General features: G+C 33.6%; 1 protein-coding gene and 1 long non-coding RNA gene across 9 annotated transcripts in view; one reads left to right on the top strand and one right to left on the bottom strand.

The window, feature by feature from the left end:
• The window catches only part of LOC106881961 (uncharacterized), a 49,104-nt gene extending 23,980 nt beyond the window's left edge, over positions 1–25,124 (top strand). For 3 of the 8 annotated variants that reach the window (XM_089352334.1, XM_089352335.1, XM_089352332.1), the window contains 3 exons: positions 6,021–6,098; positions 11,341–11,418; positions 23,010–25,124. In XM_089352334.1, the coding sequence (XP_089208460.1) occupies positions 11,344–11,418; positions 23,010–24,908 (1,974 nt within the window). In that variant the 5' untranslated portion in view covers positions 6,021–6,098; positions 11,341–11,343 and the 3' untranslated portion in view covers positions 24,909–25,124. Of the gene's footprint in view, positions 1–4,658; positions 4,786–6,020; positions 6,101–8,677; positions 9,222–11,340; positions 11,419–23,009 lie in introns of those variants that run through there. The other 5 variants (XM_089352330.1, XM_089352329.1, XM_089352328.1 and 2 more) reach the window with 3 other exon arrangements.
• Positions 25,125–30,525: 5,401 nt separating this feature from the next.
• LOC149135557 (uncharacterized) lies at positions 30,526–60,097 on the bottom strand. Its single transcript, XR_016241792.1, has 3 exons — positions 59,404–60,097; positions 55,529–55,691; positions 30,526–31,627 (listed from the first exon to the last, which is right to left on the bottom strand). It is a non-coding gene; the product is annotated as an uncharacterized LOC149135557 (long non-coding RNA).
• Between the last annotated feature and the right edge of the window lie 11,992 nt (positions 60,098–72,089).

The following is a 72,089-nucleotide window of genomic DNA, read 5'->3' on the forward strand; positions in this document are numbered from 1 at the left end:
CATACATACATACATACATACATACATACACACGATAAACTTTCAGTTTTCGTGTATCAAAAACACTGACAAGGCTTTGGCCGGCCCGACGGTGTAGCAGAAGAAACCTGCCCAAGAGCCACATATCTATGCCTGGAACTATGTTTCTGAGACGCAAGCTTCTTACAACGCAGCCACGCCTAGATATCCACCAACGAATTACTTAATATCTTCTGATGCAACTATAACCTTCAATATATAAAAATGTTGATTTGACGTTTAATAATTTATATTAGTTTAGTTTGGTTAGTTTAGTTAGTCCACTTTATTCCGTCGGGAGAATAAAGCTGCGACTGTTTCATATCAGTGGACCTAACCTTGGGCTACCTCCTTGATTTCAGATCAAGTCTTCTTAGGTCGTCCAACTTTCCTCTTTCCTTCAGGTTGCAAGTCTAACACTTGCCTTGCAACGCTGCTTATAGCTCTTCTTAGAGAGTGACTCGAACCAGCCGAAAATTTCCTTTCTAAAATTTCTTGAATGATGGGAGTTTGTTCGTTGTCACACAGACTTCTGTTTGAAATTTTGTTCAGTTACCAGATCTTCAGGATATAGCGCAGATATATGTTGATGAAAGTCTGTAGATTACTCTTTATGCCTTTAGTGATCCCCTAAGTTTCTGACCCGTAAAGAAGAACGGTCTTGTTGAAATTAAAAATGCGGAGTTTTACTATGAATAAGATGGTTTTGGATTTTCACACCGGTCGAAAGCTGTTGAAAACACACCAGGCCATGCTGATCCTGGGCTTCACAGCCTCTTTTTTTCCACCCATCTTTGTTATACAAACTTTTTCGGTCTCTGGAAGAGGTTCGGTGCCAATTCGGATTGGTTCCTAGTGACAGGCGTTTAGACTCATAACTTACGTCTTGTTCTAGTTCACTGTTTTCATTTTCTCTTCAGCTAACGTCGTGACCGTGGACTGCATCTCCTAGTGGGTATATTATTGCAACCCTATATCATCTGCATAACAGATATCTTCTAATCGCTTCATGGCTGTCCATCTGATTCCAGTCTCACTTCTTGATGTTATCTCATTCTTGACCCAGTCTGTTGCGAACAAAAATATCATTGGTGGCACTAGGCAGCCTTGCCTTACACTAGTTGGAATCGCGAAAGCGTCTATTAGTTTTGTCATTGTGGATAACCTGGATAGTGGGACCGTCATAAAACTGTTGAGTGATGCTGATGATTTCCAGTGGAATACCACAATGCTGCATCAGTCTCCAAATTACTCCCCTGTCCACGCTGTGGAAGGCTTTCTCTAAATCAACGAAGGCGGTGAAAAGCAGATTCTGGAACTCAATCGATGTCCCGATGATGATGCGCAAAGTGGTTATATGGTTTATGTAGGACTTATTTTGGCAGAATCCTACTTGCTTGGGCTTCAACTTATCCGCCGCTCTCTTCAATCCCCCTAGTACCTAACTGGCGATGGACAGTAGCATGACTACTCATCAGTTATTGCAGGTAGTCAACTCGCTTTTCTTAGGTACCTTAAACAGATAGCCCTTTTCTTATTCTAGTAGTGGATGCAGCATATCAGCGGCTGATTCTCTATGGAACCTTAGCACATCTGCTCAGATAACGTTTAAACCCGGAGATTTACCGTTCCTGAGAGATACGATGGTATTGGTGGTCTCAGCCTTTGTAGGTTGACTCGTATTTACATTATATTTTGTTTACATTAATTTTTCAACCAGCAACTGTTTATAGTGTAAACTCCATCTTCGTGTTATTTATACGATTCATATATATTCTATTAATGCATCATAACTAGTAAGCACAACGACGTTAACAGTTAAATCAGTCATAGTATATTACTTTTATATATTTTGAACGCTATATTAAGAGACAAAGCTTAACAAACAAACATATTGCTGTTCAGTAAAGAACGACTCAAATCACATGGTATTACAAGCCTGTCCCTTTGAGTTAAACATACAAACAGACGAGCTTCTCAAAAGTGTTCGTCGCACAATGTGAATCAGACATTAATTTCTTGTGGAACTGACTGAGCAATGCGGTGTATATGGCACTCTCCTTTTGCATTAAAGGTTTGACTCTCAAAGAAATATATCAGGTTGGACTTAAGGAATATTTACGAAGGGCAGAAAGTTATTATGTAGCACGACACATAAGCATGAAACATGAGCATGAACTAGTTATCGTTGATATAAAAATGATCTATACAGTTCAGAGAATGTTCCTAGCTCAATAATACGTAATACAAACGTATGCTTGTCGCAAGGAAACACTACTGCCGCTGTTTAAAAGACGTTAGTGTGTACCTAATCAGCATTTCCTATTACTTTAAATATTTGTGTCGCAATTATTCTATAGAGTCTACATTTAAAACACTGGCATTTCGCATTGGGTACAAGTCTCGGCTCTCTTTCCAGCTGGTGTTATATGTTATATTATTTCCCTCCGGAAAGATTATCCTACAAAGTATGCAGACGCTCGTAATAGGTTCACACCATCGAGCGGAGATATTCATAGCGATCTTGGCAATTTGGGGTAAGAAGATATGGGGTATCCGAATGAGTTATATGGATGAATAATAAAATTCAGGTGAGTGTTGAGGGTAAACACTTCTACATTCAGAAACTATTTACCGCCAACTGCCAACCAGATTTGTGGCCACCAAGTAGTTCTATTTACATTGCATTAGAATTTGAAGAGAGCAGAGTTTGATACAACGGTTTACTATAAAACTCTATTAATATGGATCACCTTCTAAGTAGTGAAGTTAAATAATGGAATTGTTGATTTGTATATGTTGATTTGGAGTAGGGTGATATGGATATAATGGTTATGGGGTAATCAAAGTAACCGATAATGTTTCATTCATGCACGTTTAAATATTGAGATCAATGCTAAGACGGCAGAGATCAGAGTGTGGTATTCATGGACACGTGATTTTCAACTGGTATAAGTTTGATACATATTTCAATTGACGATCCATTCATATTGATGGTAATGTGGAAGAATTTGCGGCGGAAGAATTTGCAAACTCTGTGTTTTTATTCATTTGTAGGAAAAGGCCAAACTTGCGGTAGAGAAAAGAGACATCAAATCTGGAGTGTGTGATTTTCACTTAATATATATATGAACTTTACAGGGTTTTGGTGAAGAAATTTGAGGAATCTATGTGAGGACGTTCTCTGAAACCCTTGATGTCTTGATTGATGTCATGGACATAATACTGATACCTCCGAATTTCTCTAAATAGAATGAACAGTTGTTTGTAATGCTGCAAAGTTTATGTCTGTTTGTTAAATTGCATTTACTTGTGGTCACAGAGAACTGTATGCTCTCGACCTGATTAGTTAACCTAATGTAAGAATTCAAAGATATTCAGACTAAAAAAAAATGTTTTGCAAAGGTAATAAGACTTCAATATCGGAAATGTATATCTTAAGAAATATGTATATTTAAATGGAAAAACAAATCTGTTCAAAAAGGTTCAATAAAATGTCGAAACTTTAAATTTTTCTAAAGAATAGTCATTTTACAAAAACAAAAAAATGTTTAATAAAAAGTTCAACCCGTAAAAGTTAGAAACTAGAATCGAAAAAATAAAAACAAAATTAATTGGCGTTTTGTTGCAATTTTTGAAAAAAGATTTAACAATAAACTCTTCTCTTCTCTTCCTCCTCTTTCTTTTCCCTTTAACCCTCCACTCCATTTTCCAATTCTTTCTCTTTATCTTAGTCATCATGATTCTTCCCAGACCTATCTCTCGTTCATGCTTCTTCTCCCTCTTCTACTTTTCTTTTTCTCTCTTCTTTCTTCTTTTCCTTTTCTCTTCTTCATTCAATTATTCAACTTCTTCCATCTTTCCTCTTCGAACAGCTCATTATCCTCCTACCTAGACCTATCTTTGTGTCATATTTCTCCTCTCCTCCTCCCCTCCTTTTTCTCTTCTCTCTTCCAGTCCGTTAAGTGTCTCCTTCTGTCCTTAATCCCCATCAAATGCTTCTACTTGTGCTTCTAAAAGAAATGATAAAGCTGATCTTCATTTCCTAATAAAGAGTGGTTGAAGTGGTGTCATTTCCCCGCTTTTAGAAATAAGATGTCTTTGTTAATTAGATGAGCATTTCAAACAGTGCACCAAAATGCCAATTGAAATTTATTTTTTCGATTCTACTTTCTAAATTTTGAAGGTTCAACCTTTTATTAAACCTTTTTCTGTAAAACAATTTTGTTTTAGCAAAATTTAAAATTTGAACATTTTATTGAACACTTTTTCTGTAAAACAGCAAATTTTAGCATTTAAATTTCCTGTCTTCTAAGATTATATTATATCATATATTATTTAGATTATCATTCAAATATCATAGCCATCCTTAGCCCAATTTCTGGTTCACCTCCACACCACGTTTAGGTGATTGTTTGTGTTTTTATGGGGGAAAGGCCACCACTGATTTTTAATTTTTATTTTATGATTATCATTTAGGCTTGTTATTTCATTTCAATTAAATTTTATAAAGAGATAGTAGGAAGTGATTTGAGGGCAATCTGGGTGCTATTTCTAACAGATCGAGCGACCACTTTGTCTCACATACTAAAATCTGTACCTCCCTCTGTTCAGGCTATTCAGGTTACCCTGGAGCCCAGTAAAAAGAAAGACAAATACTAATTTAATGAATTAATGAGAATTCGGACATGGTGTTAATTAAATTTGACCTGGCGATGATCACCGGAAAGAAGAGACAAAGCATAACCAGAATGGAGACATGACCAGGTGGCCGATTTAACTTCTCTAATGTTGTGACGTAGAGATTATTAGGCAGAGTAGACTGGAAAGAAAGGGTAGTAAAGCATATTTGGTAGGTAGAGGAAAGTAAGAGAGGAAGAGAGGAGTTCAGCAGTAGGAGGAGGAAGAGTGTCAGAGGGAAATGCAAGCGAAAATACAGAGAAAGACAGAAATAGAGATAGAGAGACAGACAGACCGACAGACCGATAGACAGATATATATAGAGAGGGGAGGACACATAGATAGACAGGAGGATTGACAGAGAATTGACAGAAAGTGAAGGAGATTAAGTTGAAAAGCGAGTAAACAAAAATAGAGAGTGGAAGGATGGAAGAGAGAAAAGCAAACAGAAGACACAGACAAAGCGACAGACGGACAGACAGAAATATAGAGGGGATGATTGAGAGAAAGGGGGAAAGAATAAGTAGAAGAGAGAGTAAATAAATATAGAGAGAAGAGTGAGAGAGGATAAGTAAGAGTAAAATAGATAGCCGATCGGAATGTGAATATGAAGAGGTTCTTGAGTAAATAATGTTAAAAAAATTTTATGATTATTATTATAATTATTAATTATTATGCTATAAAACTTATATGAAAATAAATTTTATATAATACAATGAATATATTAAGTGTATGTAGTTTTAACCAAGTTTAAGAAAGTTAATGGGAATTAAAAATTGAAAAAATCGATATTTTTAATGCGCGATTAGGTTACGGAATTATAGTCAAGACTCGTTTGAGCTCGAGCCAACATTTTGTTGGGTTGAGCAATAAATGTGCTTGACCACTTAGAAATCGTCAATGAGAAATAATTTATAATATATTTTGTTTGTATATTAGAGATAGTAATGATATACAAACAATAATAAAATTCAGTTGGTAGTTCTAATAGAAGTAGCTATGTACCTCGAAAAAGCATAGATTAATAGCTGTAAAAAGTTTGGAGTCATTTTATGATAAATATGCTTCAAGTAAGTTGGGATGCTCACTACTAAAACTTTTTCAACTTTGGTCAAATAACTATTTATCTTTCAATGAATATTGGTGATTTATTTCACCATTTATTAATTTATATAACATTTAGTCGTTTTTCGCATAATCGTAGTTATGAGTGTATTTTATTGCAAAAGTGTAATGTCTTATTAATTATATTCCAAAGCAAATGACGTCATAAATGAGAAAATTTTGTATCATATATATATATATTTATTTTTGTTCTGTAGGATCAGAATCGGCAATTATCTATTACACATTTCGATAGTTTTCGGATATCAAAAAGTACACAGTTGAATAGAACTTTCCAGTTGAGTATATTTTATAAATATTATATCTTTCATTGATTTATAACAATGTAAAGAAGCTTTGCATTTCTGCAAAACTCGTAATATTCATGTTATTTTTTAAAAAGAAAACACTATGTTTTGTACGCTAGAAAATTTGAATTCAATTGAAATATGAAATTTCCACATCAAAAATCGGGACGACTTTTGTCGTTTACTATGAAGTGAGAATTGAATAAGTAGATATTTGGTAGACGTTGATTTTTGGCCATCCAGTTTTATTTGTTTTTTTCTTGGACTATTTTCATCCGTATATCATTCAAGTTAGCATGTGATCTTACAATGTTTTTTAATGTTAGAAATACAGAGTAGATTCTATTATATTGATATCCCTTCTACAGCATATTTGACAGCATCGCCGCCATCATCATCATGTTTATCATAATCCTAATGATTATCATCATCATCGTCAACATCGTCGTCATCATCAACAGCATCTCCATCATCCTCACCATCATCATCACAATGCTCAGCAGCAGCATCTACATTGTCTTCATCGTCATCATCGTCATCACCATCATTGTGTAAGTGCTACTTACGTATCGGATAAGATGGTGCCCGCATCGTACCACATATCGCCTCCATGAACTGCCCACTCAGTCATTTAACCAGGATCAGTATTTTCTTCATGAATCCAGTTGACTGTTACATACATGCAGAATATCTGGGTGTTGATACAAGCTAGAGACTAAACTAGTGATTCGCTGTTTACACCTGTAGGGGAATATGATGTGAGAGGCTGCCTTTAAGCTTATAAACACAAGTGAAATTTGTAATCGCATCATCAACTTAATATTCTTGATTATCTTTTATCCGTAAATCTATGTAATAATCTGCTTGTTCGTTCGCCCGTTATGCTTTAGTTAATAAGAGACGTGGAGGTGGAGTGAGTGAGTGGTGGAGTAAAAGTGAGAGAGAGGGGAGAAAAGTGAGTAGAGAAGAAAGAAGTGAGGAAGAAGTAGAAAAAGATGTATAATAAGGCTAAATGCGTCACGTTATTAGTTGAAGATAGGCAAAAATCGAGAGAAAAGACGGTGAGAAAAAAGAGGGAGAGAGAAGAATTAACGACGTGATGTAGGGTGGAGAGGGAAAGATAAAGAGAAAGAGATATGCTAGACAGGGGAGGCAATTACACTAAGAGAGTGAGAGAGGCAGATAGCATTTCTATTGTCAGAATAGAGATACATCGACAGCAATGAAATGAAATGAGCTTTGTTACTGAAAACTAGAGCAATGATACAGAATAGAGATACATCAACAGCAATGAAATGAAATTAGCTTTGTTACTGAAAACTAGAGCAATGATAGTGGTGGTGGTCGTCGTTGTTGTTTTGGTGGGGCATTTTTGATAGTGAAAAGAATTTTTTCATTGAATTAAGTCTATAATATTATTTTTCTACCTGTTCGTTCACACTTTAAGATTTAGTTCATTAGAGAGAAGGAGGAGGTGGAGTGAGAGAGAGGAAGAAGGAATGTGAGAGTGACTAAGAAAGCCAGTAGATGCATTATACTACCACTCATGTGGTTAATGAAAGTGAGAAATGAAGAGAAAGAGAGAACTGTTAAAGACATGAAGTGGGGAATTACATGGTTGAAAAAGTTTGTTAAAGAGGTAGAGTAAAAAAGAGAAATTTAAAGTGCTTAGCAGAGAAAAGAAATTTTAAATCATATAACATGTTATTGTGACTGGAGGTGAAATAACATAGCGAAATAAAAAATTAAAATAGATATCATCCTTCCTTTCTTAGACTGTGCTGCTGCTCTTAGAAGTTCGGTCATCAGCGACTTAACGGCAAGTAGCTCTGGTGAATGTTCTTTGGTTATAGACAGAACAAATGTAAGGCGGGAACTATCCAGAAAACTTAAATCCCTGCAGCAGGAAGGGTGGCCGCTTAAACCACTGTTTGCTGTGTATTTTGATAGGAGAGTCACAACACTCATAAGTGAACAAATGGGAAAATATTTCGTAAGAAAACAATTCAAGAACATTTTTCATTGATAAAGAAACTTAAGTTCCGCTATCTTGGGCACTTTGCTGTTAAAACGGGTTCTGCAATACAACCACATGGTAGCTGTAGTTTTCGATGGTACTGCAGCTAATACAGGGTCAAAAGGACACATCCTTAGACATTTAGATGATAAATTGAAGAAGCCATTATATTGGTTTGTGTATCAGCTCCACGCAAATGAGCTTCCCTTAAGCCATCTTATTAACGATCTCGACAGAAAAACTACCGGGCCTCGTGGATTTCTTGGGCCGATTGGTAAGAGACTGGGGCGATTTGAAGCACTAAGTGTTGTGAAATTTAATCAGATTCCATCAGTAGACAGAAATGATCTAAGCACTGATCATTTCTGAATGGAAACTTTTCATCTGAAATAGCCTGTAAAATAGCACATTCTCGAAGGTTTACCACTGCAAATCGTATGCTACGGTTGGCTGTTGTCACCAAGAATCCTTCTAATACGAGGAAATTAATTGTTGCTTGCATAATGAAAGTTTGTACCAATGTAGTTCACAATTAAATGCAATTCTTCCTCAGAAAATAGGGCTCTAAATGTGTTCAAGACAAATGTGTCTTCGAGAGAAATGGACCAAGCGGTCAAGACATGTTATTTCCAGTTATACAATGGCATGCTTTCGGCGCGCACCCAGAAGATATTTTACTGGCTATGATAAACGAGGAACCGAGACACATTCGAGAACTAGCATGAAGGCGCATAAGGCAGGCTCGAACACAGTATAAAGGGAAGTCTGTGCGACCTTTCAAAATTCCTACCCTAAACTTAGCTGCCTCAAACTACATGGACATAATTAACTGGAAGAACACTATTGTTACTGACCACCTCTTATACAAGCATTTTTCGATGCAGAAATCTATACCTTCATTGAATAGCGGCATTTGATGCAACTGGAAAAATCACCGTGCCTCACCCAAGCTGTGGAGAGATGTGTAAAACTCGTGAGAGAAGTAACATCTAACGTTTGTGGTGAGAACAGTCGAGACGGTTTTATTAGGAGTCGAATCGAATCAAGAGAAAAAATTCCGGTGATCTAGACAAAAGAGGACTTCAAATTGAAAGGTAATACAGCAATAATCAATTAGAATTGTTTAGTTTTATCTATTTTGAACATAACAAACAATTAGGATTATGTGGTTTAAGGAATTTCCAAATCAACAAATCTTTGAATGTTCCATTCTTTACTGGAGAGTCAGATGCTAATTCTCATCTACGATAAACATTAATTGACTTTATTACTGGAACGAAAAGGAATGCACGGCAGCGATTCGTATTATTTGGTGACAGAGAATTATTTCGAATAAATTGGAAATGTTATTTATTTTATCACCAAAATGAGTCAAGAATCAAAAATTGGTTTACGCGTAATTTTATTCTAGTGTGTGTGTAATCTAGCCCTCATGTAACAAATATTTTCGTTTACCTAATATTAAAAATAATAAAGAAAACAAAGTCGAAAAGTCTATTTATTTAACATAATTTTGAAATTTCAAGTGCGTTGTGGAGCTTGAAGATATAAATTCTAGAGCTTGTGATTTTAACAGTTTTGTTTCTAAAGAATTTTGTAAAGGTTAATTAATTAGTAACAATGAATGTAAAAATAAAAGGAGGAACTGCAAACATGCTACAAATTGATTTTTCGTTTATTATTCAAAACCTTAAGTGCGCTGCCGCGCTTGAGGCTGTTAATTTACGAACTTCAGATTTCAGCACAGTTGTTTTTAAAGGATTTTGCAATAAAAAATATATTCACAAAAACATATTTCAAAAATCTATGTAAAAAGTACCTTTTACACTCCACCCTAATACCTTTCTTATAATTTTCACAAATCTCGGTGTGTACACCGGTATTTGAATGTAATGTTTCATGTAACTGGTGCCTGCATTTATATTTCAGATTTATAAAGCGGAAAACAATATTTAGCAATCAGTTATGTAATGTTTTTGCCGTGATGATAGGATTTATTTTTTCTTCATCCATTTAAATACATTCAATATGTGTTAGACCGAGCTATTTGTCCAGCCTTCGTTTCTAGACCATAGTATGAGTGCATTTGACATCGAAAATAGAAAATAAAATTAGCCATTTGACACCCTAGACAGAAATGTGTACCAATATTGTTGTTTTAGGAAAATATAATCTTTTGTATTTTATAACATCATTTTCGCAAATGTTATCATAAATGTGAAATATGTGAACTTGTTTTACTTGTTATTACTTTGATTTATACAGGGTGTTCAAGTTAAATTTGACAGTTTGCATAAAATGTAAAGAAAACGCAATCTCCCAGCCAAAAAATAAAAGTATTTTAAGAAATCAAAAAATATCGACTAGGCGATAACAGTTTACTCAAAGTAGCTCCCCTCTGCGTCCACCACGGCCTCAAGACAGCTTCAGAACCTGGAGCATGCGGTTCTCACTGTTTCCTTGGGGAGATCTTCGAACATCTACTTGATTTATGCCACCAGCCGGCCATAGGGTTGTAGGCAAAGCGGTTGGTGAATGATTGTCCACATTCTACAGCAGTTTCACGTTGTCGTTTCTATTGAGCCTAAGAATTTGTTCAAAGCCGTGCAGCGGCGTGACGTCCCTCTCACTGGAGACACAACCAAGGAACATAAGAGACTGAGGAAACTTGGTTTTCAGGATGTCCAAGATACGTCTTATAACTTCGACATTCTTCACTGAGGAGCAGTCATGTTGTCGGCATTCTGATATATGGCGCGAATCCCCATGATACAAATAACTTTTTTCCAATATTCAGATGGTCAGCAATCCTGTGTCAGATGGCTTTGTCTTTACTAAGATTTTAATCTTTATGTTCTCCAACGCTATTCACTGTTCACTAATATTGCAAGCTATTCTTGAAAAAAGGAGACATATTATCTTCAAAATTTATCCCAAACAATTTACGAAGGAATTCTTGAAGTCACAGCGAATTAATTATGTTTCATTGCACTTACCCAGGTAAGCAAACGTGCCAGAAAAGTTACAAGACTGCGGATACGCAAAAAGCTTTATCCATATATGCCATAGGGCCGTATCGCTTTGAATACATGTTTAATGGGATTTTTAAATAATTGGAACGTTATTTTAATGAAAAGATTTACGTCAATAATGTTTTTCCCAGATAGTTTTATTACCTGTTGATTGATGTTATTTAAAATATTTCATCTTCAACAGATGTCTTATATCAAAGAACCAGAGTATTCGTTGGCGTCCGGTAATGTTCATCCTAATCAATGTTTCGAAGAAGTGGTAAGTTTAAGAGACATTTTATATTATTATATATATTGCCTCACCTCATTCCCTCATTCTCAGGTCATTTTCTGCTCGTTAATGTATAACCTTAGGGTATCATATGCATAAGAAGCTAAGCTTTCCTAAATTCATTACCTAAAGAAACTCGGAGCATTGTTGCCAATAAATATGCATAGGTATATATTAATGCATACACATGCGCAAATACACGCACACATACATAGACACACACACACACACACACACAAACAAATATATATATATATATATATATATATATATATATATATATATATATATATATATATATATATATATATATATATATATATATATATATATATATATATATATATATATATATATATATACTTATATGTACGTTACTTTGTTTCGTACGAAGAAGGAAGAAGTATTCAATACATAGTGTACAGTATATGGTTGTATATTAAACCTGAAAATGTACGTTGCGCTTCCAATTCCACGAACCTGTAATAGTCTATTTCTCCTGAAGAGTCGCATACATATGTATAAGTATGCCTATATACACTTATATTTTACCTGCATATATACACTTATATTTTACCTGCATATATATATATATATATATATATATATATATATATATATATATATATATATATATATATATATATATATATATATATATATATATATTATAAGGTTTTTAACTTTTAAATTTTCATATTCAAAAGAGACAGAAAATTATATATATATATATATATATATATATATATATATATATATGTATGTATGTATGTATGTATGTATGTATGTTTGTATATATATGTATGTATATGTATGAATGTATGTATATATATATATATATATATATATATATATATATATATACATACATTGAGAAATATGCAGTTAATCTATCCAGATTACAATTTCATGTTTATACCTGTAATTATTGGGACCCTGTGATAGGTAGCACATTGCTTAAAGACCAATCTTGAGAAATTAGACTTCTGAAATCCAGAAAGGAGAAAGCTAATTTGAAGACTACAGATCCTATCCATCACTGGAAATGTAAAATTCTGTAAAACTTCCCAGCTTACCATTTAAATATTATGAGCATGTCTAGATATGCAACTATATGCATGAGAATACATACATACAAATTTCCACATACGTATGTACTTGCATGCATGCATGCATACATACATGCATACACACATACATATATACATCCATCCATCCATCCATCCATACTTACATACAAACATACATACATACATACATACATGCATACATACATACATACATACATACATACATACATACATACATATAAAAATACCCCGTTGTTGATGTTGAAATTCCAATAGAGCATTGGATCTAGGTTAGAAACCGATTCTTTCTCTATTGGTAAAAAATGTTGAAATAAACTGAAAAATGACATACATACATAGATACTTAAATATATGAGCATATGATTCTCTAGTATCTGAGTACAGCGTATCAAAATTAGACGTCTGTGACTAAATAAGCAGAAACCCCTCTTTTACTCTTTTACTGTTTTACTTGTTTCAGTCATTTTGACTGCGGCCATGCTGGAGCACCGCCTTTAGTCGAGCAGATCGAGCCCAGGACTTATTCTTTGGAAGCCTAGTACTTATTCTATCGGTCTGTTTAGCCGAACCGCTAAGTTACGGAGACGTAAACACACCAGCATCGGTTGTCAAGCGATGCTGGGGAGACAAACACAGACACACAAACATACACACACATATATATATATACATATATACATACATATATACAACGGACTTCTTTCAGTTTTCATCTACCAAATCCACTCACAAGGCTTTGGTCGGCCCGAGGCTATAGTAGAAGACACTTGCCCAAGATGCCACGCAGTGGGACTGAACCCGGAACCATGTGGTTGGTAAGCAAGCTACTTACCACACAGCCAGCCCTGCGTCTATACTTACCACACAGTCACTCCTGCGCCTATACTTACGACACAGCCATTCCTGCCCCTATCTGATTTTCATTCTGGGTATTGTTGCGATAAACCAGCAGGGTGAAGGAAAGATCTATTACAATTACGGAAATATCGTCCCAGATTTTGTAGGACACAAAAATATCAATATGATAAATAAACATAGTGTCAGGGACCTTTACTAGTGATGCACTCCTAATGAATTTCTACAGTTGCTGCAGGTGAATTTAAAGGACACAATGCGCTTAAGGAGATAATTTCGTATGTTTCAGCTCGTGTGTAACATTCTTATATAGTATATGGGTACTACAAAACAAGTTTAATCGGCATGTGATGTGAACATTGAAGTATTTATTACATGAAAAGTTTCAGCAAAGTCACCTCCACATTTGATATGCTTCAGAATTAAAGGAATCAGCTTAGATTTCACATCGCTTCTTTTCTGGTATATTTCTGATTTGCTTCTGACAGGTGAAACGATAATGTAATAAAGAGAAAGTGCGATAGAACCAACACAGTCCAACTCACTGTAAAACAATTTATTTGTACAGGTTGCTCAGTAACAACATTCCGTGAAGTCAGAAGAATCCATTGTGATTTACATGCATATAAAGAGATGCAATAAATCAGAAAATAAAACTTATTTATTTATGGTTTGTCCACATATCAGAAGACAATATTTTAGTCATTCTTCTCCCTTAAAGAAAGCCTTCAAAATATAGCGCCTTAAACCAAAGAAAAATCCGAGTATGGGTTTGTAAACTTTCTACACAATGGGCATGTCGGCAGCGTGCGTAAGTTGTGTTTGTACATATATATATATATATATATATATATATATATATATATATATATATATTGATACATATATAAATACAAGCATATACATCAGATAAAGTAGCTTAAACAAATACGCGTTGCATCTTCATTCAGCTTCCTTGCTCATGCTGGCTAAGAGCGCATATATCTGCAGACAATTTATCTTCTTTTCTACTCTAGGCACAAGGCCCGAACTTTTTTTCTGTGGAGGGAGCCAGTCGATAAGATCGACCCCAGTACGCAACGGGTACTTGATTTATCGACCCCGAAAGGATAAAAGGCAAAGTTGACCTCGCAGAATTTGAAATCAAGAACGTAAAAATAGACGAAATACGGCTAAGTATTTCGCCCGGTGTGCTAGCCTTTCTGCCAGCTTGCTGCCTTTAAATGATTTATCTTGAAATAGGAAAAGGCCCATACCAACTGAAATTCAGGGTCAAATAAACCGTTCGCAGTATAAAAATATATTAACTCAAACATTGGAAATTTATGAGACGACATTTAAACTTTTAATTATGCTCATTTCAATATTCAATATATTCAATATATATTTCATGAAAATACGTACTGAATATAAATGAAATCATAATATAAACATAATAATATACTATAATAGTTTACTTTAATAAAATATATAATTGTATTATAAATTCATTTATATTCATAATGGGCGCTCTATTCCAATTTCCATTATGTTCGTCTTCATGCCTTCTGATACTGTCCCCAAGGAGCCAACAATAATTGGCACTATCTTCACCTTCTTCATTTCCCATACCCGGTCTATTTCGTACTTAAGAGGGTTGTATTTATCTATTGTTTCGCCTTCCTTCTTCACTATTCTTGAGCCAAAGGAGCATGCGACATCAACTATATAGCACATGTGGTGTATCTTGTCCGATCTGTTATGCTCGTGCACCTGATCTGTTTGGATAGGGAAATCCCAGAAGATTTTGCAAATCTCCGACTCCGCCACTCTATGCAGTTTGTGCTCATACCATTATTATTATTATTATCATTATTATTATTATTATTATTATTATCATCATCATCATCATCATCATCATCATCATCATCATCATCATCATCATCATTATTATTATTGTTATTAAGATAAAATAAGAGCAATAATACGCGATTGAAGAACCAATATATAATTTGTGCGTTTAAAAAAAATTACAATCCCGAAATATAACAAAATCTGTTTCAAGACACGGCTTCGGATGAGGAATTTTGCAACACAAATTCTTAAACGTATATATATATATATATATATATATAAGAATTTAAGGAATGGAGAAAACGCATGTTATAATTGCATACTTTATTCCTACATATGTTTCAAAGGATTACAACCTGTGTGATCCATAGGGAGAAGGCCACATAAAGTTGCCCATGTGAAAAGCACGGCTCCCCCAACTGGATGCCTGCCACCGATAGTGTTTGGCCTTGGGATTTGTTGATGGACATGGTGAAGCATAGCCTCACCGGGAACTGCGATCTGCGGTAGTTAAATGGCATGTCTGAACCCGAGGAATTAAGGTTCATCCTTGAAATGGAAACATTTTCACCTCTCCCGCACACCGTAACAATGGTGGCCTCAATAAAGTGGGGCGTCAGTGAGTTGACTACCAAGCGGGTCCCGTTGCAGTGTTTAGGCGGATAAAGCGTGTACTCTTTAACCCATTTGAGTTTTATTGAATGATTGTGTAAAATTGTCTGAAACATAGGATATATTGTAAGTCTACACACACACACACACACACACACACACACACACACACACACACACACACACACACACACACACACACACACACACACACACACACACACACACACACACACACACACACACACACACAACACACACCTGGTGTTATTGTTGTTGTAATATGTGTACTCTTTATCCCATTGGAGTTGTTGTTTTGAGGTGTTCCACTAATTGGATTGTAGGTTTTTTGAGGTGGGGATTAAAGCAGTGATTTATTTCTGGTATCATTATATCATCGAAGATTTTATGGCAAGAGATAAGTTTCGGCGAGGACTATCCTTTGTTTTGAGTCACAGAGTTGTCAATGATCTATCAGCTGCTAAGTTACAGCGTTCGGTAAATTCCGTATAAATTTTTTATTTGTTTTTTGATGTAGAAACGTACATTTCGTTTGATGTCAGCATAAAGTGAAAGAGAGATGTGTGTATATCTTGATGGTGGGGTGCGAGATAGGAAGTGTGTGTTTGAGAGGGAGAGAGAGAGAGAGAGAGAGAGAGAGAGAGAGAAGGTGTGTGTTGATGTTTGTGTGTGAGGGAGAGAGAGAGTGACAGCGTACATTTTAAAATTTATTTTTCCTTGCATCTTTTTTGAGTGATTGACTGTGAGAGAGAGAGAGAGAGAGAGAGAGAGTGTGTGTGTGTGTGTGTGTGTGTGTGTGTGTGTGTGTGTGTGTGTGTGTGTGTGTGTGAGTGTGTCTGTGTGTGTGTGTGTGATAGCGCAACGCCCCTCTCTCATCCTCTCTCTTTCTCAGACAAAAGACACACTAAAAACATGCGTGAAAAAGTAAATAAATTAAATTTACGCTATCTCACACACACACTCTCTCTCTCAGTAACTCACACATTGTAACTCACACAATCACTCAAAAAAGATGCGAGGAAAAAATAAATTTTAAAAACGTACGCTGATACTCTTTCCCTCACACACACACACACACACAGCGTACATTTTTAAAATTAATTTCTACTCTCAACTTTCTTGAGTGAGTGTGCGAGTGAATGACAGAGAAAAAGGTGTGTGCTGTCGGAAAGAGAAAGAGAGAAGGCAAGTGTATGTTGCAGTGTGTGTGTGTGAGAGAGAGAGAGATAGCGTAAATTTTATTTTACTTTTTCTTGCGTCTTTGTTAATGTTTGAGAGAGAGAGAGAGAGAGAGAGAGAGAGAGAGGGCATTACGCTATCACTCTCTCTGTCTCTCAGTCAATCACTCACTCAAAAGAAGATGCTACGAAAAATAAATTTTAACAGTGTACGCTGTCAGTCTCTCTCTCTTTCTCTCTCTCTCTCTCTCTCTCTCTCTCTCTCTTCCTCTCTCTCTCTCTCTCTCTCTCTCTCTCTCTCTCTCTCTCTCTCTCTCTCACTCTACCTCACACACACACATCAGCACTCACCTTCCCTTCACCATTGCAAGAAACGGACTTAATTCATGTTAGCAAACTTACCGATTCACTGACGCTCAAAATTGGGAAAAGTTATGGTCAAAAATCGATGTTTACTACTATCCGCGGGTGTTTCAGAAAAAATAAGTTGACAAAAGTATAGCCACGGTCGTGACCAATGTCCTAAAATTGGAGCGACATGCGTGCTAATTTGAGGACGTGCATAAATTACATTCACGTATACACACACACACACACACACACACACACACACACACACACACACACACACACACACACACACACACATACACACACACGCACATCCTGCCTTTTATAGATATAGATAATATAACGAGCAAGGGTCAGATTAACAGCGTTTAGTATAAAATAACATGTAAATTTACAAATAAGATATTAAAGTAAGAAAATATAGGCTACAGAATTAGTGCATAAAAATATGAACGATGAAAGAAAAAGAAAAAATCTAATATTCTCCAAAATTAGGACTAATTTTAAAAAATGTAACATGGATATGAGAATAAATAATAAAACCTAAAATAACTGAAGCCAGGTCATGTTGACACGGCCACAATACACTAGTTTAGTCGCATTGGAATACAAGAAGAACAAAGCCGATAATGTCATGAAGCTCTATTAATAATAAATTCAGTTTGAAGCCCAATTGATACAATGTAGATAGACATACTTCCATAAGAGTATGCAATGCACTTAAATATATTGATATACATGTGAAGACATTTAAATGATAAACGGACGTAATAATAAAAAAGATAACCGAGCCGTGAAATAGCATATTATCACAAACATATGAGCAATGGTACATACGCATGCATTATCACATATATTTACTTAGAAACACACACACATATCTACGCTTATTGACGGTTTACACAGCTGACACGCATAGACAACACAACCAACCATATGTAGTAACAAAACTACCAATACATTAAATATAAATAGCATAGCACAATACATAAGCAAGCAGGTAAATAAAAATTTATGTATTCAGCGTGACGAAAGTGAAATAATAATGCAGACATTCAAAAGATCGTGATAGCCCAAAATCCTCATATTAGCAGCTTCATAAACTGTTAAGTCAGTAATATAGAAATGTATGAATTTAACATGATTTGAAAAGTGAAACTCAATCAATATAACAAATTGTTTTACATACAAGAACAGATATATATATATATATATATATATATATATATATATATACAAACACACACACACACACACACACACATACACACACACACACACACACACATATATATATATATATATATATATATATATATATATATGTATATATACAGGGCTGGACAAAATAATGGAAATATAATCTTGAAATATATATAAAGCTGTCAACAGCTACTATATTTTTGTTTTTTATTTATTACTTGTGTTGCTTAATATGTTTTGTTAAAATTGCTGTTTACTTTCAGATATCACCACAAAAAGGTAATTGAAATTCATTAAAATAACAGGTCTATCGGACTTTCAAAGAGGTCAAATTGTTGGCTCTCGTATGGCACACGCTAGCGTAACGAAAACAGCCGATATGTTTGTTGTATCAAGAAGTACTGTCTTGAAAGTATTCACAGCCTTTGAGAAAGAGAGAAAAACCTCCTCGTCGAAACAAAACTCCGGAAGAAAACCAAAACTTTCAGATAGGGACCGTCGGACTCTTACGCGAATTTTTAGAAAGGATCAGAAAAGTACAGCTCCCTAAATTACTTCAGAGCTTAATTACTACCTCGAGAACCCGGTTTCCAAAAAAAACTGTTCGCCAGGAGTTGCACAAAGCCGGATTTCACTGTAGGGCTGCAATCAGAAATCCACTACTCTCAAAATCAAACGTTGCAAAGCATTTAGAGTGGTGTAAAAACCTACAAAATTAGTCCCTAGAGCAGTGGGAAAATGTTATTTCCTCGGACGAGTCACTCTTTATTATATTGCCGACCACCAGCCGAGTATTCGTGTGGAGACAGCCAAAAGAGGCATTTGACGCAGACCGGCTTCTTCCAACTGTTAAACATGGAGGAGGATCTGTGATGATCTGGGGGTGGTTATATCTTGAAAATCCGCCGGTGTAATGGTTTTCCTTCATGGCAGAATTTATAGTCAAGACTATTTATGCATTTTATCTGATCAAAATCATCCTATGGTTGCGGAACCGTTTCCGGAGGGAGACATAAACTTTTAGGATGATAATGCACCAATTCACACAGCTAAAGTTGTTACTGAATGACACGGGGAATATTCTAGTGCAGTTGAACATCCTATCTGGCCACCACTGTCCCAAGATCTCAATATTATTGAACATTTATGGTGCATTTTAGGAAAACAAGTAAGGAGTCGATATCCTCCACCATCATCACTACAAGAACTGGAGACTGTTTTAGTTGATAAATGGAGAAAAATTCCTTTGGAAACAATTCAAACTTTTTACGAGTTCATACCTCGTAGAATTCCAGCTGTAGTTACTGCCAAAGGAAGTTCTACCCCATATTAAAATTAATTTGTTTGAAATTTTAAGGTGTTTCTATTATCTTGTCCAACCACAGTATATATATATATATATATATATATATATATATATATATATAAATTTAAGGAATGGAGTGAACGCATGTTATAACTGCATACTTTATTCTGACATATGTTTCGAAGAATTACAATTCATGCGATCCATAGGAATCGTCGATGTTTAAAATGTAAACTTCTCCTCAGGGAAATGTATGGGGATCATCTGAAACGTAAGACATTATGACCGAGTATGAGAACTATAGATGGATAAGGTTATAATGTAATTCATTTGAAAAAACCGTTAGAGATGTGGACGCTACCAGATAGTACTAAGGACAAGAAAGGAAGGAAGAGAAAAAAAAGAGAAAGAGAGAGAGAGTGGAAAGAAAAATTCAGACTATAGATTTTGGAGTAGATGGGATAATATAAATACAATAAAAAAAATTTTTGGAAAGGAATGTTATGTAATAAAAAGGCATTATAAAGATGAATATATATAAACACTTATCCTTATGTGTATGCGCATATATATACACAAACAGACCTACATTTCCTCCAATAAGTTCATATATGCATATTTATATACACGCCCACGTCAAAACTCACACTCACATATACATACGAACACACACACATATACATATATATATATATATATATATATATATATATATATATACATATCAAAATATCAATACATACACATACTCATATACATATGTATATATATATGCATACATATATATATATATATATATATATATATATATATATATATATATATATATATATATATATATATATATATATATATATATATGTATATACATATACATATACACATACACACATATACAATGAGAGTTCTCTAAATCTACGATCATAATTCATCATTTCAGCGTTGCTAGAAACATCTTTAATTTCTATCATTCATAGTTTAAATATTTATTCTCGTAACAAAACATATGACAATCATTTTAATATCTCATTATTTGACGAAAAATTTACTGGTCAGCATAATATATTGTGATTTTCAAATGTCGATAAAACTTTTACACTAACAAATATGTTACTGAATTACTGTAGTAAACCTTATTTATAATTTTGACTTTGTCTTCTTAAGCAAGATTTACTCTTCAAACCCCTAATTCAGCCCAACTTTTCTAGCATATAATAATAAAGTAATCATTTCATGTGAATTAATGGACAACCCATTAACTTTATTATTCTTCAATTCATTAATTAATTTTCATTCATTTAACATCTCATTCACTTATATATGAATTACCTTCAGCTGAGTATCTATATAAATTCATGTAACAACAAATACATAAAAAATATATATGTATATATAACGGTACGTTTTAAGTGTTTATATATACACGTGTATCTGTGGGAGAGTGTGTGTATATATATTCATGTTTTTGTATGAAACTAGATGTGTTTGTATAGATTTTTGTGTACATATATGTATTTTTATTTTTATTTTTATTTATTTTTATTTTTTATAAAAAAATGTATAAATATGCATCAATGTATGCCTAATTGGATGTATGTATATTTTTGTGCACAGATATATTTATGCAATTTTTTTTATATGTATTCATATATGAGTGTATATGTGAATATGTATGGGTGCGTATATATATATATATATATATATATATATATATATATATATATATATATATATATATATATATATGTATATATATGTATATATATATATATATATATATATATATATATATATATATATATATGTGTGTGTGTGTGTGTGTGTGTGAGTGTGTATATATATGTGTATATGTACATGTGTATATGTATGTATCTGTGTATGTGTGTATATGTGTATATATGTGTATGTGTGTGTGTATATATGTGTATATATGGATGTATATATATATATATATAAGTGTATATATATATATATGTATATATGTATGTATATGTATGTATGTGTGTATGTATATATATATATGCATGGATATGTATGTGTGTGTATATATGTGTATATATATATATATATGTACTTGCATATATCTATGTATATATATATATATATGTATGTATATGTGTGTGTGTTCGTATGTATATGTGAGTGTGAGTTTTGACGTGGGTGTGTATATGAATATGCATATATGAACTTATTGGAGGAAATGTAGGTCTGTTTGTGTATATATATGCGCATACACATAAGTATAAGTGTTTATATACATTCATCTCTATATTTTCATAGAAACACAGTATTAACCCCATTTATAATGCCTTTTTATTACATAACATTCCTTTCCCAAAAAATTTTTTTATTGTATTTATATCATCCCATCTACTCCAAAATCTACACTCTGAATTTTCCTTCCTTCTCACTTTTTTTCTCTTCCTTCCTTTCTTGTCCTAAGTACTATCTGGTAGCGTCCACATCTCTAACGGTTTTTTCAAATGAATTACGTTATAACCTTATCCAACTATAGTTCTCATACTCGGTCATAATGTCTTACGTTTAAGATGATCCTCATACATTTCCCTAAGGAGAAGTTTACATTTTTAACACCGACGATTCCTATGGATCGGATAAATTGTAATTCTTCGAAACATATGTCGGAATAAAGTATGCAGTTATAACATGCGTTCACTCCATTCCTTAAATTTATATATACTCAAATACCCAAAATATCAAGGAGTTTCTGGCTCAAAAACAGGAATTACACCACAGTTATTTTGTGATCTTTGCTACCCTGGTTTCTATTAACCCATTCATTCTACCCGAATTATTATTAATTAGGATAAAATAAATACATATAATTTAAAAATATATATATATATATATATATATATATATATATATATATATATATATATATATATATATATATATATATATATATATATATATATAAGTGTCTATATATGTGTGTGTGTGTGTGCGTATGTATATAATATACATATATGTATGTATGTATATATAATATATATATATATATACGTATGTGTGTGTGTATGCATGTATGTATGTATGTATAACAATGTCAATATAACAATGTCAAATCATGCATGCGTATTGTTTGTATATCTATTATTTTTTCAGAGAGACATAGCCAGAAGAAATGTTTATTGTCCCCGAAATTGCCATCAGCAGGAAACCCTATTAACAGGGGGCCATCGCCACTGCAATTACCACAGCTATATGATAACCAGTGATTACAATTCCTGTTCTGACGATTATATACTAGAATGTGTTGAAGATGATAAAGAATATATACTTAGATTATATCTTCAGGAGGGATATCGCCGTAAATGCCATGGTTATCAGTGTCATCACCAGTCAAAACTACAGAACAAGAAATTTGATTACAATAGACTTCAGAATATAAATCGATGCAATAAGATTGGGAAGCAACGATCCGTTCAGAATAGCGTTAGTTCTGCTTCTGAATATTACACTGATGAATTAGAAGACGATGTATCCTGTCCCGAAAAACAATGTCAGCCGGAAGACGAAAGCCAAGAAAAAGATATTCAGAAGCGTATTAATGTTCAGAAACAAGAATGTCTCGAAAATAAATCTCGCCACGAATATAATCATTATTATAATTGTCAGGATCATCATTGTCGTTGTTGTTTACATCATCCATATGGTAGTGAGCAATATGATGAGTCAGAGACATGTTCCCAGATAAGTGATAATCTGCGGGAAAGTGAAACAATATGCCCATTCTACCATCAACATGAACATCACCACCACCATCATCATCATTATTATTGTGACCATAATCATGACCACTATATGCAATATCATAAACGATATCCACACTGTTATCCAAGTTTCTATGGCGAAAATCAATTTGGAAAAGAAAATAATAAATACTATGCATATGAGCACACTAGAAAGCCCGAAAAATATAGTGAAAATACATACCAAAATCAGAAATGGGAAGAGACGCCAGTACAACAAACACAAAAGTCTGTTCTGAAGAATAAAGATAAAAAACAAGACAATATACAAGAAACTGAACAGAAACGGGAGATTGAAGAGCAGCAACGATTGGAAATTGGGAGTAAATTAAAAGAAAAAGAGCAATATAAACCACAAGCATCGAATATTCGGGGGAAAAAGTCAGATGAACTTCGACAGGAGAAAAGCAATATGAAAAGTGACAAGAAAAATGTGCAGCTACAGAAGCCGAAGAAACAAGAACTTCAGCATCAGCCGGAGAATGCCAGTCATAAAAAAAGGCAAGTAAATGAATCTCTACAACTAACTAAACAGCATAAGCAAAAACGTACAACAAGCAATATTACACAAGATAATATAACATCAAACAGAAAGAAGATGCAAGGTGGTCGATTAATTAAGCGTGAAAATAAAGTGAAACAAATAGAGAAACAACTTTCCAAGCGGAAGACACCTATCAAGCAAACAAAAAAGCAAGAACGAGAACAGAACATGAAAAATGTTGTCCCTGAAATAAATGGGCAAAGTAAACGCGCTAAACAACAGCAATTACCGCAGAAAGCGCAGAAGAGTGCATCGTCTATCAGTAAACAATGCCCCGTGAATAAAGAATGTTCAATCGATAAAATATGCCCCTTGGATAAAGAATGTTGTGTAAATCAAGAATGCTCCATGGATAAAGAATTTTGTATAAATAAAGAATGCTCCATGGATAAAGAATGCTGTGTAAATAAAGAATGCTCCATGGATAAAGAATGCTGTGTAAATAAAGAATGCTCCATGGATAAAGAATGCTGTGTAAATAAACAATGCTCCATGGATAAAGAATGTTCTATAGATAAACAATGCTCCATGGATAAAGAATGTTCTATAAATAAACAATGCTTCATTAATAAAGATTGCTGCATCAATCAACAATTCGAGCACCGGTCTCCAGAGACTTGTCATGGTAAATGCCAGCACATGGTGTATCGTCTGAAATATTGTAAAACTCATCTTCCTTACCAAAACTCAATACTGATTAAATTATAACCAGGATTTTTCGAACTAATAAAATAGCAAATATCAATACTGCACACAAGTTTCTAATACGCTCAATAAACAATAACTATAAATAACATGATCTCTGAAGAAACAGTAACAACCACTGGCAATGATTCAAAACTTCACGTCATTATACTTCAGTAGCATCATACATAATTGTTAGTTATAAGACATTCCTTAATAAATCTTTTGGATATTATTCAATATATAGTTTATGATGTATGTATTTTTTATAATATTCAAATCTGCGTGCGTTAAATCATTCCAGCACTCCTTTTGTTAAGAACCATTTCACCAACGTATTTGAAAATACATTTATAATGTCATCCCTAGACAGCCTATTTTAAAATATTCCGCTTATTATGTTCCATTTCTTGTCTCCTTTTGATTGCAGAATCTACTTGGTGAGAGACATGTAGACATGTCCAAAAAATAAATCTATATGAAATTTGTGTATGAATGCAAGTCTGGGTGCATGTTTGTAGTCATATACGTACATATGCTTATACAAGGTTCCCCTTGAAGAAATTTAGTCGAGTAGACTCCTGTACTTAGTTTTTATAACCTGGTATTTATTCTATTTCTTTCGTTTGTCGAACTGCTAATTACACCAACACCAGTTGTCAAGTGGTGGTTGAAAACAAACACAGACACAAAGACGCACGTGCGCACGCGCACACGTATATATGTATATGTATATATATATATATATATATATATATATATATATATATATATATATATATATATATATATATATATATACATATATGTATGTATGTATGTATGTATGTACGTATGGCTAAAGGTTAGCATCACGCTTGAAGCTCTCGGAGTGCCAGAAAATTTGAATCAAACTGTTTGATCCATATATGTGTGTGTGTGTGTGTGTGTGTGTGTGTATCTGCACATTCTCTTCGCCAGTCTGCAGTTGTTTGTGAAGAGTGCCTCTCCAGCAGGTTCGGTCGACTGCGAGATCCTCCCAGAAATTGGTGTTGATACCAAGTCCCTTCATATCCCTCCTGCACACGTCCCTGTACCTCAGCTTCAGGCGGACAATGTTTCTCTGCCCTGCGACAAGCCCTCCAAAAAGGACATCCTTTGGGATCCGACCATCCTCCATACCGCGAACGTGGTCAAGCCAGCGCAGCCGACGTTGTCTTAGCAAGGTGAGCATGGTGGCGAGGCCAACACGAGACAGAACGTCAGTATTGGCGGCAGCTGAAAACTAAGCCCACAGAAAAGAAATGACAGCCAACAGACCGGATTCAACGTATAGGTGTGACCTCTGCAAACGAGACTGCCACTCTCGCATCGGTCTCTACAGCCACAGGAGAAGCGTTGCAAAAACTAAATAGACAACTCAACGGACGGATGACATCATCCATGCTCAGCCATGACCGACGGAGGCCTAAATACCCGCACATTATCGATCACACATACATAGTGTATGCGTTTTGCTTATCTGCCGAATTTCTTGCGGGACAGCATCGGATGGGAGTTGATGACGGCAATTGAAAACCAATCGCGCGTGTATATGTGTTTGTGTATCTGTGTGTGCGTGTGTGTGTCTGTGTGTGTGTGTGTGTATGTGTGTGTGTCTGCTTGTCTGTCTGTATAAATGTAAACAAACAAGTGTTAGTTTGTTTATATTTATACACTTAGTTGTACATTTAGCTATTTAGCGTCTAATTTTGCGAAGCAATCTTTGACGGTAATGGGTTCGAGTCCCATGGCTGGTTGTTGAAAAGTTTTCACTTTGTAAGGGCAAGTTACCCTGTATTTCTACTGTTATAACGGCAACTGTGCATTATTTGTATAGCCGAAAACTACAGCCTAGAAGACGAGCCTCGTCCTGGAAGATCTGTAGAGCTGGATTAGGACGTCCTGCAAAGCCTGGTGGAACAAAATCACATCGTAACTGTTGAGGAACTATCAGAGGCGCTTGGATTTAGCCATTCAACCTCTAGTCGACACCTGCACTAGAAGAAAAACGACGATTTTTGTTTCAAGACGAAAGGTGTTCTTCCATCACGATAATGCTCGGCTACATACAGAGAGGATGACATTCCAAAGGCTGGAATAGTTTGAATGGGAAAAGATACCCCTTACCATATTTGCCAGACATTCCCCATCTAATTATCATTTATTCCGGAGGCTTCAAAATGATTTCGACGAAAAAAATGTGAATTCTGTAGTCGAGGTCAGAACAGTACTGGAGGAGTTATTTTCGTCACGTACAAGTGAATTTTGGAAGCGGGGTCTTGCAAGTCTACCAGATAGATGGAAGAGCATTGAAGAAAATAAAGGAGAGTATATTAAAAGAAGAAATTTGTTTATCTTAAGTTTGAAAAATAAAAGAAGTATACAAAACCGAATTATTATGTGATGGCCCAATTCTGTTGTTGTGCCATTAGATGCATAATAGAATGTGCATAAGAATTTTCCTGTTAAAAATCATGTAGTTGGAATGAATAGAATGGGAAGCAAAATGCAGAGAAATGAGTGAAACCTACATATTTATTATATAAAATTTACTCGATATTAGTTCGTTTTATTCCTAAACTCTCTCCATTTTGGAAACATTTTCTGGATGAATACAACTCACAAAAACTATAGATTTTTACTTTGAGATTTCAATTTAACTTGCATGAAATAGACATATTAGTTATATGAATATTACGTAACTGTGTGTCTTCTTTATATTCGCGAACAGCTTGTATTGGTGAACAGTCAACGGCGTAGAAAAGCATAAAGTTGAAAGTTTTAGTTGGGAAAAAGGTAGCTGACATGGAAGAATGGAAACAATCTGAATATTGGAAACCCTGTACAATGATGATTCACACCGGCTATCAAACTGCCGACATCCCGATTATTGCTCAATGCCCTCTGAACAATATAAATTCTGTATGACCTCTCATGGACAGCTGCAACAGAGACTACAAAGCCGAGACACAGCAGTTGTTCTGACCGCGTCGAGACGCAGGAATTCATCCCGACATCTTCGAACTCGGCTTTACGCTCAATTCAGACTACTATGTAAAGCTGCTGAAGATTGTGGTCAATCCATGGATGGAGAGGGTAATTGCTGAAAAGCCACATATGTGGCATCAGGAAAAAATGTCTGAAATTGGTTTCGGAAATTTCTACTTCACCAGCCCCAATTTTTGGACTTCTAATTCCATTAATTGCAACCTCAACCGTACTGTTTGCAATACAAAGGTGATTAGAAAGAGGAATTAAAGAATTAATAAAGAATAATTTAAGAATTAGGTTACACTAGATACTGATAGTCTACAAAGTAAATGAAAATGTACAGTCTTGTAATGATTTGTCTAATTGAAGGAAAGCACGAAATAACTTGAAAAAATTAATGTTTGTTTCTGTTAACTTAGGTTATTTATGTATGTACGCATTGTTATATGAACAAAGAAAAAAGATGAAGACGTCACAAATAATCCCCAAATTGAGATTAGTAGAAGCAATCAAAGACATTTATTCCGGGACTATAGCCGGTTTTGTATAGGAAACTTAATCTTTTAAGTGTCTCCATAAACTGCATAAACAAAGTCTATTGATATAAGGCTCGGTACAGGTAGATGTATTCTACTGAATCACTCTGACTAAAAACCTGTTTGGCAAAATTTCATGAAAGTGGACCATTGCATTGCTCGGATGATGTGGGATTTCCTCATGAATGCTTGACATGATAAATTCTTGTAGCAACTTCTACCATCAAAAAGAATTATCGAATTAATCTTTTTTTATGGTAAAACCCAACATATTGTAACTTGTGGTAAATTAGCATGGTGTTTCTTTGTAATATACGCATTCTCAGTTTCTTAGTAAATGTAAGTTTGATGGTTAACCGAGCCATTTAAATCAAAGGTGGCTTCATCATTTCAAGCAATGTTCACATCTTGCCTAGTACCACTCACAAAACTCCAATCTTCACACCGAATCATCTTCTTCGAGATTGTACTTGGAATGTAATATTTCCAATAATAATGCTTTAAAAATATAATGGACGCTTCAAAACTTCAAAATGAAATTCATCTCTCACGACTCGCTTGAAGCACAGATTTTCTTGAACACTTGAAATACGCTTCTAGTACTCATTCGTGTTTGGCGAAGATGCTCGATACCCGCTATCCTTCGGAACATTTCTTGTGGACATTCTGAACAATTCCATCTGCTTCGTGTAGGTGAATTTGTTTGAAACGCGTACCTAAATTCACTTTGAATTTTGATTGCGTTTTCACACTTCGACTTAATCTGGTACCCTGCAGTATTCCTTTGTAATAAATCAATAAAAGAACGAAATCGGAGTGAGGTATTAGCAGTTATAATGAGTGTACATTTTTAGGATAGTCTGCGCGTATATACATACATATACACATGGCTATGTATTGAGACGCTTCATTCCTAACTACAGGGCCTCGGGTTCAGGCCTAATGCCTGTCTCCTTGAACAAGTGTTTTTCACACTTGCCTCAAGCCACCCAAAGACTTGTAAGTGGATTTTCTAGACGTAAACTGAAAGAAGCCTGACGTGCATGTGTGTGTACGTATGTGTGTGCGCGCGCGTATCTAGAGATATGTTTTCCGTACTTAAACTATATACATCATTAAAAAGGCTGATGATTTTTGTTTTTGTGCTTGAGAGAAGACTTCTCCGTTGGTATGTGGTTTCAAAGACAAATATATATATGAGGTAAGCGATCATCGTCTCAGTAATAACTCACGAGAGCATCTGTCATAATTTTGTCTTCTTGGTCATTGCCAATAAGGAAATTTTCCCAAGCAGCCTTTATATAAGAAATAGGGTATAATATATTCTCTCAGAAGCTAGCCTATCTATAATAAGCTCAGAGTACGCAATTATTTGAATGTGGCTAAATATTTAATAATTTTTCGGCAAAACAACATTTTGGGGGATTATACTTTTTCTTTTTCTGGGATCATGGAGATCTGTGCATGTTTTCATTTTTAATCAATTTATAGTACAATTAAGAGGGATAATTTTTGAATTAATATCGTATGGGTGTGTATGTGTGTGTTTGTGTCTTTGTTTGTCCTCCATCGCCGCTTTACAACCGGTGTTGGTATGTTTATGCCTCCACAACTTAGCGGTTTGGTAAAAGAGAACGATAGAATAAGTACTACACTTACAAAATGTAAGCCCTAAACTCAATTTGTTAGACTAAACACCATTCAAGGTGGTGCTGCAGTATGGTCGCAGTTAAATGACTGAAACAAGTAAAAGATAAAAGATATCTGTTGTAGAAAGTAATAACCATCCCTGAATGTTGTAAGCTATCATATAAAGATTATAAGGGAAGACATGACTGATTGTTAGTAGAGTGCGTGGCATAGGTGAAAGAGTTTTGAGGCGAGTGTGTGGATTCAAGGTATCAGAAAAGTCGTACGAACGCAAACATTGTGATAGAATTATTGGATTTTATGGGACTTCAACATTCTCACTGACAAAATTCAAAAACGACGATAGCAGAAAATAAATGAAAAAATATAAGATCATAGACTTTGTGATAGTATAATTTATTTGTGTAGATACCAAAAAATTCAGAAAATTGATAAATAAACTTAACCAGAAGATAAAGAAATTGTGGAAGTCTAAATTAACAGTCATCTCTGTGGTAATTGGTACACTTGGCACAAAATCCAAAGTGTTGCCTAAGAGGTTGAAGGGTATTGGAATTCAGACTCGCAATGTTGACTTGCAAAAAAGTGCAATTCGGTATTCTACAGGAATCTTAAGAAAGATTCTTGAGATTTCAGGAAAGTAGACACGAAACCTCAAGAAATCACACCTGTTAATTAATATAGTAATAGTTTTAATAATAATTTTTTTTTTGCTTTTGTTCTTTTCTTATGTTTTGAGCTGTTATTGCAATACATGCTTAATTGCATGCATACACATACGTGCACAGATATCTATTTACAAATATGTATGCATGTATCTGCAAATACATTGGATGTGTGTGTAACTATGTTTATCACACGAGAAACTTTCTAAACATTATCTAATAGTAATAAAATGGAAAATATGACTGTTTTATTAGCAGTAGTATTGTTGGCGAAGCAGCGATGGAGAAATTCCGTATATCACATTGTTACATTCCTTTTTCCTCTTCATGTGATAAAATGATACAAAATAATTTCGTTATTCCTGTTAGTTTTTCGAAATGCATGAAAGAGAAAATGAAGCGATTGACGAACAATATTGAGAAGAATCATGTTTACTACAGGAATGCTTATTTTTTAGACATTGCATTAATGCAGTTATTATATTGTTATCGAATGTAAAAAAACAAACAAGAGAGTTGTTTAGGGCGTGCATATTAGAATGGTCATATAAATCATTTTTATATCTATTATAAGAAGCTCTTTGTATATAAATACAGAAAATGCAGCAATGTAGAGATGCAGGGGACTCTTGCTGGGAATAAGCAAATCCAAGACATGCAAACTGATTTAATTGACAGCCAGCATCATTTGCCGAATGTCAATCTGAGTAAACACCTGCAAGAAAGTTATGTTCCCTACAATTATGACATGGACGACATATGGCAGCTTATTTAATAACTAGAATATCCGAACGGTCAATAATGACAGTGGGTAGCTTTGGTAATAATTACATTTTGGTTTGTATACAGGAATGTTCGACTTTTCCATTTGCCGGTATTGCTACAAAATATATACAATGAAAGTTGTTAGTTAGAATATGAGGCGGTAAATAAAAATACAAAAAAAAAAAATAACAGGAAAATAAGAGTCATATTTATCAGTCTCCAAATATTATAGAGGTTTAATTATTTGTAATATTTCAATAAAGCACCCATTATTCTATATTATGTTACACTGTATCTTATTTCACAAATTTTGTTCGTGCATTTGTATATATACATATTTACATATGAGTATATGATTTTACAAAAAGTTTCATACAGTTCCTTAAAGGTTTTCAAGGAACAGCACATTTACTTTACCCAAAAGCTGGGCACATGCAGTATATTTGATGTATGAAAGTTGCAAATATACATAATACTTTCTACTAAAGGCACAAGGCCTGAAACTTGATTGGAGGGGACTAGTCGATTACATCGACCCCAGTGTTTCGACACCGTAAGGAAGAAAGGCAAAGTCGACCTCAGCGAAATTTGAACTTAGAATTTGAACTAACCATTTCGTGCAGCGTGCTAAAGATTCTGCTAGCTCACCGGATTTACAAATGTACATAATAAGCATTGTTATTCACTTCCACTGCAAAAGTCTTTGAATAACAATATTTCTGGTATAGATATCAGAAGGCACTAGCACACCTAGTCCTTCTAAATTTTCAATCTGTAATTTTAAATTATTCCTGTTTTTTTTTTTTTCGTTTTTGTTTTGTTTTCTTTTTGCTTCAAGTAAGGAATACACGCGTGCAGGGTAACAAGTAGATTGGCTACAGTTGAATACATAGAATACATGTAAATTGTCGACAGTTGAAATATAGAAAAATAGAACAGAATATAGATGAATGCATGAAGAAGAATTATTAATAATGGAATAAATGTCTATACATACAGCATATTAAATATATATTGATGACACATTGAATATCATGTATACTGATTAGATTTACCAATGAAGAAAAAGAGAAAATTTATTTGATCATTAGAATGTAGTTGTGTATTATGAAACAAAGAAGACAGCGGATGGACTTTGAAATGCGAAAAGAATAAACACAACTACCCCAGATAGCAATGAGAGCAGGAACCGAATAATTTACGAAGTAAATCATATATAGTGCAACAGCTCAAGTGGTCAACTGCTACTATACACAAACACACACAAGCACATACGCATACGCACACGCACACATATGCATGTTTGTGTGTGGGGGGGGTGCTGAAGAAATAAGGAAAAGAAGAAAATATTCGGAGGATTTTATCAGGGAAAACAGAAAGAAAATATGTACCGGCTTCGATTGTTTAAGACCACCTCTTTATATCGCAATAAAAGGAAAAATCACATATTATTCTAATTCATGTCCTGATTGTCGCTAGTTGGTAGCAGGTAGGTCTAATGGTAGTGGGAGGAGGCACAGTAGCTGCTAAGTCTGTTGATAGTAAGAAGAGGGACAGCACCACTGACAGCACTAGGATACTGTGCAGTTTATATCGTCTTCATTTATCATACGGCTACAATCTTACGGCTTAAGTGCAAGTTCTCCAGCAGTCTTGCCCTTCTTGTACAATCAGCTCGTGATATTGTCTGTTCATTGTGTTCTTTGCCATTCATTGCCTTTTTGCCTGAAATATGCAAACCAATATATTTTTGATGGCATTTTCTCCTTTATTACTTGTTGCATTATCTACTCAGAGGATACAGCCCTGACGAACACCCTTCTAGTTTTTGAACTTTTCTGTGTTCACATTATTTACTCGACTGCAGAACTTCGGCTGAACATAAAACTACTTGATGAGCCTACTGAGTTATTTCGGGATACCGAGATTAGACATGATACGCCGCATGAGGCCATAGTTTGCACAGCCATAGGCCTTTCTGTAATCAATGTAGCAAAGTTGTAAGGTTGTCTGCCTTGCATGTTTCTAAAGTTGTATGGAGATTGTGTAGTTGATCTCTTGTGCCACGTCCGTCCGTTTTAAAGCCAATCTGTTCTTTAGTAATTTCTTGTTTGAGGAATGATTTTAGACATTTTAGGATGATGACCAAAAGTTCTTTACATGCATATAGTATCAAAACGACAATTTCATAATTCTCGCGTTTAAGCAGGTCTCCCCTTTGAGGATGGGTACTTGTTCTGCTACGCATCAATCTTATTGCCCCTCTTTTTCCCTCCAGATTGTACAGCAGAAGTTGTAATATATTATTATGGTACTCTCTCTCTCTCTCTCTCTCTCTCTCTCTTTCTCTCTTTCTCTCTCTCTCTCTTTCTCTCTTTCTCTCTATCTCTCTATCTCTATCTCTCTCAATTGATCAGTTCAATCGACATGCATTTAGACTTGGTGCTTTCCTGCTGTTTTATCTTTCCATGAGACTTTTCTACCTCACCTCATAGTGATTCAGGTTTTTTATAATACCCTACATTTGTGTCAACTACAACGACCTTTGGATCACTTTCATATCATTTCTTGGCGTAGTCTAACCACTTTTACTTTACCTGTTGTGCTGTAGTAAGAACTATTCCCTGTTGTGATTTGATATTACCTGTCTTTGCAGCGCGTTCTGCTTTTAGTTCCTTTAGTCGTTAGAAAAATCTTTTCGAGTTATTAAGTTTTGCTCATTCATCTAGATTTTCGCACAAATTGCTTTTGTAATTGTTTTTATCTTTCCAACATCCTCATTTACATACTTTGTTGATATCTTTATACTCTTCTCTTCTGGATTGGACACCTAGCTTCTTGCTTTCCTTCTTTTTTTAGCAAGATCCGAAGTTGCTACGAATATCAATGGTTGCTTTTTTATTATCTTTCTGTTTGGTAATTGTATTTCAGCAGATTCCAGTATGCGGCTTATAGTAGTCCTTAATCGCGTCAGTTGCAATGATGTTGTTTCATAACAGTTTCCACCATCTATAACCTACCAGTAGTCGTAGTGGTGGTCCTAGTTAGGTTTGCAGTATTGTTGGTGGTAGCATTTGTTATTTCTCTTTCTCTGCTATAAGCATTTATACGAGTTGGTATTTGATAATGGACATTTCTTTGCTTATGCGTTGGTGTCGAGTTATAGTATCACTAATTTGTCGGTTGTTTGTTACCTGCACATGTGTCTGTATGATCTGTTAGTCATAGTTTTCTATATCACTGTATATAGAGTTGCGGATCTATGCAAGGCCATTCGTTCACATAGAGGGGTTTTTTTTTCGTTCTGTGTAATACTCCCCACATCCTGAGCATGTTCTTGCATATACTGGATTTTCAGATGCACAGGTTAACTTATTACTCATTATGAAGTGTCTCTGTTTGAAATGCATCTCTGATCCCTCTGCCACCTGAAACCGTTTCCCACAATTAGGTCTTCCGCTTTTTTACTATTGGTTTTGTTGCTATAATTGGGTAGTGGTTAGCCAGTGATAGTGATTTTCTTACTAGTTTATGATGGTGTGTTTGTTTGAAGGATTTGGCTCATTCTAGGATTCTTTTTTCAGTAATAGAATGTTATGGAATATGATGGTGTAGGTCTCATTGTTTTCAAACTTGTGGGTGGAGGTGTAAAGTTCAACTTTCAATTTGGATTCATTTCTTTCGATTTTCTAAGTTTTTGGGATAGTAAGTTTCTGGGCTCGTCGAATTTTATTGTCTATTAAGGATGGTGTTTAGTTTCTGCCAAGGTGGGTATCTTTCGGTTCTTGGAGTCTTGTTTTAGATGTTTGTATTAGATGCTATTGTACAAATTATTTTGGCAAAGTTACAAGTAATATTCATTTTGGTATGTCTGGACGGGCATGAATTGAATGCAAGATATTGCTTGGAGTCTGTATGTCTATAATAAACATCTCTCTCTCTCTCTCTTTAGCTGTTGATTTTCTTTTATAAGGATGTCGAAAATGGAAGTCGCTGCTACTGTTACTACCACCACTACTGCCCCTCTCCTCACTAACATTACATCTACCTGTTACCAACTAGCAACAACTAGGGCACAAAATATAGCAGCATGTAATATTTCTATAAAGCAAATATATGAAGTACCAGAAATGATTAAGAAAATTTAATTCCATTTTCTTCTTTTATCTCTTTTATACTAATGTTAAGCGTTTGTCTTAAACGACCGAGACTCGTGTGTAATTTCTTCCGCTTTTTCATGTCCCAAAATAATTTCCTTTTTTCTTCACTTCTTCAGTATATATTTACTCATGTGTGTCACTTTCAGCATATATAATATATACATACATTTTTACCGAAAGCGAGGAAATGCAACTCTCAAAGCCTGCCCCTTAAAAACAGCCTGAATTATAGATCATGATTTCGTAGTTATTGATTTCGTAGTTATTATACTCGTCAGTATAATATGGTCAAGATAAATATAGGTACTATTACTATAGTAAATCCATAACAAAGATCAGATACCAAAAAGAAAAGATACACAATACACCGAAAAAAGTATGATATAACCGTTAGTAAACATGGATGTAGAAACGCCCACAAATACTTGGTCTGGCGCATGTACACACGCACGTACAAACGAGCGCGCACATACAAGCACAAGCTCACACATGGTCTGATGCACATATTCTAGCACCGAATTATGTAGTTATTAATACATTCAGTGGCTATTACTGGCTTGTGTTACGACACCACCTGTTGAAGAGTTGCAGATTCTGTGGTGCGGTCCACTGGGTCAGGTTGGTGTACTTATAGTACATGTAAAGTCATAAATCGAACATAAATACTGACATAGTAGATGTTTTTTTTAATATACGGCTAATGAATCAAAAATTATCAATGTCGCAATTAGAATTTCCAGTGTTGCTAGTTGTAGGTCTTTTGCGCTTTCCTCCCACGATGAACGAAAAGTATTGAGAGACACAAGTTGGTATTTATCTCACTTTAAGCGGTATACAAAGACCAAGAGATATCTCAGTGATGCTGGTAACTTGCGTGGTATTGTGTTAATAAAAGAGAGAAGATTGCGGTTTTTATCCATACAATTAGGTAAAGCGTGCTTTTTAATTTCCTCTAATTCATGCCCACTGTATTGTGTGAAAGTGCATTTAGGAGTATTCATGCAGACGGGTCAAAACAATTGTAGTGATCAATGAAGATTGTATTATCCTCCACCTTCCATCTCTCTCTTTATCTCTCTCTCTCTCTCTCTCTCTCTCTCTCTCTCTCTCTCTCTCTCTCTCTCTCTCTCTCTATCTCTCTCTCTCTCTCTCTCTCTCTCTCACTCACTCACTCTATCTCAACAAATCACATACGCAACGAACACTGAGCGAGTGAAAGTGCTTTATCGGCAAACTACCAGGCCTATACAATATGATTAATAAACTAATATGTATATATATATATATATATATCTACGATGGGCTTCTAGTACCAAATCTACTCAGAATGCTTTGGTCGTCCCGAATCTATTATAGAAGGCACAAACCCGGAACCATGTGAATGACAAGTAAACCACGCCTGTGCCTGCGCCTGTATTATTAATTTTCTATTACTCGTAATGTTTTAGATTTAAGATATTTAAACCATTTATATATATATATATATATATATATATATATATATATATATATATATATATTTATTTATTTATTTATTTATATATAAATATAAATATATATAAATATTTATATATATATATATATATATATATATATATATATATATATTTATTTATTTATCTATATATATATATTTATTTACTTATATATATATATAAATATATATAAATATTTATATATATATATATATATTTATATATATATATATATATATATATATATATATATATATATATATATATATATACCTTTATAAACAGCAGATCCGGTTCGCGTAATACAGATTCATTTAAGTGAGCACATAGAGAAATGGGCAAGTAACATCAAACCACAGTTCAGTTTTCCCTTTCTACCAGTACAAAGATACAATTTCTATACAAGAACGTATAAATAAAGAAAACTTCTTCATCGAAAAATACAGAACACGTCTAAATATGCACGCATAACAAGCTTTGATTTTTATACATATTTTAATTCATGATTACACAACCATCACTGTATATATTTCTCCCCACTACTCCAACTTTTGAATTTTTGTGTATATTTCGCCGCCGCCACCCACCCCCTAAACAATGAACGATTGACTCCCCTATCCAGAATAATACCGATTACCAATTACCTCTCTTTAGATTTTTCTACTTGTTGAATCATTCATTCATAAACTCCAGACGCAACATGAACAAAAAACAAATTCGAAAGAAAATACGTAATTAAAATCATTTTAATGTCGTGATTAGCGAAACCGGTCTACAAACACAAAATATATTTAAAATTTATTAAAACTATGTAAAGCGTGTGCATTTTTCTTCTTCAATTTCTTATATATATTACAACTTACCACCTGGTGATAATCGAAATTCCTCCCTTTCTTTTATTACTCGTATACATATATATATATATATATATATATATATATATATATATATATATATATTTATGTATGTATGTGTGTGTATAATATATATATACATACACACGCACTCACACGCACACAGAAACACACACACACACACACACATACATACATATATATATATATATATATATATATATATATATATATATAAAGCGGGATGACCACTAAGTGGACATCCAATATACTAGATGTAGACCCCATAAGGTCTGACCATTAAGAAAAGATTGTTCTCACGAAAATTCAGCATACGCCAGAACGTAAGCGAGCAAGACAAAAGAAAAGATACAAAATATAATGATTAGTCACATACCATATTTCATTGTTACCATTTACATATTTACAGACGTAAATTTCCGCAATTCATCAGTGTGACCGTCATAGCAAAATACAAATATGCAGAACTAGACACAAGAGATCCACACGAGATAGAACATGCATATAGTTTTGCCAATTATATTTGGGGGTATATTACAAATGTCTTCGATTTGGCGCGGCAAAAACCGCAAATAATTCTGCAGAAAATAATTTTCTCCATTGCATCCTCCCGGTTAGAGAACATGGTCATTTAAATTTACATGATAATGTTCAAGAAATTGAATATTAATTTGATTAATATCAATTTCAACCAGTGGCCTAGCATATTGAAAAAATCTGAAGATTCAGAAAAATTATATTACATGCATATAAGATGGATGATCACTGAGTGGACATCAAATATGCTAGATGTAGACCTCATATGGTCTAATTAAGACAAAAGAAAAGATACAAAATATAATGATTAGTCACATACCAGATTAAATTGTTACCATTTACATATTTACATACGTAAATGTCCGCAATTCATCAGTGTGTCATAGCAAAATATAATTTGCAGAACTATACACGAGAAGACCACACGAGATAGAACACGCATATGCACATACATACATATATACATATATATATATATATATATATATATATATATATATATATATATATATATATATATATATATATATGCACATACATACATATATATGCACATACATACATATATATATATATATATATATATATATATATATATATGCACATACATACATATATATGCACATACATACATATATATATATATATATATATATATATATATATATATATATATATATACACTACACGAAACTTTAGCTACTCATATATAAATCATATATAATACCTGATGAATGGAGCGGAAGATGGATTTGGCATTAGTCTTTATTCAGTACGACGATCGTTTCGACCCCTCCTACGATAGAGTGGGGTATTCTGCATCTAACTGCGTTGCATCTTTCAGAGCAGGTGTAATCAAGTTTTTTAAAGAATTGGTATTGCTTGTCATGGTATTTCCATACCCGCTCGACGTCGAGTTATAGCATACTCTTAACCTCCGCGCTATCTAACGCCGATGAAGAAATTGGAGATTAATAGTCATAATTTTCTGAGCAGTAATTGGTGACAATATAAACATGCTCAAATATGCTTTTTATGAACTATTCTTCATATGTATGTGCGTGCGTATGTATGTTTATTTCGCGCGCGCGTGTGTTTGTGTACGCATACAGACATGCTGGTCATTTAGTAATGTTACCAAATATAAAATGTTGAAGGGGTTGGGAAGCAGAACGAAGTCGGTGGAGGAGGAGGTAGTTAAGAGACAGGATAAGAAGAAGAACAGCCACGACTTACGACGAAAAGAACGGAAAAAAGAATCAGAGAAAGAAGAATAAGTAAGGTTAAGAGCCAGCCTGCTGAAATCCTATGTCACGAGTGATCAAATTCATCGTAAGCAGACAATAAAGCAGTTAGGAATGCCAGCTGTTCAGACAAAGAGGCAAGGAAGGATAAGCATTGGGGCAACAAAGTGTTGGTGGGATTACCGGAGAAGGAAAGTATGGTGAGAAAAAATAATATTCGATACGAGGAAATAATATACATATTTCGATATCTAAATGAGTAAAGGTTTCAGAAAAACGAATGAGCACTTAGACAAATGTTGGCAAGAGAATATTGCATCAGAGAACCTGTTGAGTAACGAGACATTATTGTGGCATAGAGTTGCAAACGATTTCCTAAAATACAACTTACAAACGCGATGGCTAGCGTTCTATGGAGTACACTCACAAACTACCGACCAGTATAAGGTATAAAGAATGCTCTGGGACTTGAGGTGATGTATATAGGTAGCTAAGGAAGGAGATAGTTTAGAGATTTTATTAGAGAGTGAGCACATATGATTCGGGTAGCCCTGCTTGAAATCAGTCGTGCCTGGTGGTAATGTGGAGTCGTAACCTTACATTTATTTATCACATTATAGGATAACCAGAATCTATCCAACGGATGCAGTTAGGAGACTCGCTAATTACATGTTTTCCGACTACTGGTTGGCTGATACTTCACCCGTATCCTGTTTATCCATACGATCAATTACGCCAAATGTGTGAACAGCGATGTTAGCATTTCTAGTATAGAGTCGGTAGGAGAACATCACCGTGGTCACAAGTGCTACTGTGACCGATACCAAATATATGGTGCTAACGCTGCTATAACTAAAGTAGATAGGATAATGCGAGGATATAGTGTTAGTATCAACAATGTCTGGGTAGGCGTCGGGCTGGTAGTTCATAAAGCCCATAATAAGATGGCCGAATTTCCGACTATTTGAAGCGTCGATTATAAATCACGAGTTTGGGTTTGTATGATATGAGATCTTAACAGGAGATTTGTTGAAGATGATGTAATATTTATAGTGTGATGAGGAATTAAACCTTAGGGTTTTGAAAAATAACTTCGGTATTTGCTTAACCTGAAGGAAGAATGGGGATACAAAATATAGATCTCTCGCTTGCTGTCCCTGGGGAGTCTTAATAAACGGCAAAGTGTTTAGAAGGTTAGCCTGGTTAGGTCAGGTGCGGGGAAGTCTGCTGGAAGGTGATAGAATGCTGATGGCAAGGGGCAAGTCTGGGCTGGAGCGTAGTATCAGTACAAGAAAAAAGAAATTCAAGTTTAGTTTTCAGCCTAATATTAGGAATATATAAGGACAATTAATTTTCAGTTTATTACTATTATGGTCAAACCAAATAAAAGGATTTCTTTCAAATTCTCCATAAAATTCCAACACAATAATGAAACACACCAAACACGCAGAACAAAGTCATTTAGAAATTGCCAAATTTCTAAATGTAATAAAACGTTTTGGATTCTTCGGTTGGATTTAGAACCCAATGGCAGGAATATTTTTAGTATATCAAAATGAAAAATTCTTTTGAATCGTTCAGTCATTGTAAGGACAAGAAATGTTTTTCAAAGGTTTTAAAACATTGATAATAATCTCGCAAATGCAACGAGGGCAGTCGCCAGAAAACTTCAGGTGTTGAAGTGGATTGTGAGGACGAGGACATTCGATACAAGTCATATTTTCTTAGGAAAGGCCAGTTAATGATGTTAAAAACCCTCACAAACAGGGCATGCTTTGCTTCGTATGTGATACGTAAGAAATCGACAAAACAGGCTTGTGCACTAAGTTTCCAGCAAATGCGTGTAAAGACACATTGAGACCTTAGATCTTCAAGAGAATAGAAGACTCTTTTGTGAAAACCTCGTTAAAAAGTATTAGATACGAAAGAAGTAGTGTGGGTTTAATTGATGAAAAGTGATAAGTAAATCCCACAATTGATTTTGAAGCAAAATATTTTAGTTATTGTAAAAGAAAATTATATATATATATATATATATACATATATATATATATATATATATATATATATATATATATATATATATATATATATATATATATATATATATATATATATATATATATATATATATATATATATATATATATATATATATATATATATATATATATATATATATATATATATATATATATATATATATATATATATATATATATATATATATATATATATATATATATATATATATATATATATATATAAATTATCTATTTCAAAAGAAAATTATCGATTAATTGGATTTAAAAGATAGTGCTCATTGGTTTCAAATTTTGGCACAAGGCTTGCAATTTGGGAGGCGGGTACGTCGATTGCATCTTACTTATTTTATCGATCTGGAAATGATGAAACGTAAAGTCGACCACAGGCGGACGAAATGACGCTAAGCATTTTTCCTGGCGTGGAAATGATCCTGCCAGTTAACGGTCTAAATAGATACCTCGCTCTGCAAGGGAAAATGTCCAATGCTTTAGCAACTCGGCCACTTTGCCATGTAAAACTCGTCAAAAATATTAGCTACCAAAACCTGGTGGTTTCGAAAAATACAATCATTTAAAAAAAATTAAAATATATTTTGTTATTTTAAGATATTTAGCATTATAGTTCGCTTATCCTAATGTAAAAGAGCGCTTGATCAGAGGTTGTGAGAAACAGGATTCCGTTCTCCATAGTGGCTCGCTAACCACTATTTTACCCTTTTCTAAGGGTATTTCGCCAATCTTTTAAGCGTTCTAGATTCCAGTTACAAGAAAGGGCTCTATGAGAAGAATCTTATGGTAAAAATCTAGTCAAAAACTATTAGCTATCAAAAGAGTTATGTGGCATGAAATGACGAGAGGGTCATAATTTTAAGAAATGATGATACTTCTGTCTTTTTAAGAGAAAAATAACATTATTTGAACTGAAATGAAAAAGTTTATTGAGACAAATATTTTGTAGAAAACCCAGTCTAAAAATAGAAAGTGTAATAAAGGTTATAATAATAGAAGCATTGCCTGAGAAAAAAGTGGACTAGAAAGAAAAATGTGGGCGCAGAATTCTAAAATATTCTTAAGTACTGAACGTGCAAAAGTACAGATCAAGCAGTAATAAGCCTGGAAAATAAAGGACAAATATTGCTGCCGAAGTTAGAACATGCTAAGTCAGTTTCTGAAATTGTTCATCTAATAGTGTACACGTTGTTTTGTTTTTTGCATATTTTTCGCTTTTAATTGCAATTTTTTAATCTAAATTAAAATTTTACATTTAAAAATATTTTCGCATTAGTCTAAAACATTTCTATATATTATATAATTTTTTAAAATTTTATTTTCTTAACAAAACTCATTATCCAAATATTTTAAATCACAGATATTGTGTTCTAAAATTAAACTCATGTAGATTATACGTAATTCAAGAGAGTAAAAAATAGTTTTAAAAACTCAAAAGGATTAATTTCTTTAAAGTTTACATTATCAGATAATAAAATATCTTCTATTCAAAGTTAGAAAAATATTTAAGAATATGAAAGTTAATGAAAACGTTAAGTGCAAAATGTACAAATGGCTTTCTAGCTTTAGAAAAAAATAGAATTACAGTCATCAAATTCGTTTAACTAATGTTTTTTTTTTTTTTGAATACGTAAATTTGTAAGTCTTTTGATTAAACTTGAAAATAAATAGCTTCTTGTGTATTTTTTAATTTAAACTGTTAAGTATCAATATGAAATACAAATGGGCATTATTACTATTTTAGTTTTTAAATACTAACTTCAGCAACAATATCTATTTATTTCTTCTAGCCTGTATCTTTCAAGATTTAAATACTGGTCGTTCTGCATTTTCAGGGTTTAATACTTAAGCATATTCTAGGATTCTGCGTCTGCATTTTTCATTCTAGCAGTAAATTTATCCCTTGTTATTTAACAACTTTTGATCAACCGTGCGAAGTAAGAACTATGTATGAAATTGGTTGAACATTATATAAATATGTGTAGAGAGAGAGAGAGAGAGAGAGAGAGAGAGAGAGAGAGAGAGAGACAGAGACAGAGAGAAAGAGAGAGAGAGAGAGAGAAAGAGAGAGAGAGAGAGAGAGAGAGAATCTTCTCTTAAGCTTATTCGTAGTTCATATTTAGCACTGACAACCAAGTGAATTTGGTGAATAACAATGGAGTGAATTACTATTTTCTGGCGTACTATGCAATTGTCTATGTAACAATTACTGTACAACATAGCAATATTATCTAATAAAACATGTGTAAATATGTAATTTATGTTTTGATGATAAAAATATAAATTAAACTATCTGTTTTATTCTAGTGTCGGATATATGAATAACTCAAATGTATATAACACTAAAAGTAAATCAGAGGTCAAATTATGTTTCATACTACATTAGAGTTTGTATATATAGAGATTTCCATAGAATTAAAAGCATTCGTTAACCATTATTCCATTTCATTCGTAGTAGCAATTCTTCCATACACATACTCTCTCGTACATATATATATATAATTACAAAATAAGTTATGAATTCTTTTTTTGTTTTGCCATTTTTGTTTCTAAATATGATTTACACATTAATATTAAATATTAAAATAAATCATTTAGAAAAATGTAATCACCACCTCCCCAAGAAGAGTCAAATACATACATCACTAGTGTTAATATGTATTCCTATACGTCTAAATGTTTGGGTGAAATATTTTATCAGGTCATTAAGAATGAAATGTCCAATTTTCTTATGCACCAAGTTTGGCAGTCGTTAATGCCAATGTTTTAGCCTGACAATTCTTTGTTTTTCAACAATGAAGAATTACATCATCACTTTTATATAATTCATTGTCTGACTATACTGTGAGTTTTCTCTTGTAAATTAATTTTTGTGAACACATGGATAGATTAAAAAAATCGTGTTGTTTATGAATATGAGTTCCGTTGTGGAATCAATGCATGCCAGACAGCTTGAAACACCAATAAGGTGTTTGGTAAAGATGTGCCGAATTAGCGCACTGTACGTTGATGATTTGAGAAGTTCCGGTTTGGTAACTTTACTCTTGAAAATAAGTCCCGTAGTAGACCTGAGACCAAGGTGGATAATGATGAGCTGGAAACTGTAGTGGAAACGGATACATCTCAAACTACGCGTAAGTTAGCAGCAAGGTTTGAAGTTTCGATTCCATCTGTATTGGACCAGCTTAAACAAATCGGCAAGGTAAACAAGCCTGACAAGTAGGCAGCACACGAACTGAACGAACACCAAATGACACGTCGTCTTGAAAATTTGCTGTTCTTTGCTGTCACAGCATAAAAAACGAACCATTTTTGCATCGTATTGTTACGTGTGTTGAAAAACGGATTGTTTTCAACAATAACTGACGTTCTGTACGGTAGTTGGATAGAGACGAAGTGCCAAAACACAATCCAAATTAAATTTTCATTAAGAAAAGCTAATATTGTCTGTTTGTTGGTCCAGCGCCATTGTCATCCACTATAGCTTCATGTGACCTGGTAAGTCAACTACAGCGGATGTATACATCAATCAACTGGAGGAAATGATTAGTGAACTTGCAATTAAACAACCGTGATTGGTCAAATAGAGTCAAGCCAATTCCTTTGCAAGACAATGTTCGATCGCATGTTGCACAAAGCACGCTACTCAAGCTAGTACAGGAAATGAACTTGGAAGTGGTCTGTCATCTACCATATTCACCAGACCATGCTCCAGCTGACTATCACGTTTTCCAGTGATTAGACAACTTTTTGCAAGAAAAAACTTCAAATCTGAAGAAGATGCAAAAACAGCCTTTCGTGATTTCATCACTTCTTGCACTCCAGAATTCTTCGCTTTCGGCATAAATAAGCTCCCGATAAAATGGCAAAATTGTGTTGATAATGTAGGTGCATACTTTGATTAAAATATTGAGATAGAATTAAATAAACTTTCAGTTCAAAATCGGACATTTCATTCTTAATGACCAGTTCCAATATAAATTAAGAAACGCAACTTACCTTCCGGGATGAAATGAATGAAATAATCTAATTAAACGAAAGTGCATAAATTATTAATATTGTCTTATTAACTTAAATAGGAGAAATATAATTATTTTGATGTCATTTAATCAAACTTAATACGAATATTGTGAGATTTGAGTACGACACATGAAGTAACATACATAAAATCGTATTGCTTTTTGTCAGTAGATTAATCAGCAAATTATAATCATATTTTTATTTTATTTGTAACTTGTAACTTGGAATGTCATCAACCGGATCTCAAACCAGAGAAACCACTTCAAAGGAACATTTCTGTTGGGCTAACCAGTCAACGAGCACAAAGAAAGAGAAATATAGAGGTGGAAGTATCCTAACAATATTTAGCCTTCAACAATTGTCTCCTTTTAAATCTTGTAGTCCTGTAGATGGACGTATCAGCGCAGCCTACAATGATTTTCATAGCCTGATCACCTTCACACGATCAGAATCATGCTTTATATGACACATGCTAATAAAATTTGCAAATCATAACAAATCACATGCTAATATACCACATGCTTATCAAATCACATGTTAAAACAATTTGCTTATGATGAATATCTGAAGGATTTGACAAGGGTACAGAAAACTTTCTGTGAGGAACACTACAACCAATATCTATACACACAAACGCAGACTCAGAAGCATATTCACATACACGAACGCATATAAAACATGTATATATATACACATGTTTATGTATGCTTGCGTATATCTAAATATTTGCGTAAGTGCACACACACAGACACACACACATATATATATATATGTGTGAGTGTGTGTGTGTGTGTGTGTGTGTGTGTGTGTGTGTGTGTGTGTGTGTGCACTGACGCAAATATATATATATATATATATATATATATATATATATATATATATATATATACGACGCTATTCTATAGCTTCACTGCGTATATATTGGCAAAAATGCGTGTATATATATATATATATATATATATATATATATATATATATATATATATATATATATATATATATACATATATAGACAGGAGGTGTGTCAGAAGAGAAATAAGTTGGATTCATAAAAAATAATGTCAGATCCAAACTACAAACTTCGTTTTCTCCTAAAATCAACCCGCCTTGATTCCAACACACTTTCCCTCTCCTTCTCCGCCACGCCTCCATGAATTCATGAAAGGCTTCTCTCGTAATTTTCTGCTGCGCCCTCGTCACGGCTCTTTTGATAGCTTCCTCGTCAGGAGAACGAGTCCTCATGATAAACCTCTTCGGTTTGGAGAAAAGGAATAAAAAAAATCAAAGCGGACTGCATTTGTGGACAGACCCTAATATTTACTCCTGTAAATATTCGTAATCCAGTGGAGCAAACACAATACTTTATCCATCAGGTGAATTACAGTGAGATTGTTCAACCTAAGTCATCCTAAGCGATTCTTACTTCTCAATGCAGTTAGCCTGAGCTTGGACTACACTTCAGTGTTGGTACGGTACCCGCCTAAGAATTTGTCTCTATATGCACATAGTATATTACACACACACACACACACATATATATATATATATATATATATATATATATATATATATATATATATATATATATATATATATATATGTATGTATGTATGTATGTATGTAACTATATGTATGCATGTGTACATATATATACATATATATATATATATATATATATATATATATATATATATATATATATATATGTATATATATATATATATGTTGTTGTACTTGGGGATGGTCATATTGCCAGTTTAGCCAATAAAAACACACGCACTGTATATTTGGTGTTAATTTGCTTCAGCTTTATATTACATTCATCTTAATCTTATTTCGGCCAGAGTTCTTTCGTCACACTTCTGTGATCTCATCAGTGGTCCTTTGTTTCCTTCCTTCTTATGTGTGTCTCACCTTGCTAACTATCAGCCATTTTGTATTTTGTATTCCTATTGTATGTGTCTACGCATGCGTGTCCTTCAATGTGTCTGTGTCTTTTGTAAGTGCATGTGTGTATGGGGAGTGTCTGTATCACCTATATACTCTGTTAATACGTGTTCGTTTGTATTTGTTTTTATTTATTTATTTGTTCATGTGTGTGTGTGTGTGTTTTTGTTTTTTTTGTGTTTAATTAAATTTTGTTAACGTATGTAGTATTTAATTCCATTTGTTTATCTATGTATTGTATTATACTTTGTTCATATTATTATTGGTTTATGGGTAACATGTTGTCACATGCTGTGGTTTGTGGTTTGTTAGTGGTGTGTGTTAGTGTTCCATTCTAGTTTCCTATTCAGGCTAGGTTTCTCTTCTATTATGTGTGTAGCTTCAGTAATTTGTCTAAGTGCTGCATCACTGCTATGTGTAGATAAGATTTTAATTTCTATGTTGTTGATTGAGCCTCTATGTTCTTGCTCAGCGTGCTGGTACAGAACTGATGAGTTCTTCCCTTCCTTAAGTTCCCTCCAATGTCCGTTTGCCCGCTCCCCTATGCTCCTTGCTGTTTCGCCTACATATGTCATTGTCTTATTTCTGCATCGTCCCTCTGTACATCATATACTATAGACCACATTTCTGGTTTTGCAGTTCGTTTGTGGGCTAAATCTACATACGATACAGTTCCTATCAGTGCAGGGGGTTCTACTGAAAGGGTATGTTCTACTGATAAGGGATTTAATAGGGTTGCCTGGCCTTTCAACAACCTTAATTCTTAGCTTAAGTTTGTCTAGGGCCCTTCTAAAGCGGTACGCCAGTTCGCCTCTAGGGGTGGTGTCGACGAACATGACGCTCTGGTACTTGTGGCTATCGTACCATGAGCTTGCCTTCCCTATTTTCTTCTTAGTCCTTTCTATGGTGTTCCATGATTTGCTCCTATAGAGTGGGCAAATCCCATTCCTATCGTTGCGTTTGATTGTTTCAAACTTCTTCATAGCTCCTTTGTATACTCTGATCCTTTCTTTATGGCTGTAGGAGACATTTCGCATTACTCTGACGAGGTCTGCCATCAATATGTTGAATTTGGCATTGTCCGCAATAGCCGAGTTCCGGTGGATCAGATATTTGGAGGCCATAGGTTTTGTATAGTGTGAATGGAGGATTCTGGTTTTATTGTTCTTAGTTTCTAGCCAGAGTTCAGCATCTAATACAGATAATCTATGGTTAGGGTGTTTAGTAGGGTAATCTATCGTAACTTTAATACTCTGGTGGATGGAGTTAGCTATTTGCTGGATGCTCTCCATAGTCTTAGTTTCTATTTCTATTTCAGGGGTACTCTCTTGTGGGGTTGTCTTTACCACTAAGTTGATATCATCGACATATCGAGAGTACACATTCACGAGTATGGAGTTCTGTGTTAGGCGTTCCTTAAGCCTTCTGTCCCACCATGAAGAGATTGGCCACATCACCGGCGATACTAACACCGATGGCTGCCCCCTCGTCCTGGGCGTATAATTTGTTGTTAAATTTAAAGGTGTGGCCTTTTAGGGTGACCTTTATACTAGCTCCTAGGGCATGTGCGATCATTTTCTTTACCTGGTGGATATTAGTGGGGGTCCGTATGGCTCTGGTCCATCCACTCCATCTCTCTATAGGGGTCTTCCTAGCCATAGAGGTAATTGTGGGTGGTCTACCTCTTAGACGTCTACTAGGGCAGAAATCTGAGCACGCTGAGCAAGAACATAGAGGCTCAATCAACAACATAGAAATTAAAATCTTATCTACACATAGCAGTGATGCAGCACTTAGACAAATTACTGAAGCTACACACATAATAGAAGAGAAACCTAGCCTGAATAGGAAACTAGAATGGAACACTAACACACACCACTAACAAACCACAAACCACAGCATGTGACAACATGTTACCCATAAACCAATAATAATATGAACAAAGTATAATACAATACATAGATAAACAAATGGAATTAAATACTACATACGTTAACAAAATTTAATTAAACACAAAAAAAAACAAAAAAACACACACACACACACGTGAACAAATATATAAATAAAAACAAATACAAACGAACACGTATTAACAGAGTATATAGGTGATACAGACACTCCCCATACACACATGCACTTACAAAAGACACAGACACATTGAAGGACACGCATGCGTAGACACATACAATAGGAATACAAAATACAAAATGGCTGATAGTTAGCAAGGTGAGACACACATAAGAAGGAAGGAAACAAAGGACCACTGATGAGGTCACAGAAGTGTGACGAAAGAACTCTGGCCGAAATAAGATTAAGATTAATGTAATATAAAGCTGAAGCAAATTAACACCAAATATACAGTGCGTGTGTTTTTATTGGCTAAACTGGCAATATGACCATCCCCAAGTACAACAACATCTGTTTCAACACACGATTTCACATGAAAAATCTTGCAAAACATATATATATATATATATATATATATATATATATATATATATATATATATATATATATATATATACATTTATATATACATATACACATACATATACACGATGTCTTTCTGTTTCCCTCTACCAAACTCACTCTCAAGGCTTTGATTGACCTGAGGCTAGAGTAGAGGACACCTGCCCAAGGTACCATGCACTGAGACTGCACCCAGAACCATGTGGTTAAGAAGCAAATTTCTCACCACACAACCACACTAGTACACACCGTACGTTACTTTAAACTTTCAAGACACTCACAAATACGTGTACATGCATACGCACATAGTTATATATACATATGTGTGTTTGGAGGTATGCCATTTATATGTGTGAGGTTTGTGAAGAAGTATAACGGTATATATGGTCATGTGTCTAAACTCTATGAAAGATATAATTGTCTCCACCGATATTCACAAATGTCTTCCGGTCAATCCGAATATATATACTCTAACCCGTTTTACATGTCTGACCTTTTGACATATCATCTGATTGTGTTTCCCATTCATAGGATCTGTCTGATGCAAATATTTCGATCGAAACTAATAATCATATAAATAGACAGTTTCGATTAGCTGGAGGTTCTTTCAATTCATACAATTAACACAAATGATACCAGTCGAGCATTGGGTTGAGCATTGTAAATATAGGAGAAACAAACTGCAATTAATATCTCGATATAGAACGTATAGAAAAATTTATAGACTTACAGTTTCAAAATATATATATATATATATATATATATATATATATATATATGTATATATATATTGTTTTTTTAGGTGACAACGCAAATACTGTTGCTGAAATATACACATGTGCAAGTACGAGCGCGCATGTGTGTAAACAAAGAAACGTATATCTATCTATCTCTTTTTCTCTTTCTGCCTGTCTGTCTCTATCTCTCTCTTTCTCTCTCTCTCTCTCTCTCTCTCTCTCTCTCTATATATATATATATATATATATATATATATATATATATATATATAATATATATATTTATTTATTATATATAAATAAATGCGCCCTTTTTTAAAGCCTAGTCAGGCTCATAGGCCCGGTTTCCCGGTTTCTGTAGCGTATGTGTTCTTCAGGTGGACGGGACGCCAGTCCATCGCAGCGGTATTCATTTTGCCACCTGAGTGGACTGGAGCAACGTGAAATGAAGTGTTTTGCTCACGAACACAACGCGTCGCCCGGTCCAGGAATCGAAACCACAATCTTACAATCATGATGTTGACACCCTAACCACTAAGCCACGCGCGTACACATATATACATATACATATATATATATATATATATATATATATATATATATAAAGTGTAGTATATTGCCACTTAAGTGTGGCTGACCCCTAGGGGTGGATGTTACTGTTGCTTTTAGCCCCAGGAGGACATCTCCTCCAGCTGGCTTATCGACACACGACTGTGTCCTGTTTGCCAAGGGAAGTTATCCCTCTCACCTCGATCTGCAGCACGAACGTATCCGGATTTCAGGGTTATTTCCCTTCGTCGGCGTCCGACAGCTGATGACCTTGGTGAGAGAGACAAAAACCTGGCAAACTTATATCTTCTTTTCCAGTGAAATTCTTCACTGATATTGAAAAGGTGAAAACAAGCAATGTTAATTCTCTAAATGAAGTATTAACAGTAACTGCACGATAAAGTGTAGTATATTGCCACTTAAGTGTGGCTGACCCCTAGGGGTGGATGTTACTGTTGCTTTTAGCCCCAGGAGGACATCTCCTCCAGCTGGCTTATCGACACACGACTGTGTCCTGTTTGCCAAGGGAAGTTATCCCTCTCACCTCGATCTGCAGCACGAACGTATCCGGATTTCAGGGTTATTTCCCTTCGTCGGCGTCCGACAGCTGATGACCTTGGTGAGAGAGACAAAAACCTGGCAAACTTATATCTTCTTTTCCAGTGAAATTCTTCACTGATATTGAAAAGGTGAAAACAAGCAGTCGTGTGTCGATAAGCCAGCTGGAGGAGATGTCCTCCTGGGGCTAAAAGCAACAGTAACATCCACCCCTAGGGGTCAGCCACACTTAAGTGGCAATATACTACACTTTATCGTGCAGTTACTGTTAATACTTCATTTAGAGAATTAACATTGCTTGTTTTCACCTTTTCAATATCAGTGAAGAATTTCACTGGAAAAGAAGATATAAGTTTGCCAGGTTTTTGTCTCTCTCACCAAGGTCATCAGCTGTCGGACGCCGACGAAGGGAAATAACCCTGAAATCCGGATACGTTCGTGCTGCAGATCGAGGTGAGAGGGATAACTTCCCTTGGCAAACAGGACACAGTCGTGTGTCGATAAGCCAGCTGGAGGAGATGTCCTCCTGGGGCTAAAAGCAACAGTAACATCCACCCCTAGGGGTCAGCCACACTTAAGTGGCAATATACTACACTTTATCGTGCAGTTACTGTTAATACTTCATTTAGAGAATTAACATTGCTTATATTTATATATATATATATATATATATATATATATATATATATATATATATATATATATATATATATAGAATAGATACAGAGATCTTAAAGGTCGTAAGGGATGAATTGGTCTCCTATGTTTATTTACCCGTTCCACTTCCTTCACCCTTCTTCATCTAGATAAGGATATGTAGATAGGTTAGTACACTTAAGTTGTAATTCGCTTAGGTTGACCACTGACCACTCACCACAAGAATATCATGTTTCATGTTTCATGTTCCAAGTCTATTCTGGCATGACACTTCTTATTTACGACCCACCACTGAGATAGACAGACACAGCTCATACATATCTATCCCTTACGACCTTTAAGATCTCCGTATCTATTCTATTTATCACTTTATTTTCTTCTACATTTAGGTTGTTCCTCACCACCCTTCACCAACCCATCGAAATAGCTTAGATGTAGCTTACTTGACTATCCAGTCTTTCTCTTATTACTTCCTAGATTACCCGCCCCACCGATATGACTCCCTTTATTTTTTAGTTTTTTATTTTTTTATTTTTTATTTTATTTATTTTTTATTTTTTATTTTTTATTTTATTTTATTTTAAGTTTTATTTTTATTTTAAGTTTATTCTTACTTTTTTACATGAATATCTGTGTATGTCTTTTTATGGTATTGTATTGTTCTTAACCACCAACTTAACACTACACACTGAATCGTCGCAAGGTATGGAAGGTTTTGGAAGGACCGGAGAGATTATGTCCGGGTGGAGAATTATACCAGATATAGTACTATACAGAATACCGAAAGGATCTTCACCTCTTACATCACACATTTCTTCCTACTTCAACGTCGAGATGGTATAATTTCCTGGGAGAGAGATAATTTTGCGGCTGAGGATAGCTTTACATTGTAGATTATACACATATTATATTATGTTATATTACATTATATTATATTATACACATGTAGAGCTTGAAACACGTGTACCGCGGAATCCTTTGTAGTTTTGTTGTTATTTTTTTGTTTTGGATTTACAATTTATATATATATATATATATATATATATATATATATATATATATATATATATATATATATATATATATATAATATATATATATATATATATATATATGGTTGTATATATGTATACACGTACATGCGCACACACTTATGTACACTTATAAAGGAAGATGTATAAGTATAAATATATTTATATGTATAAATATATATATATAAGTATATATATATATATATATATATATATATATATATATATATATATATATATATATATATATATATATATATATATAGATATGCAGGGCAGGGAATCATCAATTAGTAATAAAATTAATAATTAACAATTCTGCCGGGTAGCTCAGTATGAAAAACCTTCTTCGGTAAAAAATTTATAATCATAAATATATAGGGATTGACAGTAACCTGCTTTTCCAACATACTGAGAATTCAGAAATAGCAGTCAAAGAACTACTGATTTCAAAACTACAAATCAGTAGTTCTTTGACTGCTATTTCTGAATTCTCAGTATGTTGGAGAAGCAGGTTACTGTCAAACCCTATATATTTATGATTATATATATATATATATATATGTATGTGTGTGTGTGTGTGTGTGTGTGTGTGTGTGTGTGTGTGTGTGTGTGTGTGTGTGTGTGCGTGCGTGCGTATGTGTGCGTGTATGTATGTATATAATAATGTTTATACTTTATTAATACATTGTGGCATATGTTTCTGCATAGCACATGTTCATTTGCGACTATGTTGCCACATCCATAGGATATTATTAAATATTATATGTAATATATCTATAGATCTTGAACATGTCTTTCTTCCATATGCATTCTTCCATGTCCTCAAGCATTCGAGATTAATGTTTTTTTTTGTATTTTTGTTTTGTTTCTTTTTTCTTTGCTGGACTGATGTTGAATAATTTATGATTATACACCAATCAATAAACTCCGTTCGATTTTTGTGCAGTGCGTTTACGAGCGCATTCTGGGGCATTTGCCCTAAACAAAATAAAAGGATATATATACAGTATGTAAGTATTCATCAACCCAAACATTATTCTCATAACTTACATATTTGTTGATCAAATATGAAAAATTACAAAAGAATAAAATGTTACACTAGATGATGGTTAAAATGTTGTTCAAATCATGTAATATTTATATTACGTACACTCAAGCTTGTGTGGATAGCACTGATAAAAAACGCTTTCCAATATAGCTTGTATTTTATAACTACACTCCCAAAGAACCTGCCCATTCTGTCTTCAAACATTCGGCTGAGACTATTGAAGATATTGTTTTGGAGGATGTTTGCGCACATACTGTTGAAAGAAGACTGTTTACACGAGAAAGGATTCTAAATATTAAATTTCCCACTAATACGTTGTTGGTACTAATATTGGATGAATGATGATCTGTCTAAGAGGGTAACTTTAAAATATTCAGAAATCTTTTTTGTTTATACCATTCTAATTATATTTTTAATAAAGTAATTTTAAGGCGATTTAGTTGCAATGGAATTACGTTTACGAATACAATAGCCAAGATATTTTTTCCCTTTTATCTTTCAATTTGGGGTAATAAAAAGCGAAAGAAATGGATGTGTATTTATATTTCACATACGGAAGCAGAGAACTGTCTCGAAATTATTCTATCAAGTTTATGTACTAGCACAACTTGAGAGTGAATAATATCATCGATGATTACTTTATAAATATTACCTTTTTTTTAAATGGGAGATTCAAATAGCAGGCGCTAATATTTCCATAGAAAAGTGTAGTGAGCAGGCCGAAAGTTTATTACGCTGGATGATATGCTTAGCGGTTTTATGTTCATCTTTACGTTCTGAGTTCAAATTCTCCGAGGTCGATATAGCCTTTATTTCTGAAAAATAAAATAAGTATCATTGAGCACCAGAGTCGATGAAATCGATTTAGATTTCCCTCTAAATCCTGGTCTTGTGCCTAACTTTGAAACCAATATTTTCAAAGAAAGGATCGATGAAGTTATTCCTATCAAAGGATTAGGAAAAGTGTGTAACAGGTGGCATACGAGATTTTTTTTCTACTAGGCGGAAATGTACGTAGACTTCCTATTTCGGAACGAAATAGTATTAAAAGTTCCAAGTAGGGGATACAATCATAGTGGCTTCGAAGCCATTTTTAATGGTTTCAGTTTCGCTGAAAAATTTCTATTATCAAATGTAGAAGGTTAAAGGGTGATATTCTTATACAAATCAAGCAAATTACAGAAATACCCAAAATCCGTATTGAATTAACCAAATAAAATGCGAGCTGTCATCGGAGATAGTTTGCTTTTGTAACCTCCATTTTTATTGTTATTTGCAAATTTTGTTTAAATTCGAAATTGAATCGAAAACGATGTTATTCTATTAAAGTACCATTTGGCATCTGATCATTGCTTTTCATTTGAAATAGCATTTTGCTTAGAGCTCATCATAACGATAACAGCAGTATCTTTCGGATAAAAGTAAAAAGGTATTAGTAACAGAACAATGTGAAGATTTGCAAAGCAAAAGTAAAAGTCTCTATAAAACATGCAGGTGTATTATGTATGTATGTATGTATGTATGTATGTATGTATGTTTGTATGCATGTATGCATGTATGTATGTATGTATATATGTATGTATGTATGTATGTATGTATGTATGTACGCATGTATATATGTATGTGCATGTATGTGTGTGTGTTTGAATGCAGAGAGAAAGAAAGAAAGAAAGAAAGAAAGAAAGAAAGAAAGAAAGAAAGAAAGAAAGAAAGAAAGAAAGAAAGAAAGAAAGACAGAAAGAAAACAAAGAGATTTCTTCAAAAGTGAATCCGTTATCATATAGAATGTCTTTCACAACGCTTGGAATTTACATGAGCCAGAAGAAAAAGAAACTGATATTTTACGAGCGCGTATACATTCACACCAAAATAAAGACCTAAATGTTTGCATATATGTGCGTGTGTGTGTGTGTATGTGTCTGTTAGTGTGTGTGTGTGTGTGTGTGTGTGTGTGTGTGTGTGTGTGTGTGTGTGTGTATGTGTGTATACAATTTACGAATGTGTGCAAGGCGTGCAAGCAAACATACAGGAAATGCAGATTAAACGGCCATCAAAACTTTCTATATCTAAATATATACAAAGAAAAAACGAGAGGAAAGTTCGGTAACACGTTTTCAGTCTGAGTTTAAACGAGAATTGGTCTGTGTTATAATTTGGTATGCAATCAGATAAGAAATAGATTAATCTCCAGCCGCTAATGCCCTAGCTTTGGAATTGTAGGAAAAATCGATTTGATGTATAATTACAACCTTATTTATTTATTTTTTTGAATGCATAAATAAAACGACTTCAAATTCTACCAAACAAACCTTTGTTAACGTAGAGTGATACACACAAATACAAAGACGAACGCATGCCTGTACAGGCCCAGTTATACATAAATGTATATATGTATCTATTTGTGTACTGCAGTTGTAGCTATGAATATATATAAGCACATATACATATATATTTTTGTATGAAGTTATATATGAACAAACATGTGTAAGAGTGTATGAGTCGGCGTATACAGAGACACACATACTCACTAAAAGAAACAGAGAGGAAGGGTGAGAAGAAGAAAAAGAGAGATTCTTGAAACTGTACGAAGCAGCGTGCTTAGGTTCACTCACGTGGTGGGTCTAAGGGGAATTTATTTTATTAAAATTAGTGGTTTCAACAATTTCTATTTTGTTTCAACGGTTGTCCTATTATAGATTGTTTAACAAAATAGTTTTTTTCGATATGTATATCTATCTATATATATATATATATGTGTGTATGTGTGTGTGTGTGTGTGTGTGTGTGTGTGTGTGTGTGTGTGTATACTAAATTAGTAATTATATATATATAATTATATTAAAGGGGTGAGGAAAGAACCTTCTCCATGATGCTGAAAGAAGGCGCCAAAGGCATAAGATTCATCTCATTGAGATCTTTCCTTTGTCCACAACTATTGTTTTCTTTTTTACAATAGCTGAGGCATTTTGATTCAAAATCAATTTGGGTGGGGTTGTTACTTAAATTTGTCACTTAAAGCCAGACAACATTTTACCTAGCTAATACTTTTAAGGAGATTTTTAGCAAAATATTCTTAAACCCAACTATTCTGGGGTTATTTTCTGAAAATACCTGAAATATTTTGAATGAAAATCAGTTTTTTGCCTTACTATTCCATTTTTGACCTCATATATTTTGGCCTATTTTATGATTCAAAATTCAAATATTCTATCTTAAAATGTAGCTGAGGTCTGGGCCATCATTACTAAAAAAAACGCATTCAATTGGTTTGAAAACTGAATAGCCTAGAAGTGCTTGCGAATCATTACAATTTAACCTGAAGTATATATTCACCCAATGCCTGGGTGAATCATTGGAGCAACTGTAGCTACAGAATTAAAGATAATCCTATAAATCTCAGTCTTTGATTTAATGTATTCATGCTATGCGGAATTTCAGCATCGATGGGAAGCTTTCTTCTTAGATATAAACAAATTATGACTATCAAATTAATAACTGGTATTCGCAGAGGTACTTCCTCAAAATACAGTTTCAATTTTAATCCCTTTTATTTAATGTGTGTGTTAATGTCTGTGTTTGAACTTATAGGAGACGTTACTGATGCAACCTGTATATATATCCTGTACAATATCAAGCAAAACGAATTCCATTATTTGCAAAGTTTTATAAAAATTTAAAAAAACTTAATTTAAAATATTGCCCATTGGTTTATCAATCTTTTGCTTCCTCCGATTTTTCAACATCTATTACAACGAAGAGTTCTCATCCGGACCAGCTGATTGAGTACACTTAAAGCGAAGCACGTGCCTCCTGCACTTTTTGCTTAGTATTAAAGGGTTCTGAATTCCTTATATTCTAGTTTAAGTTAAGATTTAACATCTGCAACTTATACACACCGATGCATGACTTTATGTATTTCATGCAGGTTTAAGGTTAGGAATCCGGGGTACATAAATCTAGCGCATTAATTTATTGCTATAAATCCTGTTTTTTTAATTATCTTTAGATAATAAAAAGTATATGATCAATTAATAAAGGAACCATTCTTTTCAAGTACTGAGTTTCTTCCTCCAGAATGTAATGTGATATATTACAGAAGTTGTAGTGGCATATATGTTACATAGCTATAGTGTATAGTTGACATAATTTTGTTTGCAGCACTTTAATTAAGATTATAACAGATATAGTTTCTTACGTTAAAAATGATTCGTAGTATATTTGTATAAAATACAAAATGTATTTCAGAAGATTTGAGACGCTTTCAGGAGAGCCATTTATTAATTTTAAAGAAGTACAAAACTCTAATCATTTTTAAAGTAAGATACTCTGACTACTTGTGGTAGCGTTTCGGTCATTTCGTGAAGGCGCCATGGAGGTCCTCCAAAGTGGAGGTGCTCAATTGTCACAGCCTCCTTCATTTTCTCTTCCAGCTTGGGGAACAACCAACAGTCACAGGGACCAAGCTCTGAATTGTAGGGAGGGTGAGGGACAGCTTTAATGCCCATCTTGGTGAAGTAATTGGCTTACCAGGATGGAATTGCTGACTGATGCATAGTCCTGGTTAAGATGCTCTGAACATTTGTGTTGAAATCTCCTCCTCAACTCCCTCAAAACCTCCACAAAATACTCTTTGTTGATCGTCTGGCCAAACGGAACCCACTGGATATAGATGATGGCCATCTTGTCGAAACACTGGATGATCATGAGCTTTCCGGTTGTCTTGCTTTGCCTGGCCTTTTGTTCTCATACAAACTAATCTATAAAGAATCTGGAGCATTTCATCGAATTTTGTTGTGTTTTTCCCCACTTTAGCACAAAAATTTATTCCATAGCAAACTTCTAAATTGTCTTCCCGTCCCAACTGCAATCTGCAAAGTAGTTAGCTATGAGAAGAAAGTTTGAAATGTTTTACAGGATGTCTTCAAAGTGCTGTTACAGCTGTCTTCTTTAATCTGAAAGGGCAAACAGATGACAGGTCAGCTAAGTTTTTGCATAGTAGAGATATACTAAAATTACAATGATCTAGGACAGTTAGCCTCTTCTAAAAAAAGTTTAAATTCCATGAGTATTAAAAGAACGGCACTGATCGAAATATAAACGGATAAGCATGGCGTTGAAGAATTATCTTAATATATTAAATTTCCTGAAAATATAATGTAAATTTCTGATCGTGTAAAATAAACTCGGCACATGAATAATTTATCACGATTGTTAATTCGAATATAATCCTGCTGCGAAATACATTTAAACTACAAACTAAATAACATTAGTGAATTGACTTGAATTCACAAAATAGTCGAGCTACGCTAATATATGGATATTGATTTAAACGTTTGTCCAAATTTTTAAAGAACTGAAAAAAATAGTGTACTCTTATAATTCAAAAACAGTGAGAAAAACTGCGTATTCTAAGAATACATATAATATTCAAAATAAAAGTTCGATTTAATGTAATTACATTTAAGATTCATAACAATATCTTGTTTGCTTTCATTCATACATGAGGTCATGCTTTTCTTTCTTAGCTGCCACAACTGTTATAGCAGCGTAATTATGGAAGATTACGTAGGTTTTTTTAAGTATTGTGTTTATTTTTTCTTATATTATATTTGATTCTATCATAATGGTTACAATATTACATGTGTTTACTTATCTCTGTAAAATTATCATCCTTAAAATAAATTACAGTGAAATAAGACAATGTACTTTAAGTATGAGTAAACTAATTGGTTGAGTAAAGCTGCAAAAACAAAGTTTAACAGCATTTAGAATCTAACTAAATGTAGCAAAATATTGGAGATTCAATAAATGCATTAGTCTAATGAATAACTTTCTAACCTCAAGAATATTGGATACTTCAAGTATATATATCAACTTCATGCATTTAAGGAAGATGTAAATTAATATACAACATTATTAGCACATGATTACTTTACTTTAGAACAAAAAATCGATCGGATCAAACTTTGCAACCAGAATATTGACGTGCAAATTGCAAAATAAATATTGTCGCACATCACTGAAATCATCATGCAAAGTTTAATATAAATATTGGTTTCAAAGTTTGACAAAGACCCACCGAATTTGGAGGATGTGGTAAGTTGAATACATGGACCGCAGTGCTTAACTGGTACTTATTATATCGACCCTCGAAATGATGAAAGATAAAGTCGAACTCGGTTGAATCTGAACTCAGAACATAAAACCGGACGGGATGCCGTTAAACATTTTGCCCAGTGTACTGTCTGTTCTGCCAGCTCCATTCAGAATATTAAAGATAAATCAATACTGAAAATGAAATCCACCTATAAATAGAGTAGATTAATAATCACGGCTAATTTTCATTTGTAGCTTATATCTGTTGCAGAAATATTTTCATTTCTATAAATAAGTAGATTTCATTCAAACAGATATTCTATACTAGTTGACAATGAATAATTTCCTTCTATATTATTCATTCAGTCATGTATGTGTGTGTGTCCGCGTGTCTGGACACACATACATACATATGTATCTTTTATCTTTTAATTATTCAGTCATTTTCACTGTAGCCATGCTGGAACACCGCCTTGAATGGTCTTTTTATTTGAACACGTCGACCCCAGGACTTATCTTGCAAACTTTTATCGTAAATTATATTTACTCTATCAGTTTTGCACACGCAAACACACATAAATATACATACGAAATTAAATATTAAACACTGGTTTTCAAAACATTATTGATCATATAACACACACACACACACACACACACACACACACACACACACACACACACACACATACACACACATATATATATATATGCAATAATATATGCATAATATACGCTTTTTATTATGGTATTTTAAAAAAAGTTTAAGTGTGTTAAACATTAAGAAAAATATTTTATAATGTTCATAAAGTCCAATTAACGTTCGTAGTAATCATTAGATTTCAAAATGTATTTGATTGGCAGTTGAGTTCTTGACAACTGTAATAAAATGACTAACTTCTTCCTTTTTGTATTTCTTAGATGTCTCCCACAAGCCGAAGTTTTAGAATACGCTTTTGACCAATCCGCATGCAGATTAAACATCACTGTTTGCCGGGCGTACCGATATTACTGGCATAGATTCCGCCTTCATTTTAACCAATTAGCTTGCGGTACATGTAATGGTCTTATGAGAAAGCAAACTTAGTTGGTTCCGATCGTTTTTATTTCAATTTCTTAGAGTTTTCTGTAATTTGTTTATATTTACATATTAAAGATATTTTTTAAACGACATCACTAACTGATTGCTATATTATTGTTGTTTCCTTTCAGAACAGGTTTGAACATTTTAATAAAACATTTTTCTTGTATCTTTCTCCAACCTCACTTGTGTCATGCAGTTTGTGGAAAGAAAAATTAGGAAACATTTTCTGACCACATATTTCTATATATGTTCTCTCAATGAAATTTGGCCAACATTAGTGCTGCGGATTTGTTGTCTGTGTACTCGTGAACGATCCGATAATGCATTGCCTGCCTCGCCAGTATATAGTTCCTCACAATTTGGGCATTTGATACTGTAGATCAAATTTCTCTTTTTGCAGTTCATATCTGCATTACCGAAAATCCGTTCGTTTTTGGTTCTAACCAATCTACAAGTATGCGTGTATTGACGCGTTCCACATCTGTTATCATTACACTTGTATACTGTGAATGTTTTATCCTGTTTGTTCATGTTGAATTTTGCTTTTGTTAATTGTTTCGTTAGGTTATGTGGCTGACTTTTGCTTAAGATAAATCATGCAACCCAACACACACAAAACGCAACATCCCGTACTGTCTAACCAGAAAAATTCTTCCGTACACATTTACATAAATTCGGGGAAAATTTATATACATACCGACACGCACACACACGTGTGTGTGTGTGTGTGTGTGTGTGTGTGCGTGTTTCTTGTGTGTGTATGTATGTACGTATGTATATATGCATGTATGTATATATGTATTATCCATATATATATATATGTATCTATACACATATATAGACATATATAGTTTTAGGGAAAATAACCAAGTTTCAAGAACTCATCGATGAAAATCCACTATCACATATAGAAAAATCAACAATTAAAAGCACAATAAATGAGTATAATATAAAGCAAAATAAATATCATAAGATAAATATAATAAAATGATTACACGTGTTTCATAACTAATTTTCAAATAGAAAGGAAATTTAAATCGATTAAAATCAATTGAAATTATCGAAAATTAAATTCTATTCAAAAATATAGCTAATCGTCAGATCTTAAGTAGAACAATAATTAGATATATATATCTCAACCAACAATAAGTACCAAATGAATTAATATGAAATACTTATTTTATAAAGATAGAAAAATTATTAAAAATATCAAAATAATAACCATTCAATAATCCTCCCTTCCTCCATTATAATAACATGTATATTATATACAAAAAACAGCTTACATAAATTATCATAGTTTTAAATTATCTTTGTTTTAAATACAATTTGAACGAAGTTTAAGTTTAAAATAATAATGAAGATAAAATTAGTACATATTTAACCGGTGTAATAGTTAAAGCTATACTATTTAAAGCTAAAAACGTTTATTTAATTATCATTAAAAATCAATTGAATAATAGAAAAATACAAGAATATTTATTTCTAGAAACGTAAGAATAAAAATATGAATGAAAAAATTATGAATGAAAAAATTAGGAAAGGAAAAAAATATTAAGAATAAAAGATTAAACTTTATATATATATACAAAGTTTTAATTAAAAAAACCTTTAACGATATTATAAACAATAACGACTAATTATTAATCAAATATAATCAATCAAAAATAGTCGAAAAAATAACAGCACTATTCAAATCGAAGTTCTAATATTATGTAGAAATGAAACTATAACTTATAAATAATTTAGTGTTAAATAAGTTACCTATTAAAAATAATCTATAAAGAACCAAATGAATAATATAAAAAACAAGAATACATATTATTTTCAAATAGTAGAAAATCTTTAGCAAAGTAAAAACAGTACTTATCCATATTTCTCCGTAATTCAAACTGAAACTAAGACGTTGTCTAATAGCTATAGCGTTTTAAGCAAGAGGTCGCGCGAAAATACTACGTTAAAATAAAGAATAGAATACGAAAAACATGAATGAAATAATAATACTTTAAAAAAATGAATGAAAAATTTAAAATTTATATAACTAACAACATAAAAAGAACAAAAAATTATAGCTACCTTATAAAACATATTAATAAAATTTAAATTCTAATATATAATAAATTAATAATAAGACTAAGAGTCGTAAATTAAATAATATAATATTATGAAATAAGCTAAAATACTACTATTGATTTAGTCTTATAAAAACGTAGTGTCATTGTATTATAAAACCTTAAACTTCCTAAAATATTAACCTACCAATAAAAATAAAACTACTATATATATACATAAATATATATCTACACATACACACATGTACCTACCTAAACATACATATAAATACAAATACACTCATACACACATATAAATAAATAAAGAATATTATATATAAAAATACGCACTCCCACTCACCCTCCCATACTCTCCAATATACATATTATATAGATTCACATATACATACATATATACATATATATAAAAATATAAAATATAAAATATATACACTCATATGTATACTCTAGTTTATACACACAAAAAAAATATACATATGTATACTCAAATGCACATACATATATATATACACAAAATACACACACACAAACAAACTCATATACATACATAAATATATATATATATATAAAAGAATATATAAATATACCCTAATACTCACTTAGAAAAACATATAAACACATAAAATATACACACATATATACACATATTATTGTAAACTTAAACTTCGTTCAAATTGTATTTAAAACAAAGATAATTTAAAACAATGATAATTTATGTAAGCTGTTTTTTGTATATAATATACATGTTATTATAATGGAGGAAGGGAGGATTATTGAATGGTTATTATTTTGATATTTTTAATAATTTTTCTATCTTTATAAAATAAGTATTTCATATTAATTCATTTGGTACTTATTGTTGGTTGAGATATATATATCTAATTATTGTTCTACTTAAGATCTGACGATTAGCTATATTTTTGAATAGAATTTAATTTTTGATAATTTCAATTGATTTTAATCGATTTAAATTTCCTTTCTATTTGAAAATTAGTTATGAAACACGTGTAATCATTTTATTATATTTATCTTATGATATTTATTTTGCTTTATATTATACTCATTTATTGTGCTTTTAATTGTTGATTTTTCTATATGTGATAGTGGATTTTCATCGATGAGTTCTTGAAACTTGGTTATTTTCCCTAAAACTATATATGTCTATATATGTGTATAGATACATATATATATATATATATGGATAATACATATATACATACATGCATATATACATACGTACATACATACACACACAAGAAACACGCACACACACACACACACACACACACACACACACACACACACACGTGTGTGTGCGTGTCGGTATGTATATAAATTTTCCCCGAAGCGAGGAAATATATAAATATATAAATATATAAAGCGAGATATGTTCAAATGGACCTAAGACTGAATGGCTAATAGCATTCGCTATCAGACTCACCTGATAACGGATGACTGTTAGCAAAGAAGTTGAAATACAGCGATGAAAGATTACTACGCACGTTTTTATATAGATGTTTGCCGAGGGTACACCAACATATATCGTTCCGATCTCATAGTTAATCACCAGGTAAGTTGCGTTGCTTGGAGAGGTATAGAATCTACATTAGTCGAAAGGACGTTGCATAGTTTGCCCAAGTTTCCTCTTCCCTGGGCGGATATAAATATATGCTATATGTGCCACTTCGATTCGACAACTATTTGAGAAATGTACACTCGGTCATTGTTGAGTAAGCTTCAATGATTCCTATATAAGTCCTGGGGTCGATTTTCTCGACTAAAGGCGGTGCTCCAGCATGACCGCAGTCAAATGACTGAAACAAGTAAAAGACTAAAAAGAGTATATATATATATATATATATATATATATATATATATATATACGCACAATCGTAAGCGTAACCAAACGTAATTGCATACACGAATGATACACATTCATCTGTGTATATTACAGGGACGCCATTTGCAGCAGCACCACAGATACGTGAACACGCAACACTAAGAACATTACAGAACCGACAACAGCAGCACGAAATGGACAAACCACTTTGACAAACAACAACCCACCCGATCTATTCCCGAGACTGATCCAGAAACCACCATAGAAGCAAACAAAGAGTGGAGGGGAATACCCGAGCGAAAAAAAAAACATAAATGATACCATCCCAACTCGTCCCTACAACACAGACACACGACCACCATGAGCATCACCCACGTTACCAACACCACACACCATACACAAACCACCGTTGAAAACAATAGTAAATCTTACTGCAATCAACACAAACAGTGAACCTCTAATGAAGTATATGAAATACATCACATCAAATGATTTTCTGTGCACTCGACCTAACGCTCCGCCTAATGTACAAATACTCAGTATATCAAACACAACCTTCAGTGACTCAAAAGAAAGCCACCCTAAAGCAGTGAGTAAGCTTCAAAGAACAATAACGAAAAGTCTGTACAAAAATCTGGTCGTGGAAACTCCAACAGCCGCCCACAAAAGTAAGGAAAATCTCTTCCCCTTCCCGTAGCCCATAAAGTAAGTAATGCTTCACTTTTTTGGTTTTGCTCAAAGTAGGCTGCTTAAATGTGCATGGCCTGGGATCGTTTTGTGAAGAACTTGCACGTGATAGGATAATTTCTGTATAATTTTTGGGATCAGCAGGTAAACGTTGATGAAATTCCACCCAATAATTGTGAAATAATTGTTTGGTGCCATTGCTCAGCTTCTTTTAGTTGAAATTCCTACGTTTTATTGAAAAGATCTGCAATATATTGAGTCATTGTAATCGAAGTGTTTTTCATGACTGCAACGTATGTTAAGTAAACTGCGCTGGACTCAAATATGAAGAGAATTGTGCGGCGACTTAAATAAAAAAATTTGCGCCAAATAATTTCTCTCAACGCCTACAAATCTGTTGTGTATGCGCATATATGTATATATATGCTTGCGCACGCACAAACGCGCTCGAATATAAACCCAATATGTGTATATGTGTATGTAGATGAACACATATACACACAAGCTCATGTGAGCATATAAGCATAGTAATGTGTATCAATATATATATATATATATATATATATATATAATTTCATAAATGGATAGCCTTATTTTTTAATGCATGCAAATCATGAGCTGATTTCTGAGATAATGAAAACATATGGTAATGACATGTTATAAAAATATATAACATTGAACTCAAAACACAAACAAATGCAATTGCGAGAATAATGGGGTCCTCTTTTTACGTCTTGTGGTCTATAATCAGTTTTTGTTTAACGATTTGATTATAGATTAGGTTTTGCGAAAGCGATAAAAATAATTCACAGACAGAGATTCAACATTTTTTTTTTACCGTAACAAATGAAACGCATTGTATGAAAGAAACCATTCTGTTAAAATGACAGCCGGTTACTTTTGGCTGTTTATTCTATTGTATATGTTCATTTACATTTGATTCGTTTTCCGTTTTTCGTAGTCACAAAATGGTGAAATGTAAATGCAAAACGATTGTATTAAAATGCACGTCTATTTTTTAATTTAATGACTCAGTCTCAAATGAAGATAAAAACATTTACATATATTCGACATACTTGATGACTGCAGCTCAGAGATGCATATTAACTGTAACTGACGCATCTCTTTAATTTTAAATGGCAAGAATTCAGCCTTACACTAAATTTCAGGAAGCCACATGATGATAAACGTTATTCATTTCAGAAAAAAATAAGGATGTATTGTATATAGATGCTTAATAAAACCTTAAATTTCTGAGTGAAAAATATCAGAATAAAATGTAAAAATTTATCTCACTAGTGTTTCATTCGCCAATGAGTAAACTGATTTTGACATTTTGGTGATTTAGTATTGTGTGGCGACTGAATTTTTAAAGAATATTATGGTGCTTGCATTGTTTTTAATGCATAACAGTACTCGCATTAGAGTCAGTTTTTGTTCTCATATAAGTTTATATTATTTTCTAAGTAAATTCCTGTATAAATTTCCTATAGAAAAATGATGCGTCGTTTAAGACTTTTACACATTGTTTTAATGCGCAAAGCACAAACGTAACGTAAGATTTGCTTTTGTGTATCCAAGAACCGTTTTATTTTGTAATAGATATATGAAAAGGGGTAGCAGTTTCCATACTATGATTAATATTGCCGTGTGTTGCAGTTATGATTAGCAGTAATACCCAACAACACAGCTATGGACTGAATATATTTGATGACACTGGTTTGCTGGAATTTACAAGCGTCCGTTTATTATTTCGCCGTAAAATGAACGTAAATGTTTTATTACTAAATTCACCGATTGTTCAACGGGATTCAATCTCAGAAAATGATAAAATTGCTTGATAACTTCACTTTACAAATCAACAGTAGCAGTATATATATTTCAAATTTTGGATGTACGGTTGTCAGGAAATATATCGATCACGCGACCGTTCTGTAGAACATAGCATTGTAAATATAAAATAATGATGTATTTAGAGAGGTAATCAAGCATAATGTATATAATGTACATGGTCTATACTATTAATCTTATCATAATCATTAGAACGCGCTTGACTATTTTCCACTTAAACCCCCTCTAAACGTGTTAACTCATTGTTTATCTTCCTTTAATAACATTTATGAATATAGAAACTAAATTATTAGAAGTAGAATACGATAATTTCACTGTGTGTGTGGTATTTGCTAGACTTAGGAAATTATATTATGCAGCAATGAATTCCCTAACAATGTTGGATGATATTTGTGACCCGAAGATTGGATTACCCCATAATACATTAAATGTTTTATACTTTTTGTTCGGTCTATGGCTACTAGTATAAATAGTGGAAGGGTCATTACCTAAGAGGTTATAGTTACACTTAATATTTAGATTAGTCCTGTTCTCATTTATAATTTTCTTTATTGAGCCGTTCTCCATCTTTCTCAGTTCAAGATGACCCTTTGTTTATAATTACATTTTCAGTTTTGTCTAGTAAGGTAGGGTTTAGTTATATTACTCCCTTTGATCAGACATGTTGTTATCACTATTGTGGCTTTGATCAATTGGATTATTATCAAGAATGTATTTGATTTCTTCTGTATAATACTGCATTGTGATAGTGTACATGTGTGAGTTAAATATTGTATCATTCACGAATAGTATCCAATAAGTGTCCAATAGGTGTGGACGAGCTTTGCGCAGCATACTACAAATTTTTACACGAATCTAACTTTGCTATATATTATGTATGTGTGTGTGTATGTGCATGCGTGCGTGAGCGTGTGTGTGTGGGAGGTATATACCAGGGAGCTTACCGGTAAGGCGCGTCCGCTTTCACAGTGTTCATTGTATATCTGGTTAATGAGAGAGACGGAAAATGAAAGATACGAGAATTTTTATTAATCACTATAATAGTTTCGACCCATTTAGCATCGATACTTCACTAGTGGGATATTTAACTGGTTTAAGAGCAATCGTAGGTGTAGATGTGTCTCTTCGGATGATAATTAGATATTACACGTTAAAATAATGACGATCCGCATGGTATCCTCTCAGTTCGTGTTAAGAAAAGCAGCAAATTAAAGGATATAGCTTCATTTACATAGAAAATGAATCATAAAAATAACAGATGCAAACAAGAAATGAATACACAATACAGCGAAAAATACATTAAATATAACTGTTAACGTATATGTATGTATGAACGCCCTCCGTAAGTTGTATGGCACATGTACACCCTCCCATACAAACATACATAGACGTGTGGTTTAGCGCACATACTTTCTCATATTGAATTAAATAGCTACTTGTTGTTTATAAGAATGGGCGGAGTAGTTAGAGCTGAATTTAATTCATCTATAGCCTAAGGTAAATTGTGATTATTAATTTGGCTAATGGTTGCTCAGATTCATTCCCATTGGATTGTGCGAAAGTGCATTTATATGCATGTAAGCATTGTCAGAGTCTTTCAGAAATTCTATTAATGTTCTTCTCATTGGCCCACAGAATATACAGGGATTCCTCAGAACAGAGTCGGTATATTCTGGAAATAATATTATATGGATTTGCGTGCCTTACTATGGACCAAGTTATGTTATACTTAATTTTATATTCCTTAATTCGCCACACAAAATCGGCCAAAGTGTTGAATGTTTCCTGTTAATTTTCTTGAATGTGGTGACATAGTAGCAATAACGATTCTTAAATGCATCTACCGTTTGCCCAATGTAAACATACGACCCTCCCCTTTCGTGCACGGTACATTTATATACAAGATTTGTTCTCATAAAGATGTTCATCAATAGGCATTTTGATTTTCCTCTGCATGAGCATTTATTATATTTATTTGTATATATGGCAGTTCTGACTTCATTTTCCGACATTGTTATTGTCATTTCTACCTTCACAATTTGGCAGTATCAGGTGTTTTTTTCATTGCGGTATAGATCTTCTTTCTTGGTATTTTGATGAATATGTTTGTTTGCCTTCCTTATTAATTCACCTCGTGAGTGATCGATGTTAGATTATTCGAAACAATTGTTGTGCTTCATAAAGATACTCATATTTTCTATCTTTGATCACTCTCAGTAACCAAATATGTCTCTGTGTGTTTGTGTGTGTGTGTGCATTTATGTATGCATGTATGTATGTATGTATGTATGTATGTATGTATGTATGATATTAAGCAAGAACGTGCGTGCATGGATGTGAAGAAGATTGTTAGCATTTAATTATGCCGCTTCATATTTTTGAATTAAAACCTGAGTGTAGTAGTACGAATGAATTAAGAAGTAAGTGAATACAGAAACAAAAGAAATGTTCCCATCCATTTTTTTAAAAAAGCATTTATCCAAATGTTCCTTAGTGCTTCATGTACATCTATACAAATTTGTAATATTATGCATTACCGTATAAGCAAGAAGAACTATTAGACAAGTGTGACGAATACGGCGTTGGGCGTAAATTATTAGAATATTGCACAAATTGGAAACTCTCCCTCTTTTGAATTAAGTATGGATAAAAATATATCTGTCAAGGAATTTGACAAACTAAGTAAATATAAAGCCCTGGAAATTGAAATACAAAAATGTTGTGGCATCTTAAAACGAGACTTGTTCCTCTTAGTGTAGGTATGATAAAAAAAAAAGGATGTCAGAAACATTTAGGTAAGATCCCCGGAGAACCATATCTCGGAGAAATCCAAAAGATTGTGCAGATAATTACTGCCCACATCGTTAGAAAAAGCCCTATTCATTTAAATGTCTGTGTTGTATTAAAAAAAATAATAAATGCGCCCCTTTAAAGCCTAGCCAGGCTCATGGGCCCGATTTCCCGGTTTCAATGGCGTATGGGTTCCCCAGCTGGACGGGACGCCAGTCCATCGCAGCGTTACTCATTTTTGCCAGCTGAGTGAACTGGAGCAAGGTGAAATGAAGTGTTTTGCTCAAGAACACAACGCGTTTCCCGGTCCAGGAATCGAAACCACAATCTTACGATCATGGTGCTGACACTCTAACCATTAGGCCACGCTCCTCCACCTGTGTTGCATTACATGAAGATATTTTGCTACTTCCCCTCCCCAAGATTTCAGTCATACTGTAACATCTCTTATCCTTCACTCGTCCCAGGGCACTGAGTGTGTCTCGGCAAGTGATTGTAACAAACATGCAGATTAAAAAGTAAATAATAATAATAATAATAATAATAATAATAATAATAATAATAATAATAATAATAATAATATTGCTATTATACTTTCTTTATTGACCACCAGGGCTGAACACAAAACATAAAGGTCGATACACAGACGAGTGACTGTGGGATTAAACATGTAAAATGCAAAGAAAAGCACAATTATCAAGGATATTAAATCAATAATGGACTTCTCCAGTAGGGAGAGCTCCACTGAGAGGTGGCCAAAGGAATCTCACACAATTCAGACCCTCTAACAGCA

The sequence above is a fragment of the Octopus bimaculoides genome, chromosome 5, assembly GCF_046866305.1.
Source record: "Octopus bimaculoides isolate indiv1 chromosome 5, ASM4686630v1, whole genome shotgun sequence".
NCBI classification, from domain to species: Eukaryota; Metazoa; Mollusca; class Cephalopoda; order Octopoda; family Octopodidae; genus Octopus; species Octopus bimaculoides.